This window comes from Benincasa hispida, chromosome 11 (assembly GCF_027475165.1).
Source record: "Benincasa hispida cultivar pf3 chromosome 11, pf3_genome.v1.1, whole genome shotgun sequence".
NCBI classification, from domain to species: domain Eukaryota; kingdom Viridiplantae; phylum Streptophyta; class Magnoliopsida; order Cucurbitales; family Cucurbitaceae; genus Benincasa; species Benincasa hispida.
In genome coordinates, this window is record NC_143488.1 from 61,734,702 (window position 1) to 61,806,790 (window position 72,089).

At 35.1% G+C, this 72,089-nt stretch overlaps 2 protein-coding genes and 3 non-coding genes across 11 annotated transcripts; 4 read left to right on the plus strand and 1 right to left on the minus strand.

Annotated features, from left to right (window-relative positions):
• The first annotated feature begins 19,851 nt into the window (after nucleotides 1-19,851).
• On the plus strand, nucleotides 19,852-19,942 carry LOC120092283 (small nucleolar RNA snoR26). The gene has a single exon (XR_005485992.1). It is a non-coding gene; the product is annotated as a small nucleolar RNA snoR26 (small nucleolar RNA).
• Nucleotides 19,943-19,981: 39 nt separating this feature from the next.
• LOC120092285 (small nucleolar RNA snoR27) lies at nucleotides 19,982-20,071 on the plus strand. The gene has a single exon (XR_005485994.1). It is a non-coding gene; the product is annotated as a small nucleolar RNA snoR27 (small nucleolar RNA).
• A 143-nt stretch (nucleotides 20,072-20,214) lies between these two features.
• LOC120092284 (small nucleolar RNA snoR27) lies at nucleotides 20,215-20,304 on the plus strand. The gene has a single exon (XR_005485993.1). It is a non-coding gene; the product is annotated as a small nucleolar RNA snoR27 (small nucleolar RNA).
• A 1,764-nt stretch (nucleotides 20,305-22,068) lies between these two features.
• LOC120090250 (tubulin beta-2 chain) lies at nucleotides 22,069-24,210 on the plus strand. The gene is made up of 3 exons (XM_039047807.2): nucleotides 22,069-22,853; nucleotides 22,945-23,214; nucleotides 23,300-24,210. The coding sequence occupies exons 1-3, from the start codon at nucleotides 22,460-22,462 to the stop codon at nucleotides 23,974-23,976; spliced, it is 1,341 nt and encodes a 446-aa protein (XP_038903735.1). The 5' UTR covers nucleotides 22,069-22,459; the 3' UTR covers nucleotides 23,977-24,210.
• LOC120090251 (uncharacterized) lies at nucleotides 22,364-30,948 on the minus strand. Of its 7 annotated transcripts, none has more exons than XR_016524315.1 (5): nucleotides 30,411-30,948; nucleotides 28,420-29,079; nucleotides 27,820-27,941; nucleotides 26,636-26,785; nucleotides 22,364-24,683 (listed from the first exon to the last, which is right to left on the minus strand). XR_016524315.1 is itself a non-coding variant. In XM_090306621.1 (5 exons), the coding sequence occupies exons 2-5, from the start codon at nucleotides 28,452-28,454 to the stop codon at nucleotides 24,675-24,677; spliced, it is 282 nt and encodes a 93-aa protein (XP_090162747.1). In that variant the 5' UTR covers nucleotides 28,455-29,079; nucleotides 30,411-30,948; the 3' UTR covers nucleotides 22,364-24,674. The 7 variants fall into 7 exon arrangements, 5 of the variants coding, with proteins under 5 accessions (XP_090162747.1, XP_090162744.1, XP_090162746.1 ...); XM_090306621.1 differs by having other exon boundaries at nucleotides 26,636-26,751; XR_016524316.1 differs by lacking the exon at nucleotides 28,420-29,079.
• Between the last annotated feature and the right edge of the window lie 41,141 nt (nucleotides 30,949-72,089).

The window sequence follows — 72,089 nt, forward strand, 5'->3', positions numbered from 1 at the left end:
TCAACCTCAACGGGAAGATGGCACACGTTGTCATATATAATTCTATATGGGATTGTTCCAATAGATGTCTTAACAGTGGTTCTACAAGCCCAAAGTGCATCATTAAGTGGGGAGCTCCAATATTTTCTTTTCAAGTTGGCTGTCTTTCCAAGAATGTTCTTCACTTCTCAATTGGAAATTTTGGCTTGGCCATTGGTTTGAGGATGATATGGGGTTACAACTCGATGGTGTACTCCGATATTTCCTCAATAATGTCTCTATGGTTCTATTGCAAAAATTGTTGGGGTTGATGCCAGTCTCGTGTCTTGTAGTTTGTAAACGGTATATACGAACACCTTTGTTGTTAATATATGATATTTACTTCACATCTTGTTGTTTTGCTCGATTTTTTGTTTTATTTGCTTTACCACAAACCAATAAACATAAAATCCCTGGTTATCTATATGTGACTCAAGCATGTATGTGGTGACATACAACTGGATCATGTCTTGAGTGATAACCAAAATGGTCTGTAGTAAATGGATATAGGAGGGAAACCTTATCCTGGTAATTCTACGGACGCGGCCCGCTTTGTGGTATGGTCACAAGTGTTGTGACTTGTCACAGATGGTCTGATCCTAATCATTCGTGTTGGGGACATACGAGCTAGGACGTCCTATACAAAGAGTTTGTATAAGACCTGACCACGAAGTGTTAATGTCTCATTATATAACACCGTCCATGACAGAGACTTCACTTCACTAGGATGACCATAGGTAACATGACCTCAATCCTGAGTGAGTTGGGAATTCCTGCCATTGAGGGCGGTCCTTTAATTTGTATGTATGCAAGTGGGAGCTGGGAACTCAGCTACACAAGATGGAATTCACTCCTTCCCTGAGGTAGGGGTAAGTAGATAGATGGCTCCCTTAAGGGCTGATTCTGGGGCTTGAACGATGTGGCGCCACACACCTTCTCTTGGCCCGAAAGGTGTTTGATAACTTGTAGAAATACAATTTATTTATACTATTTTATTTAGATATTACGGCAAAAAGAGAGGAAAGTTGTGTCGATAATATAAAAATTGGCTGAGAAATACGAAAATTATGAAATGTCGTAAACACACCCACTAACACCATTGGGATGGCGAAATAGAATGTTTCAGTCTCTGTTTTGCAGGAAATAGGTCATCGCATGCGTTAATGGCTCGAAGACAAAATGTACAACGCATCTACATCGCATGCGCCCATCAATCAAGAACGAAGAGATGATCAACGCAATGATGGTGCATGCAACAATCAATCAAGAGCTTAGTGATTAACGCATTTCAACCCCATGCGGTAATAAAAAACAACACCGCATGCGGTGATAGATCGAAGATATGAAGAGCAACGCATTCGCGGACGATTCTGACGAGTGTACAAATTTTAGTTGTGCAATTCTAACAGATTGATCGTGAAACAGAAAGGAATTTTCCATTCCGCCATTTCAGGAACTACCATATTTAGACATTGGGGACCACAAATTCAAAGAGCCAAGGTCTCGCTTATAAATAGCTTCCTCAAATTCGCTGAAGGATGCATATATTGATACGGGGAGAGAGGTTGGTCTGAAGCGACTTACAAAGTAAATCTAGGAGAACGACGAGACAAGGCTGAGAGATGAGTCTTTGAGCAAAGAATTCTTTCGATTCTCAAAGCTGAAGCTCTATGCAAAATATCAATTCTATCGGGAAAGCAAGCCTAAGAGGGAAGCTTTCCTCTCCACCACATTCATACGCCGGCAAGCACAAGTCTCCGATCGGGATCTGTGTCAAGATGTTAACACTCTTTCCGTATTTGTTTCTATTCTCTAATTCATCTTCTATGTTCATCTTCTTTAATCCCTCATTCACAAACATGTATCAAACGCTTAATTTTAGAATTAAATGTTATCATCGTCATCGTTATCATCTCTCTGTTTCTTTCCATACATTTATCATCCATTTTCTCCATGATGTGTTCTTAATCCCCAGGGTAAATAGCAAGAATTAAGCGAGTGAGTTAATCTATGTCAAGGAATCAATTAAGTTTAGCTAAAGCATGCTCGATGGCATCTTCACCTATGAGAGCAGAAGTTAAGATATTATTCCGCCTATCAAGAGAAGGTTGGAAGAATGCGTTAACTAAAGTGAGAAGTATTTCCATAGATGGAAACAACTTTGCGTTCATCATGTTCATCTCTGTTTCACCATAGACATATGGGAACATGGCCGATCACTGAAAGGTGTACGCCAAGGGAAAGCGGAACCTTAGTTGCGTCCTTAACGCAATTGACGAACTTACGATGTTTTACTTTTTACTCTTTCTCTTTCTGCCTCATTCATAAGACTTACCATCTCATTCATCGATTCTTTTGTACAACTTCACAGTCAGTCCTCGACCCATGTATCACGTATCATGTATCATGTATCATAGTAGTTAGGAATCTACTTTATCAACGCATCTTTACTTTACAACGCATTTTACTTTATCAACATAGTTTTACTTCAATGCAATTTACATTTCTGTACAAACCAAAATTCTTTATTCATTATTAAAACCGATCGCATGTATCACATAAGTATCGTATTTAATGACAATAATCCCCTGTTTGACCTCGGATCATTCTGAGAAACTTGCGTTGGAATTATACTTGGTTTTAGCACAAGGAAACTTGTGACACATACTACTTCATCGCATACTACGAGCATATCACTATTAACGTATACACTTAGAACGTAGTATCGCCTAAAATGTCTTTATCGTAAAGCACCTGAGCACATATAGAGTATCATTTATTCATTCATCAACGCAATAGATAGATAACACTCCATTTTTATCCTCACAAGTTTATGGCAACATGAGCTTGTAGCATAATATTTATCATCACAGTGCATAATAATCAATAGATAAAGATAGAATTCAAATTTTAGTCATCAAGTTTATGGCGCTATTGCCGGGGACATGAGCTTGTATGATTCATATTCACATTGTCCATATGCTTTAAAGAACATTTTATTTTTATAGTCATCAAGTTTATGGCATCGTTGCCGGGGACATGAGCTTGTATGATTCATATCCACATTGTCCATATGCTTTAAAGAACATTTTATTTTTATAGTCATCAAGTTTATGGCGTCGTTGTATTCACACATAGTTGGACTATATTATATTGTTCATTATAGATTGAGATTGATGTGCCCTAAACATAGATGCCAAAGTTGGGCAGGATTAAGAGATTGGTGAAGAATGGACTTCTAAGTGAGTTAGAAGAAAATTCTTTACCTGTGTGCGAATCTTGCCTTGAGGGTAAGATGACTAAACGACCTCTTACTGGAAAAGGTACTAAAGCCAAGGAGCCTCTTGAGTTAGTATATTCTGACCTTTATGGTTCTATGAATGTGCGAGCCCGAGGTGGCTATGAGTATTTTTATTAGTTTTACTAATGATCATACTCCAGGTATGGGTATGTTTATCTTATGCAACGGAAGTCTGAATCCTCTGAAAAGTTCAAAGAGTTCAAGGCTGAAGTTGAAAACGCATTAGATAGACGGATTAATACACTTCGATCGGATCGAGGTGGAGAGTTTTTGGACTCGGCATTCCAGGACTATTTGATAGAACATGGAATCATTTCCCAACTCTCAACGTCGGGTACACCTCAGCAGAATGGTGTAGCGGAGAGGAGAAATAGGACCTTGTTAGACATGGTTCGCTCGATAATGAGTTACTCTTCCTTAACGAACTCGTTTTGGGGTTTTGCAATGGAGACTGCGGTATACATACTCAATTGTATTCCCTCCAAGAGTGTTGCAAGAACACCCCTAGAGCTATGGAACGGGCGTAAAACTAGTTTACATCATTTCCACATTTGGGGTTGCCCTGCACATGTGCTTGAGGCTAATCCCAAGAAGTTGGAACCACGATCGAGGTTGTGCCTCTTTGTAGGCTACCCCAAAGGTACACAGGGGAGTTATTTTTATGATCCAACGGAAAATAGGGTGATTGTTTCAACAAACGCTACTTTTCTAGAGGAGGATCATATAAGGCAGCACAGTCCACAAAGCAAAGTCGTGTTGCATGAGCTTTCCAATGAAACTACTAAAACTTCAACAAGAGTTGTTGAAGAGCCTGCTACATCAATAAGAGTTATTGATGGGAGTTCATCAAGTAGGTCGGTTCCACCTCAAGAGTTGAGGGAACATCAACGTAGTGGGAGGGTTGCAAACCTACCCGTTCGCTATCTAGGTTTCACGGAAATCCTTGCTTTGGTAATAGATGGCAACGTTGAAGATCTTTTGTCTTATAAGAAAGAAATGGAGGATGTTGACTGGGATGAATGGGTCAAGGCCATGGATCTCGAGATGAAGTCGATATACTTCAACTCAGTATGGGATCTTGTTGATCAGCCTGATGGGGTTCGCCCTATAGGTTGTAAATGGATCTACAAGTGCAAATGGGGTGCTGATGGGAAGGTACAGATCTTCAAGGCTTGACTTGTGGCAAAGGATTATACCCAGGTAGAGGGAGTCGACTATGAGGAGACTTCTCGCCTGTTGCCATGTTAAAGTTGATCCGTATCCTCTTGACCATTGCAGCTTATTATAATTATGAGATCTGGCAAATGGACGTCAAGACAGTCTTTCTGAATGGCAATCTTAAGGGGACCATTTATATAGTGCAGCCCGAGGGATTCATAGCCCAAGGTCAAGAGTAAAAGGTTTGCAAACTGAATCGGCCCATTTATGGATTGAAACAGGCGTCTCAATCTTGGAACATACAGTTTGATATTGCGATCAAGTCGTATGGCTTTGACCAAAACGTTGATGCACCTTGTGTTTACAAGAAGATCATTAACGCTTCAGTAGTCTTCTTAGTGTTGTATATAAATGATATCCTACTCATTGGGAATGATGTAGGTCTACTAACTGCAGTTAAGAACTGGCTAGCGACCCAATTCCAAATGAAAGATTTGGGAGAGGCTCAGTTTGTTCTAGGTATATAGATCTTTCGGGATCGTAAGAACAAAGTGCTAGCACTATCTCGGGCATCGTACATTGATAAGATGTTGCTCAAGTACTCGATGTAGGACTTCAAGAGGGGCCTACTGCCATTCCGGCATGGAGTCACTTTGTCTAAGAAAATATGTCTTAAGATGCCTCAAGAGGTCGAGAAGATGAGACAGGTCCCATATGCGTTTGTCGTTGGTAGTTTGATGCACGTGATGCTCTGTACTCATCCAGACATCTGCTACGCTGTGGGCATAGTCAGTATGTATCAGTCTAACCCAGGCCAAGGTATCTTCGAAGAACGAGGGACTACATGCTCGTGTATGGTTCGAGAGATTTAATCCTTACAGGATACACAGATTCTGATTTTCAGACTGATAAGAACTCTTTCAAGTCTACATCAGGGTTAGTTTTTACCCTTAACGGAGGAGCTGTAGTGTGGCAAAGCACTAAGCAAGGATGCATCGTCGACTCCACTATGGAGGCGAAGTACGTCGCGACTTGCGAAGCTGCTAAAGAGGCCGTCTGGCTCAGGAAGTTCTTGACAGACCTGGAAGTTGTTCCATATATGTCTAGGCCCATTACCCTCTATTGTGATAATAGTGGGGCAGTGGTGAACTCAAAAGAGCCGAGGAGTCACCGGCGCGGTAAACACATAGAGAAAAAGTATCATCTGATCCGCGAGATAGTGCATTGAGGGGACGTGATCGTCACGCAAATCACTTCGGAGCACAATGTTGCTGACCCGTTTACGAAGGCTCTCACGACTACAGTGTTTGAGGGTCACCTACGAAGCATAGGTCTACAGGATCGCCCGCGGCTGAACTAGGGCAAGTGGGAGATTTTATTGTACTGGGCTTTTATGCCCTAGTTTATTGTTTTGTACTAAGTTTTTGTACACCCCACTTCACTTTAGGACAAGTGGGAGATTGTTGGGGTTGATGCCCTAAAGTCTCATGTCCTGTAGTTTGTAAATAGTTTGTATGAACGCTTATAATATATGATATTTACTTCACATCTTGTATTTTGCTTAGTTGCTTGTTTTATTTGCTTTACCATAAACCAATAAACATAAAATCCCTGTTTATCTGTATGTGACTCAAGCATGAATGTGGTGACATACAAGTGGATCATGTCTTGAGTGATAACCAAAATGGTATGTAGTATATGAATATAGAAGGGAAACCTTATCCTGGTAACGCTACAGATGCGACCCGCTTTATGGAATGGTCACAAGTGTTATGACTTGTCATATATGGTATGATTTTGATCATTCGTGTTGGAGACATGCGAGCGGGGACGTCCTATACAAAGAGTATAAGACCTGACCACGAAGTGTTAACGTCTCGTTATATAACACCGTTCATGACAGAGACTTCACTTCACTAGGATGACCATAGGTAACATGACCTCAATCCTGAGTGAGTTGGGAACTCCTGCCATTGAGGGCAATCCTTTGATTTGTATGGGTGCGAGTGGCCAGGTCGCCGATTCAAACCTACCATTTTGGGGATTCGTCTAATTTGGGAGCTGGAAACTTAGCTACACAAGATGGAATTCACTCCTTCCTCGAGGCAGGGGTAAGTAGATAGATGGCTCCCTTAAGGGCTGATTCCGGGGCTTGAACGATATGGCGCCACACACCTTCTCTTGGCCCGAGAGGTGTTCACACATAGTTGGACTATATTGTATTGTTCATTAAAGGAATCAGTGGTATTTAAGGAGTGAGATGTAACTATAGGGGCAAAACAGTTAATTGGCCCAGTTGTACTTACGAGCATCTGTGAAGGGTCATCGTACTCATGATTGGTTATATCTGATGGACACAGAAATATATCTGTGGTAAGAAGAATTCAGGTGTTGGTCTTTAGTGGAATCACTAATAGTTAACGGATGGTGGATCTCATGGCTAAAGAGTTTAGTCAGCTATTCACGTACCGTTGGAGCTTCGAGCCACAGGTCCATTAGGTCACCTGGGTAGCTTGGATAAAGTTGAGAACCAGTGTTTGGGTTAATTTAAAATATTCAAATTGACAAGAGAAAGTTCAATTATATATGATATAATTGGACTAGTTAATTATATATGATATAATTGGCTAAATGTATGAGATACATTAATTTGGAGGAAATTAGATATAAGTATGATTTATATCAAGTATAGGAGAAAATACTATAGTAGATATGTGATATCAAACTATAGGATATAAATATAATATGATTATATTAGTTAATTAATTAATTAATTAATTATATGATAATTAACTAATTGTCCACGTTCAGATGTGGAAAATGGGTTGCGATGGTTATGGCGGGTTAAAGAAATGAAAATCGTTTTCATTTTTCACAATCGTGCATTAATAATTTTCGTCCGCCCAAAAGAATCCATGAAAGCGATCGCGAGAGCCTGTACGATAGAAGTTCGTCTGTCTAAAGGATCGTCTACCTCACGTTTTCTCAAAACGATCGTATACGTTTTTCCTAAACGATTGTTAAGCCTTTCATACATGATCGTGTAGCTCTTCTATACGATAAGCATTTCTGCTATACGATGCACAGTTTCATCTCCCACTTGCTTATCGTCTACACGACGTGTTGCCTCTGTCCTCTTCCAAACTCACCAAAGCCCACTCTTTGGGTTTTTGACGTCGAGGATACCTGGGTTTCACTAGTGGCGGTGTCGTCCCTGCTACAGTGTTTGTATACATTCTGATCGTGTTTTTGCAGGCGACATATACCCGGGTGCTGGTAGATCTATTGGAGGGTTTCCACTTCTTAGGGTTCAGACGTTTGAAGAGAGTCTTCATCTGGTATGAACCTTTTCCTTGTTAATTCATTGTGTTCTGAGCATGCCGATAATTAGGTTTATATGCATAACTGTTTGTGTGGAATGTATGTGTTTTTTGTTTCGGTCACTGTGAAATCGAAACGATTTAAACCCGTTCATGGAACTCTTGGTATGAGATCCTTCAAAAATGTGTTCCTTGATCACTTATAATGGCCATAGGAATTTCAAATCTACAAAAAATGTTATTTTTTAAAAATCTTGAAATAGTAGAATCATCGTTAGTCCTAGTGGGGATTGCCTTAACCCATTTCAAACCTTATTCCATGATAAGTAAAATGTACAAATATCTAAACCAAGAAAGGAATGGGCCCATAAAATCTAAGCCTCAAACATCAAATATCTCACATCCAAGATTAAGTGGTATTTTGTTTCTTTTTGATAAAGACCCAGATTTTTTACACTTATCACAAGATTTGCAAGATGCCTAAGAGTTGGCGAATAAAGAATTCCAAAATAGTTCTAAGTCCAAAAATTTTCTAGCAGTTCAGTTTGGCTAAAAAGACCTCCACATGCGTGCTTGTGACAAAAGGACAAAACATACTCAAACTTCTTATCAGGGACACATCTCCTAATTACTTGGTCTAAACAGAATTTTTATAGAACAGGAAGAACCCATACAAAATAATTAGAATCACTTTTCAGTTTAGACTTTCTAGATGAAGACATATTAAAGGGAAACGTACCAGTCACAAGGTAATTTACCATGTCGGCGTGCCACGGTAGGAAAGTAGTTGAAAAGATGTTCATTAGGAAAGTCTTCTCTGATTGGAATTGACTCCTCTTCTTGCACAATTGGACTTAGGTGTTCAACTACTAAATTCTCTGATCCTTTCTTATCCTTGATGGTCAAGTTGAAGTCTTGCAAAAGAAGGATCCACCTTACAAATCTGGGTTTTGATTCTTTATTTGTCATAAGGTACCTAAGAGTGAAATGGTCAGTGTAAATTTGGTAGGTTGTCGGATTCATTGTCGCCCGTAAACCCATGCTACATAAATAATATTTATAAACACCGAATGAACTATTTATACTAACTAGTAGTATAGACGGCAAATCCAAGGTCGAACCACAAAGACCCGAATTGGATTCCTCAAAAAATTGAAACTCGTAGGAAGTAACCAAGGGGGGGTTGTGAAAATTGCAAATTAAAATTGCACGAAAATCAAATTGCACAATGAGAGAGAATGTGTAAAAATATCAATTGAACAAAATACTAAGCTTGGGTAGTTCTAGTTTATTTCATTCCTTTTCAATTCTTTCATAGACTATTCAAAAGATATGTGAGAAATTCAAATTACAACTTAGCCTACTCATTTAGAATCCTAACTGGTAGTTCATAAAATCAAGTTAATTAAAGGAAAAGCGAGAATCCTCAACTAATCAATCAATCAACATGCATTAAGATCTAAGGCAAAGCTAAGTCAAACAATTGATTTTCATCGTCTAACCAATTATTTGAGCGAGAATTATCTGAGTTAGAAAGTAATGCTTATTAAATGGAATCCCAATTTAACTTCACAAACTTACTTAACTCTTGCTTCTAGGTGACGACTACTTAACGATTACAAATTAGGGCCAATCAAAGAAATCAATTATACATGCATAGCTAATTTGTCATATTATCCCATACAAGACAATTGAATAATAAACTCGAGATAAATTCTCATAAAATTCAGAAAAGTCTCATAGAATTACAAAACATAGTCTCAAGAACAAATTGGAATGAAGGTACACTATGAAACCCAAGCTAAGTTTTTACCTTTAGCCACAAATCATCTTCTAATTCAATACAATGCTCAAAGGGGAAGAAGATTCAGAATTCTAATGAAAATAGAGGAAGAAATCAAGAGGAAATAAAAGGGCGGCTGTCTATTTGAGTGTGTCTTGAGTATTGACCCCAAATGTCCTATTTATAAGTTTGTCGCAGCGTCACAATGCTAGAGAGAGTGTTGCAATGTTGCGACGCGTTTTTGCTGAGCGTCAAGGAGGCGTCACAACGCTGGCCCTAACGCTTGGTTGCACGCTCGCAGAGGTGGGAGTTCTGTCAAACTAGGTAGCATCTTAAGGCTAGGGTTAAACATTGCAACGCTACCATTCTGCCGCACAACATTGGAGTTGAGTGTTACACTAGCGTTGCGACAATGGTGTCGTTCCATCTTCGAAGCGTTGCAACGTTGCACTACACCCAAGCCTACTGCCTTCAAGCATCAAGCGGGCGTTGGGCTTATGCTTTGGAAGAGCGTTGCGACACTCGGTAGGGCAGAATACTTTAATGTGTTGGTCTTCTTTCTTCATTTGTTCAATTTGGCTCCTATCTTTTCCATCTTAATGTCTTTTGTCTCGAATGCTTCATTTGACTGCTTGTACACTCGAGTCCTAACAATCAATTTAAACATATTAATTAGCTTAACAACCCCAAGTTAAGGAGAGGAAGATAGCACACTTCTGGTGCTATCAAACACCTCCGACTTAGTTTTTTAATCATCCTTGGGCAAGGTAAAACAAGCAATCATGCAAAAATAATCAGCTTGTCAAACTAGAATGTTCCCTACTCAAGCTTCAACGGTCAACTAGAACCAAATTCACAATCGATTAGGTAATAAAAAGGCATTCCATCATTTCAAGAACGGTTTAAAATTCCGTTTTAAGATTTTTTATGCATGTTCAAGCACAAAGTTATTTATTTTGAATAAGAGCGTGCCCGGAATGGCCTTATGAATTTTTCATTTATTTTCCCCCTACACTAGCTCAAAGGATCTGGAATTAGTTTTCCTAAATCAAAGTGTTAATGACATCAAATTGGATCAGTCACAATCTATTCATTCATCACACTTACTACATGTTTTTTCTCTGGCTCTTTTTTTTTTTTTTTTTCAAATGAAGGGGAAACCTAATATAGGAAACCGCATTTCGTTTTTGGCTTGTCCACACGGGTGTCATACAAGTCATCCAACTACAGGCCAATTTCCCTTCAAAAGTGCCTAAACTTACTCATTCCTCTGGGATACTTTAGCTTAGAGGGAAACCATGGGTGTCATTGTCGCCCCAGGTTAATCATACCCTTGAAGAAGAGGAGTAAATCCCTCTACATGCATATATGAATTTATATATACATATATATAGTCAATTGATATCACTGCAGCCTAATATATATATATTAGGCTGCAGTGATATCAATCATATATTAGGCTGCAGTGATATCAATTGACTATATCTCAAAGCATGCATTACTAAATTGAACCGTGGAAAGACTAATATCTATCATCAAGGCTTTTCAGAGTGACAACAAACTTATGGTCCCATAACTCAATTCTAAGCAAGCAAATAGGGTCAAGATAGATATGCAAAGGGCTTGGAAAGGTAATTAAAAAAATTAAGCAGAATTTTCAAAAACATCATGAAAATTATGAATCCTTTCATTGATCTATTCTCATACAAAAATGATTCATACGAGTTTGTCATAGACTAGTCATCGCAAGGAATAAAACAGCATAATAAGCCACAATCAAGCAAACATTGTCCCAGCACAGCGCTCAAAGACCCTAAATAATATCATCACAAAAAAAAAAAAAAAAAGCCTAAAAGTCCAAACACCCCACCCCCAACTTTTAAAACACACATTGTTCTCAATGTGATTAAAATAAAGCACAAGGGATCAGAATACTTCCCTGAACAATGAAGTAGAGGAAGGATATAAGAGACTCGGATAAACTCTTTTCCACCAAAAATCCTAGCAAAACAAGAATGATAGAATGAATTAGGCTCAATAATAAATGAAAAATGAAAAATTACTGAATCAAAATCTAATCTAAGAAAGCAAGTAAATTTAAAGCCTGGCTGCCTCCAGGAAGCACAAATTTTTATGGTCGGTTGCTCGACCGTGATGGCTCATTATCAGATGTAAACCAATGAGTCCAATTGGTAGGCAATGTCAAAGCAATCCAAGACTCGCCATCATGGAAGACCTTCAACCTGTGCCCATTTACTTTTAAAACTTTCCCTGTCTCAAGATTAATGAAATCTACTACACCATAAGGATAAATGTGAGAAATGCCAAATGGGCCAAGCCACTTGGATCAAAGCTTACCAGGCATAAACTAACAACTGAGAGTTGTATAGAAGTACCTTTTGCCTTACCTGAAACTCCTTGGGTACTATCATCCTGTCATGAAAATCTTCGCTCTTTGCTTGTAGATCAGAGAATTGTCAAAAGATTGTAACTTGAGCTCTTCCAACTCCTGAAGCTGTAAAAGTCTGGCTTCTCCATCTGCCTTTAAATCCCAGTTGCACTTTTTTACTCCCAAAATGCCTTATGTTGGATCTCAATTGGAAAATGGCAAGCTTTTCCATAGACCATCCTGTAGGGAGACATCCCAATAGGGATCTTGAAGGTCGTTCTATAAGCCCACAAAACGTCATCAAGTCGAAGGCTCCAATCCTTCCTTCCTGGGTTGACCACCTTTTCCAAAATAGTCTTCACTTCCTTGTTGGACACCTCTGCCTGCCCATTAGTCTAAGGGTGGTATAGGGTGACAATACGATGTTGTACACCGTACTGCTTCAATAAGGAAGTAATGACTCGATTGCAAAAGTGTGATCCTTGGTTGTTGATGATTGCCTTAAGGAAGCCACATAGAATGTTAGTCTTCAAGAAACCTACAACCACTTTAGCATCATCAGTAATAGTGGCCTTTACTTCCACCCATTTGGAAACATAGTCCACTTCCAATAAAATGTACTTGAACCCACAAAAAAAAAAAAAAAAAAAAAAAAAAAAAAAAGAAAAGAAAAGGTCCCATAAAATCAATCCCCCCAAACATCAAATATTTCACATAAAAGAATAGGGACTTGTGGCATCTCATTCCTACGAGGCAACCCTCCTGACTTCTGACAACGTTCACAAGTCTTACAAACACAGCATCCCTAAATAAAGTGTCCCAATATAAACCTAAATCTAAGACTGTTTTGGTGGTTCTTTTGGGACTAAAGTGTCCACCACATGCATGCTTATGATAGAATTCTAAAACAAAAAAGAACTTGTCATTAGGAATACATCTTCTAACTACCTAATCAACACAAAATTTCCAACAAGCTCCTCCCAAACATAATACTTTGACTCACTTTTTATTTTGTCTTTTCTATGCTTGTTCATTCCATAAGTGAACTCACCAGTGGTCAAGTAATTCATGATGTCAACATACCAAAGAGTTATAGAAATATTGTGCCTGCATTAGTATGGGGTCAAGGAAATCTCCATCAGAACTGAGACAACTTCCATCTGCTACAATCCTACTCAGATGATCAGTAACAACATTCTCACATCCCTTCCTGTCTTAAAGTCTCAAGTTAAACTCCTGGAGGAGAAGAACCCACCTCAACAATCTGGGCTTGGACTCTTTCTTGGACATCAAATAGCATAGAGTTACATGATCAGGAAAAACAACTACTTCAGATCCAACAATATAAGAACAAAATTTCTCAAGAGCAAAAATAACAGCCAAAAACTCATTTTCTGTCGTGGTGCAGCTGCACTGAGTCGGGTTGAGGGTCTTTGAAGTGTAGTAGATCATGTGATGTTTCTTATCAATCTTCTACCCCAAAATCGCTCAAACAACATGGTCGCTTGCATCACACATGATCTGGAAGGGAAGATCCCAACGAAGTGCCTGAATAACCGGAGTACACGACAATGCATTTTTTAGCACATCAAAGCTTTTCTTGCATTCATCATTAAAATCAAAGGCCACATCATTGTAAAGGAGAGAGGTCATAGGCTAAGCAATCTTGCTAAAATCTCTGATAAACCAACGAGAGAAACCTGCATGCCCAAGAAATGAACGAACCTCCCTCACATTTGTGGGGTAAGGGAGCTTAGCAATAACATCAATTTTACTAGGATCTATCTCTATGTCATGCTCAGAAACAATATGTTCTAATACAATGCCATGTGAGGCCATGAAATGACACTTTTCGAAATTAAGCATAAGTTTAGACTCAATACATCTCTCTAGCACCCTAGATAAATTATACAAGCAATCATCGAATGAGTCTCCATGTACAGTAAAGTAATCCACAAATACCTCCATGCAATCCTCAATAAACTCAGAAAATATGCTCATCATGCAATGCTGGAAGGTGTCAGATGTTAGGGTTGATACCCTAAATCTCGTAGGGTCTTGTAGTTTGTAAACATTTATATGAACAAACACTTTGTGATTTATAATATATGATATTTTATTCACTTCAGTCTATGACATATTTGATATTTTAGTTGTATTAACCACAAACTAATAAACTAAGATCCATGGTTATCGTTGTAACTTAAACATGTATATGGAGACATACAAATAAATCATATTTTAAGTGATAACCTAAATGGTCTGTAGTATATGGAGAAGAAGGGATATCTTATCCTGGTGACACTACGAGTGTGGCTCACTTTGTAAGTGTTACAAATGTTGTAAAGTGCTAAAAATGATATAATCTTCATCATTCATGTATTAGACATGCGAGCGAGGATATTCTATACAAAGAAGTTTATATAAGACCGAACCACGAAATGTTTAGTCTCGTTATATAACATCGTTCATAATCGAGACTTTCATTTCACTATGATGACCATAAGTAACATGACCTTAATCCTGAGTGGGTTATGAACTCCTGTTTATGAGGGCGATCCTTTGATTTGCATGGGTGAGAGTTGCCAGATTGCCGACTCACAAGCCTACCATTTTGGGGATTTGTCTGATTGGGGAGTTGGGAATTCAACTACACAAGATGGAATTTACTCCTTCCCCGATGTAAGGGTAAGTAGATAAATTGCTCCCTTAAGGGCTGATTCTAGGGCTTGAACAATATGGCACCACACCTTTTCTTGGCTCAAGAAGGATTTAGTCATAGTGGGACTATGATATATTGTTCATTAGAAGAATCAGTGATACTTAAGGAGTTAGATGTAACTACAGGGGCAAAACGGTAATTTGGTCCAACTTAGTGATTTATGAAGGGCCATCGTACTGTTGATTGGTTATATCTAATGGATACAGAAATATATTTGTAGTGCGAAGAGTGCAGCTGCCAGTCTTTAGTGGAGTACCCGACAGTTAACGGATGGTGGATAATGTGATTAAAGAGTTTAGTAAGTTATTCACGTATCGTTAACGCTTCAAGCTACATGTCCATAAGGCCCCCTTGGTAGCTCAATGGATTCAAGTTGAGAATCAGTTTTTGGGTTAGATTGAAATGTTCAAATTAACAATAGGGAATTTGATTGTATATGATATAATTAAATTAATTCAATTATATATGATATAATTGATATGATGTATTTGATACATTATTATTTGATTGGATGAATTAATATAAATATAATTTATATTAAATGCCATAAAATAGATTAAGAACTATGGTTTATATGTTGCATATAATGCAATATTAAAACTATATGTTATAAATATAATATGATAAGTTAGTTATTATATTTATTTATAATTTATTAATTATATGATAATTGATATTTCTTTTTCTCAATAACCGACCTTAGTTGGTGGTTATACACTGTTTTATGGCAACTGTAAGATAAAAGGAAATTGGATTTCAAAATTTTACACGATAACGAGTTATCAGATTTACTTCCGAATGACTAAACGATAAAGATCGAGTTTACTAAACGACAATACTCTTTTCTAAATGACCGAGTATCGAGACTATGCGATAGGCTTCCATCTTCTACACGATACTTCTATCCATTACTCGATCGTCTCCTCCTCCACTCCAATCATTCCCTCAATCCAAAATAAGTCAGAGCCCACAACTCCTGGATTCTCACACCGAGAATACCAAGGTAATCTTGTGGTAGTATCTGAATTTGTTCGAGGATCGAGTTGATACTCGTTGCTGGTGTTCAAGGGAGTTCAAGTTCAAGTTGATCATTGCGTTCGAGTTTGATCGAGGGATACACTTGAAGAAAAGTTCTTCAAAGGTATTGTTTCTCTCATCATTTGTATTTAATTCAAAGCATGCTGTAATTTATTAATTAATTCATAATCTATTTAGTATGATTGTAAATGTTTATGTTATTTCTCAATGGAGTTTAGAACAATCCGCTTCCGCTCATAGGTCCTCAGATTTAGGGTTCTTTCATCATAAGCATTACATAGTCCAAATGACATCCTTCTGAAAGCAGAGGTGCCACAGACATGTAAAGGTCGTTTTCTGTTGGTCTTCCTGGTTAATCGGGATCTGATAGAAACCCGAAAAACCATCAAGAAAATAGAAGAAAGGCTTTCCAGCTAACCTTTCAAGCATTTGATCGATAAAGTCAATGAGGAAGTGGTCCTTTCTAGTAACAACATTGAATCTCCTAAAATCAATATACATCCTCCACCCATTCTGAACTCTAACAGGAATTAAACTACCCTCCTCATTTTTTACCACAATAACACCAGTTTTCTTAGGCACTACATGCATGGGACTGATCCATTCACTATTGACAATAGGATAGATAATATCTACATTTAGAAGTTTGAAGACCTCTTTTATCACTACCTCTTTCAGGACAGGATTCAAACGTCGCCGGGGTTGTGGACAAGGCTTAGCTTCATCTTTCAGAGAAATTCTATGCATGTACACAACAGGGCTAATACCTTTTATGACAGCTAACGTCAATTCAATGGTCAGCTTGTATTTTTGCAAGACTTCTACCAATTGTTTCTCTTGCTCCTTAGTCAGGTTCTTTGAAATGATTACAGGTAAAGTCTCAACTTCTTCTAAATAGGCATACCTCAAATGGTCTGGAAGCTCCTTCAACTCCACTTTAGGTGCCTACACAACAGAAGAAAGCACATTGTTAGAAGACTCACTATCAGAATAAGAAGGCATACTTATCGGTTCTGTCATGGACAAAGTGGAAAGCTCTCGAAGTGAAATCAAATCGCTTGAATCATCCTCGTCGTCATGATAGACATCCCATATCACTTCCTGCTCAAGACAGTCGAACACATCAATCTGGCACAAAGACTGTACATGCCTTACGGTGGAAGATCTCATGGCATAAAAAATATTAAACTTAACCATCTCACCATCGAACTCAACAGATAAAGTACCCTCATCCACATCAATCTTAGTCTTGGCAGTCTTCATGAAAGGCCAACCAAGAAAGATTGATGTAGATGAAATAAATATAGGCTCTTCCATCTTAAGAATATAAAAATTAGCAAGGAAAAGCAAATCATTAACCTGAACTAGGACATCCTCTATGACTCATAAAGGGTGAATAAAAGATCTATCAGCTAATTTAATCACAACTCCAGTTTTAGTCAGGTCTTTTAATTTCAATTCTTGGTATATTGAAAATGGCATAACATTTAATGGTATATACATAGGCCATGAAATGCATCAAGGAATATACTTGAGATAGCCTTTGCAATTGAGATATGACGATCTTATATAATCACTAAACTTGTAATGTCTCCCATTGAAGCCTTCAAATGAGTTATGAACCAAGTCCATGATGCATCGTTCTCACCATCTACAATATAGAAGACGATAGGATATATGTTATTATTGCCATCAATACACGTTGCTATTAACAACACACCTTTGTATTTCTTGTGCAAATGGGTCTCATCAACAATGATTACTAGGCGGATGCAGTTAAAAAATCCCTGATACACGGACCAAGTACCATGGAGACGTACTTAAAGTATTGCTTATCCTCTACTTTAACCTCAAAGATCATACCTGGATTTGCAAGCTTAAGTGCCTTACCACATGCCCTAACAATGGCATATGATCCTTCCGGCGACCCTTGTGCGAACACCAATCCATATTCTCTAATGCGATAAGCCTACCTATAACTTATATTCACTCCATAATCTCATCAGATGTCTTCAATTATATCTCTCGGGCGGTATGTTCAGCCAACTTGTTCGTATTTGAACTTGATTACGTGTCCAATAACCCAAATTTTTGCTTATCGATGATTAACCATTCTCATTTCAAGAGAACATGTATGTTCGCTTGGATATTTCATCACTTTCTTTCTTTTCTTTTCTTTTCTTTTTTTTACACAAAACCTCCACTTGCATTTCTCCACTAAACACCGAATAGTTAGCAAGCTCTTTGTTGACTTGACAAGTCATATTTCAAAAAGAAAATTTGGCCGACCTTTATATCCTTGTCATTCAGACAGTCATGAGGTATTGTGATGAGGTCGCCATACGATGGGTCATCTGATGGTCTGGGTATATCTACAAATGATTGGGTTGGAACGGTGGAATGCATTTGAACTGAAGGAATCACAACTCGTGGGACGGGAACAAGTGTGGTTGGAACATGGATGTAAGATGTTGGAGAAGTTTGTGGTCATGAAGATTATCCATATCCATGTTCAGTATCGAATTGTGAAGTATATCTGGGTTCACTGTTGTAACCAAGCCAAGCTTCACTTCGATCATCTCTCAAGTTACATGGCTCAATATGATCATCTAGTAAAGACATGGTGTGAATATTATGTGTTGGAATGGTTGCAAACCCAAAGTTTTGACTGGTTGAAATGGGTTGATCGGTTGGATTGCAATGTTGGTACATATTGTTTGTGTGTACTCCATGACTTTCGTAAGGTGTAACTGATACAAATAACGACATCCGAGATGCATCACTGCCTTCTAAAAAAAAGCTAAGGTCTTCGTCAGGGGAGCTGAGACCAATAAATTGTAATAACATTTGATATGTATATCAAATATATATGGATCGATATTCAGTCGTTGGTGCATAATACTCACTAGTGCACTAATTGTTAAATCATTTATGACTTTCAGACCTTTTATATGGACCTCCGACATAATTTCTTCCGGATTCGTTCCAATCCACACCAAATCTTACAAAGATGTGAAGTAGTGTCATTGATTTGCAATTGGATAAGCAAATCTTAAGCAATGTCCCATAAAAATTTAAGAAATTGCCCAGTAATTGATAAGTGGTCGTCCAACTATTTATAAATGTTCGTATATACGATCATATATAAATTTCTGAACGATTGTTTATAAATTACTATACGATCGTTTATAAATTACTACACGATCGTTTATAACTTATTATACGATCGTCTAGTAATTTATGAACGGTCGTTTATATTGTAATGAACGATTGTGTATATATTACTATACGATCGTTCATTGAATGGTAAATGACACCTATTATGAAAGCGATATGGGACAAGAAATATTGTAGAATGCTAGTTGGGAATAAATACTTTGGTGGAATATTGGTGTTGCATTGAATACATATTGAATAAATGCCTGAGAAATGGTTGAAGGAAGAAGATAAAAGGCTTTGGTTGGAAGACTTTTTAAAATTAGAGGTAATTTTGGAATTTCGCAAGGACAGTAGTAGAAAGTTTTTAGGAAGAGATCATTGGTAAAAAAGTTTTTTGTTTTTGGGTCATTTTGTTAAAATTTTCTTATGTTTTCCACATTTTTTGTTATAAATATAATAACTATATTGAAAAATACGAATGGTTAAAAAATGGTTGTTTTTAAATATAGAAAAATAAACTAAAATATTTACAAATGATAGTTCTAAAATTTTACTATATCTAATAAATATTTTCAATAGTTTTTCCATCTGAAATAAGTTCAAAAAAAAAAAAAAACAAAAAACAAAAAAATAAAAAAACAAAATAAATCTAAATCATTGTGTGCAAAAATAATAATTAAAAAAAAAAAAAAAACCTAAATCCCAAGGGAAAAATTACGCCTCTAACCCCGTGGACACCTTATGTAATGCTTCCTTCATCGATCATCACTTATTAAATCAGAAAACAGTGCTAGGGTTTGTTTGCTTGACGCCACCGCCCGTCGCCCTTCTATCTGCGAAACCGCTCCGTCGTCGGCAACATTTATTTTCGTCTAGTCGGCTATCAGCGGTCCTTTTAAGTTATTTCTGTTTCCTCTATTCTGTATTTTACTGTTCATCTGGTCTTTAATCTCATATTTTCCGGCAGCATCAATGATGAAACAATCTTATTGTTATCCTTGCACTTTGATTTACCGTGAAGAAAATCATGGGGAATGTTGTTCCTGAGATGCTTTTGTGTAGATCATGCATTGCTTTCTTTAATAACTTCATATCTGGATCGATGATGCGATTTCAAATCTGCGTTATCTATCTGCAATTTCCTTCTAGGAATTGAAGATAACGAACAATCTCTGAGATCAGTTTTCTTACGCGATTGTCTGTTTCATTTCCTGTAATCTGGACTATTTGAACTGTTTCCCCGTGATTTTCATTGCATTCCTCAGAGATCTGGGAATTTTGGTTCGTTTGGTTTATTGGTTATGATGTGTGTTTACTAATGCAGACCTTGGATCCATGATGTTAATGTAAAACTGCGTTATCTATCTGTAAGTTCCTATATGGAGTTGATGATATCAGTAATTTCTGAGATCCAAACTGTGTTGTTTTGTTGAATAATTGGTAGGTGGATGAGTTTCATTTTAGAACATCAGTTTTCAACTTTATGCCGGTTGGTGGCTGGTGGGTATTGTTGCCAATTCTGATTGAACATTACTTTTCTTTTTGGTCACAACCTTATCTTTTCTCCTATTTTCTCCACCCACTTCACATCACCATTGTCAATATATGAATCTGTAGCTGCTGTGCAGCAAAGCCTCTTGAATGCGGATTTTTGTTGGGTATTGATATTGCTGCCGTTCTGTGATTGAACATTCAAACGATTGCTTCTCAGTTTCTTTTTTGTTTCTGCTTAATTCTTGCTGCCAAATGTATACTATTTTGGTTTTTCTTTATTTCCCTTTTCCTTGTTATGCCTTTTAGGTTATTTCTTGGATATGACATTGATCACTTGTACAACAGGCTAATTAAGGAGGGGCAGAGTTATCTGTCTTTACAAGAAACAAACTATCCAAATTATTATTGGATGATATAAGATTTACCTTTACCCATAGCATAATCTTTTGAATCAATTTGTGATTTAAGATACTATCACAATTCGGTCGGGAATGTTGTGTGTTCAAGCCTTAACAATGTTATTTTCAACTATTTAATATTTACTAATTTGCCTAAAAACTTTCAGAAAGTGAGAATTCTTTCCACTCAATTCTGTGAAGACGACACAAATCTAAAAAGTTGTAGATCTTGCCATCCTCAATTCACTGTGATTATAATGTAATAATAATAATATAATTTAAAAATAAAGGCGATAAAGCTTGGTAGTATTTAGTGAAACTCATATCTTCCACACTTACTCATTCTTGACTGTTATTTGAGCTAGAGAGAATTGATAAACGATATGTTGTATGTTGTTCATCCTATAAACAATACTTTTAGGTCGGATCTTCACTTTTGTTAAAATGAAAATTAATATTTTTTTTCTTAAGAAAAATACAGAGAGAATTCAACAAATTTGAAATTTGTAGTGTAATTACAAAGTTCACAACTTCATATTTTATACTAACTCTGTTTTTTAAAGAATATAATATGGACTTAATTGTTGTCGGGCATAGATCTACAAATAAAATATAATTTATGAAAATCTAATGTTTATAACATTCTTAATATTATTTTCTTTTTATATATATAAATATCTACAAGATTATTTCAAATGCAAAAAATCAGTTTCACAATTCAATGCACCCAATTTTGATATTCATTTCGTATTCAACCCTTACATTAATCCCAACATTTTTCTTTTAAAAAAAAACTCGTCGATTTTTTATTTTGTTTTAAATGCAAAGGTTTAAAATTGATAGAGTAATCATCGGGGTGTGATTGGAACCTCAAAATTGATGATTGACAATGAAAAGAACTCTCTTGGATTAAGTATTAAGAAAAGAAAAAAAAATTGAACCAGATCTACCGTTCAACTGCAACACACCATATCCTTAATTTGCATTAAAATAGTTTTATCACAGATCAAGATTTGTTAAAAAGTGTTCAAGGAATCGTTTGGTTGTGCGGTCTCAATAAATGAAATAACACATCAGAATTATCTATTTTTTTTCCTTAACAAATGAATCTTTTGTATATATTATTAAATTTAAGAATTAGAAGAAAACATATTTTCCAACTCAAAAATCAAAATCAAGTGGAAAAGAAAAGCAGAAAACGCCAAAAGAAAATTTGAATGGTGTGGGGCTACGGGCAGCGGGGCGCGCCTTTAAAATATTACCAAAATTTTTCTGTCAATTTTGTAAATTATATAATATTTATAATTTATTTATTTTCAAAACATTGGTATTGGTGGAGTCCAGCTGTTTCCAGATATTTTTTCAAAATTTGAAGGCAAACCCAACGGCGGACCGTTACTTTTAACCAAACGCCGTAGAAGCATGTGGCTCTCTTTCATCACACATTTTTCCAAACCCTAACTTCTTTCCCGCTCATTTCTTTCAAATTCCCTAATTATAATTTTAACCGTTATTTCCTTTTATTTCTATAAAGATCCCTCCGTCCCCACTTTTCCCTTTAACCTCATTTCTCTTCTCTTCTCTCTCTCTCTCTCTCTCTCTCTCTCTCTAGGGTTTCTTCAACTTTTTCTCTGGTTTTCAATTTCGATTTCAATTTTCACTTCCCATTTCTTGTAAAAATGCGTGAGATTCTTCACATTCAAGGTGGACAATGTGGCAACCAGATCGGTGCCAAGTTCTGGGAAGTGGTTTGTGCAGAGCACGGCATCGACCCCATCGGTAAGTATACTGGTGATTCCGATCTTCAACTTGACCGGATTAATGTATACTACAATGAAGCCAGTTGCGGCCGATTTGTTCCTCGTGCTGTGCTTATGGATCTTGAGCCTGGTGTTATGGATAGTATCAGATCTGGACCTTACGGTCAGGTTTTCAGACCCGATAACTTCGTTTTTGGTCAGTCTGGTGCTGGAAACAACTGGGCTAAGGGACATTACACCGAAGGTGCTGAGCTTATTGATTCCGTTCTTGATGTTGTTCGTAAGGAGGCTGAGAACTGTGACTGCCTGCAAGGTACTTTTAGATTACCGTCACTTCTTGTTTTTCCCTTTTTTGGGGTTTTTATGTGCATGGCTGCTCAATTTGGTTTGGATCCGATTTTTAGGGTTTCAGGTATGCCATTCTTTGGGGGGAGGGACTGGATCTGGAATGGGAACTCTTCTGATTTCCAAGATCAGAGAAGAATACCCTGATAGAATGATGCTTACGTTCTCCGTTTTCCCATCCCCTAAAGTTTCTGATACTGTTGTTGAGCCTTACAACGCAACCCTCTCTGTTCATCAACTTGTCGAAAACGCCGACGAGTGTATGGTGCTTGATAACGAGGCTCTCTACGATATTTGCTTCCGTACCCTGAAGCTCTCCACTCCAAGCTGTATGTTTTTCTAAACAGATCTTAGATCTACAGTTTCTCTTTTTTTTTTTTTGTATTCTCTAATATTTTCTTGGTTCTTGGGCAGTCGGTGATCTTAACCATTTAATTTCTGCAACAATGTCCGGTGTGACCTGCTGTTTGCGATTCCCCGGACAGCTCAACTCAGATCTTAGGAAGCTTGCCGTAAATCTTATCCCATTTCCTCGTCTCCATTTTTTCATGGTGGGTTTTGCTCCACTCACTTCCCGTGGATCCCAGCAATACAGAGCTCTTACAGTACCTGAGCTTACTCAGCAAATGTGGGATGCTAAGAATATGATGTGTGCTGCTGATCCCCGACATGGTCGCTATCTTACTGCCTCTGCTATGTTTAGGGGTAAGATGAGTACGAAGGAAGTTGATGAACAGATGATCAATGTTCAGAACAAGAACTCTTCATACTTTGTTGAATGGATCCCCAACAATGTGAAGTCTACAGTCTGTGACATTCCTCCAACTGGGTTGAAAATGGCCTCGACTTTCCTTGGAAATTCTACATCGATCCAAGAGATGTTTCGCCGTGTTAGTGAACAGTTTACGGCTATGTTTAGGAGGAAGGCTTTCTTGCATTGGTACACAGGGGAGGGTATGGATGAGATGGAGTTTACTGAGGCTGAAAGCAATATGAATGATCTGGTTTCTGAGTATCAGCAATACCAAGATGCTACAGCCGAAGACGATGAATACTATGAAGATGAAGATGGTGCGGAACATGATGAATGAAGGATGTGAAGGTGTGTTGGGCTTTTTCATTTGCCAGTCTCTGGCAAGTTTGTGGGGTGGGTTTATGAAGGCCTAAATCAATTCATAGCTATAGAATGTTTAGGCCATTATATCGTCAATTAAGATTGCTTTTCCTTTTTGGTTCTTAATTGTGTCATCTGGATAATGGAACATGAAGAATATCAGTTACATATGCTCGTATAATTTGTTATTCTGCAAGTTTGGTTGTTGAAAGATTCAAGTGTGTTCCTTCACAGGTAGGCTATTGGTTCTGTTCACATATATATGATTTCTGCAGTGATTCAGCAATTTGTAGAGAATTGGACACTGCGTGTAGTAGGCAAACATGGAACTGAAAACATGAATCCTTAGATCATTCTTTGTTTCAAGTAATTTTGAATGGTAGAAATTGTGTCTGTTTAATTTTACTCTCTTAAATTGACTTTGAATCATTCAAAACATATTTTTAGATTGCTTCCAATCCTAGTCGTTTAAGATTTAGCGAGTATGTAGGTTTAGGGTACCATTATGAAGGCCAGTCCATTCCGGGTTGCCTGGAAATTTCAATCCAATTTACTGTTTCCATCTATATAAAAGTACGACGAAAGTGGCAATAATTTCTTGGGGTTTGCCTTCAAAATAAGCCTTGTGATGGGTTTCTTTCTTGCCTTTTAAGGAGTTGCTCTTCACTTTTAAACTCAGTGTACCTGCGAAGTTGAACAGCACAACCAGAGTTGACATTGACAATGTTTGGGATCAGATCTCGTGCCACCTTTGAGTTAGCAAAGCAGATTTATATTCACCATGTTACAAATTTGAGCAAAATAACCTGAAACTGAGGACACTAAAATACCGAGGCAAAGAAACTGAAGTATTAGAATTAGAGTTATTGTATGTATTCATGCAGATGTTGAAAATTTTCAGCTTCCCTTTAGCAAAAGGATTGATTGAGTCATTGTAATCCTAAGTTATAATAGTTTGTATTTTGGATGTAGATTATTTTAGTTTGAATTATAGTAGGGGTGGTCATTCAAACTGCAAAAATCCAACCGTTTTTAAAAATCGAACCGAACCGAAAACTCAATGAAACAAAAAAATTTGGTTCGATTCGGTTTCACTTTCGAAAACCGAATTTGAAACCTAACCGAACCATTTTTAATATATATATATATATATATATATATATATATATTTATTTGTTTATTTATATATTTAAAAAAAAGTAAAACCGAATTTAAAACGAACCAAACCGTTTTTAATTAAAAAAAAGAATATAATATGGATTTTTTTAAAAAGTAAAGCCGAATTTGAAACCGAACCAAATTGCATATATGCAGTTCGGTTCGGTTCAATTTGAACCAATAAATCAGTTTGACTACCGAACCGAACCGTTTCCACCCTTAAATTATAGTAGTATATGTTTGAGATATAAACTATTAATTTGATAATGAAATAGTAAATATTATAATAAAAAATAAAAAAATAATGAATGTAAAATTGCAGCTACTAATTGGGGACTAGTGTTGATTGTCCCTAATTAGAGACTACAAAATAATAAGAGGTGATTATTATATTCTTTGGATAGTCTTTGTCCTAAACGTCTCATGAGGTTATAAATATCACTACCAAATACTCTTATCTCAAAAAGGATTTCTCTACTCAGCGTGTCAACTAATAAAATCAGAAGGCTTGCTCGAGGAGCTGACTAGTTCCCCCATTGTCCAAGGTCGAGCAATCTTGTTGCTCATCGCATTGAGCGTGAAATGTCTTTCTTGTGTGTTTCTATTAATCAAATTTGCTTAGGTAGTTTGGTTTTTGGTGGTCTCTTTCAGTCCCTCTTTTAAATAAAACTTTAAAAAAAAAAAAAAAAAAAAAAAAAATCAACTTTCTATCAGTCTTTGTTGGCTGTTGACAGAATATCACAAAAAGGATTTCTTGCAGGGATGCCCTTCTTTTCTTCAACTTTTTCCTTAACTCTCCTATGGCACTCATCTTTCAAATGGTCGTTTCACACACACAACTATATATTGGGGGGATGTAAGGCAGGTTCTTCTTTGGATCTGGACATCATAAGTAATAACAAGTCGTAGATCTTCAGGTCAATATGATAACTAAGTTACATCAGATCAATGTAGCAGTGATCCATAGTAGTATAGTATAAATGAGATTAAGTAACCTCGTCGAACACAGGCTACTAATATATACCCAGAGGAAGAGGTGGAAATGTTTTCACAATTAATAAGAAGGTGCCACCTAACCATCCAAATCGCCTTGATTGCACCAACCATAGTCCCATTTCTTTTACTCATTAAATGTAGAACAGATTTCTGGGGTTTGACCCAAATAGTGCAGAGGATAGGAGAGCTAAATTTACAATTAATGAAATAAATTTCCTCCACAAAGTTGCATTTGTAGCTTAACTCATTGTAGTATAACCACAATTTGTTATTTTATTTTGAAACTAAGAAGTCCCCACTAACAGGACTTATTTGAGACGGTGAAGCACGGGAAGCAACACCCAACACACGGGAAATATATAAGTACTGAAATAAGGTTCTTTGACAAAGAAAAACCACCCTTTTAATGTCACAAATCTCTGAAATATGACCGACGAATATATTTGCATGTGAACAAAAAATTGACCGAAGGGACCACTAACCTTTCCCCATCCAATTACTGCAATTTTGTGGTCGACTGATTTGGGGATAGATATCCAAGATTCCATACAAATAAGCGTGGCTAGTCTTAATTTCATAGGACTTGAGGAGCTTCTTTCTTCATATATAATATAGCACTTGGTGGAATCAGACTAATGAAACATGATAGAATTAAAATATTGAACTACAAAAGATAACCGAAATACATGATAAACCAAGTGTTTAAGGAACTTGGACTCTTCCAAACTTAAGAATATTCTCAATCCCTAATTCATACTACAAAATATTGCTTACCCAACTTCCTCCTTCCCTAGTCATCGTATTTATAACAAAACTTTCCTAACAAACTCCTCTTAACTAATTGCTAATATGCCTTTAACAGTCTGATTATTTCTCAACAGCATTCCTATTACAATATTCCTAGTGGTATTCAAATTCTAAGGTCAGAAAAGAAGTATACATGTAAATCTCATCTAAAGTAGTTGCTTTTGATTTTTTTCGGTTGAGATTTGAGGTTTTTCTTCATTAAATTTCAATTCTTAAGTTTCTTAAATTTATTTATATTTCAGTTTGATGTCTAAGTAAATATTAGATCTAAGATTTAAATTGTTTGTTATTTTTAAATTTTTAATGTTTTGCGAGTTTCTCTTTTTAATGTTGTTTTAAATTGTAAGTTAGTAGTATTAATTAGGTTCATATCCTTGTCCTATATGAGGGTGAGCTATCATGTATTGAGAGTATCATAATTTTTGTACCACATTTTGAGTATCAAATTTCGTGTATCACAATTTTAGTATCACATTTCTTATACAACATTTTGTGTATCACCAAATCTTTTTCTTATTTCAATCAAAAGTTTGAATTTCATTCTCATTTTCATTTTTCTTCTCTTTGTTTAACAAACATGGAGATATTGGTTTGTTTCAGCAACATTTATTTATTTTTTCCATCGATTTCATTTTCTCAATGGTGGTATCAGAGCTAATTTTATTGTCTACACTTTCGAGACCTAAATAATTCTAATCATACACTTTTTTTGTAGATCCACGAAAACCTTATATACAGTGGCAGGCACATGCAACTGGCTTGGTTTGTTAAACTTTACGTGATATTAAAAAGAAAGGCATGCAAGGATCACCAACTTGGAGGCTCAAGAAGATAAAAGAAGAAAATCCAGGTAGCTCACCTTGATTCAGATAAAAATAGCGGTGTGGAGATGGGGTTGGAGAGGGAGGAGAGGGAGATATTGGATGCTTGGCTCCAATAAATTCTTCCGACATCAACCGATTTAACCTTTTATTTTTACACCTGCAAACAGATGGACATTCATAAATTAGACACAGGCAATAGTTGATCCCATTGATAACTCCATGGAAGAAAGGTAACACTTTTGAATATTAATTAACTGCACCACTTGAAATATGTTTTAAAACAGTGAATATAACAATAAGTTTGTGATCAGCACGGAATGACTTGTAAGATACAACTTTCTTCAGGACATAGTTTAAGAAATCAGCTATTCAACTCAGACAAATGGCTATCCAAAACCGATCATTTAGCCCAACAAAATTTTTAAGATGGTCCGTACAAGTGAAAGCAAGTTTAAGCCACTTTGTTCTTTTCTCTAGTCAATTTATTAAGCCATGCGTACATATAAAATAGCGATCATATGGCTCTTGAATTCAAAACCCATTACCCTGTTCTTCTCCCCATAACATGCTTGAGGGCTGAACAACATAGAAGTAACTGACAGTATAGTCAAATAGCCTATGAGTTATTTTCTGACCTTAAACTGAGATTACAGATTACTCCTTCCTGCATGCCAGAACTCTGGGACAATGACAAGTATAAATCTTGACTGGTAAATAATTTACATAATTCCTTGAACACTGGTGAAGGATGATATCATCGACAGCATAAAAATAAAAATATATCACGTGCCAGGCAACAACATTTAATTCTTTGATATAATAATAGAGCATCAACCTATTATTTATCGGGCCAAATTAATTTATATAGGAAGCAAAAACTTAAACATCTCAAAACATAAAAACTTCATATTGAAAGGACATCTCCCTAAACATCCTTTCACACAGTGTAACTGAAATAGTGAAGCGGGCAAAGTTTTACTGAGAGAGCTCCATGATCCAGTTTACATAGATAGGCAAACAGATTAGGACTCAAATTTGGCGTTTCATCCTCCTATAGCTGCCTGGAAATTGAGGGACAACTTCGACATTTGAATTAGGATCAAGAAGTAATCATGCTATCTAGCCACTCGTGAGAGACCTTCAATGCCTTTCCTTATCATAATTTGGTCTACAAATGCACTTAAAACTCGGCAGTGCAAGAATTAGCTCAGATTTGCAGTAATCATGGAGCTGATTTGCATTCGTTCTACTTCAGCAAGTTTCGTCCAACTTCTATATGCATAGCCTGAAACCGACTGGATTACTTAAACAATTAGTTGACCTGCTTCATGTTAAAATTAGATGCAAAGTAAGTATCTAAAAGCTTGCTGGAGAATCTACACAAATGTCTTGATTGTGTATATATATATTTTTTTAATGAGGTCTTAAATGTATATATTATTGCTCTCGGTTTATCAGAAAGAGTGTAAATAAATATCTTAACCTTTCTTTGGACTTCAAAGTGAAATTGTAATGAATAGTGGAGGCAAGATAATGGAGGAAAGGAAGATGAAAAAGGAGCTCTCAACAGAGCATTGTTGCCATCGTTGATATTTAATGTTACACTAAAAGGCAACACCAACAATCTGAAAGCTTCTTGGAGTATCTAAAAGATGACACAGATACAAATTAGATTTTTCTATAACTACGTTGAAGTGTGTAAATAAGTACCTCAAACAAAGGCTCTAGAAAAATCTTAGCATTTCTTTAGGATCCATGGAATTCTATGAATTCCTTTAAATAAGGATAAGTTTCTTAGAAATATCTAGACTAGGATATTTTAGAATCTAAAAAGGATCTAGAAAAATCCTTTTACTTGGACCCTACGGATCTCATACCCTATAAAAAGGAGTTGTGTCTCCATTTATAAGTCGGACTATAGGATGTTAAAGAAAGTTAGAGAAACTTAGAAATAATGGGAAAGTGAGCGAGTGAGTATTGAGAGAGTGAAAAGGTTTTTGATGTCCCTATTTGTACTTGCTTAATAAAAGTTCCTCTTTCCCAAGTGATTATCTCTCTTTTCCTTTTGTGCCAATTTGTTCAACATTTAAGAGAGGATATTAAGCCTTGTATCTCAATAATACTTTGACGGAGAATAACAGAAAAATAAATCTTAAATAGCTGAAATTAGTAAAAACAGAGCAAATAAAGAAAGACTGTAAAACATGTCCTAAGTTCTAACACAAGGTATTGGAGAATTCAATAGATTTTCAAGGAATTATATATGATATTAAGGACTAGAGAGTGTGAGAGACTTTCCTCTAAAAATGTCTATCTTTCTACTTTTCTAATAAACTTTCTTTCTTTCCAATTATTTGTCCCTCCCCCTTTGTGCAAATTTCGTCTGCCCTTTATGCCCAACAGAACTGAAATGGTTCGTAATCTTCTGATACAAGCAACAACCAGCGTGTGCTGGCCACATGCCGAAAGTGAACCAAGCTACAAGCCCATTCTAAACATCAATTAACTGAATGGACAAAACTGAAAAGGTACTTATAGTGAATCTGAAGTAAACATTCATCCGTGGAAGAAGCCATATATGATTTCACTTAGACTCAAAAACATAATTTCGTAATAACTTTCTGACCTACGACAAACTTCCAGCTTCTGAGCCAATAATACGCCCATTTCTTCAAACATCTTTCGTCCCCCGCTTGTCTCTGCATCCACTCTCCGCATATTTTACGTTGAATTGAACCGCGAAAGGAGCGAAGGATAGAGGATGAGCTTCCAGATGTGGAAAAGTGACAAAGACGAAGGTTCCGGCGGGTGGAGCCTTGATCAGGTACTCCGTCAGTGGATTTCTCGCCGTCTTTGACCTCCCGCCACTGGATTGCTGACTGTGGGCCGCTGCTGGGCCTCAAATAAAGTCTTTTGTTGAAATTTTGTATGTTTGTTTTTAGAGAAATTGTGGAGAATGACCCAAATCAGATATCCAATTAAAAAAAAAAATAGCCTTTATTTGAATCCTACGATTTATGGCCAAAACGTGATGCGTAGAATTCATCTTCTCTATTTAATTTTCCAATTTTATCCCCTCCCTATAATCCAACGCTTCCAATCAATTATGGATGGATATATCTTCCACAATTAAAGCAAAATTCAGATTTCTTTAAAAAAAAAAAAAAAAAAAAAAAAATACAGTGTTGAATATCTCATACCGTCTTCCTCAATTTTTTATTTGTATATTTCAAATTCACACTATATTCTCAAATCTAGTCTAATATTACTTTTTATTTATTTCTTTCTAAAATTACTTTTTATTTATTTCTTTCTAAAATTCAATTTTAGAACTTTTAAACGTAGCTACCATAAAATTGGTTTCTTGCTACTCCTAAAATTTAGAATTGCAGTAGAGGAAAATCTAGGAATATGGAAGTTGATGCATCATTAATGTAAATTTAGGTAGAGAATTGGTATTTAAATTGCATTACATATAGAGAAGGGTTGATTTGGGATGTGCGGTAGTGTTAAACTACATTCCAATACAGTCTACTTCTCTGTCACTGTGAATCTTTGCTATTGGCATGCCCTCCAATTTGGGAGGTAATTCTAGAAATAATGTAATTGGCGGGGTCGGGTTGGAGATAAAATTTTTCTCTATCGAACAAGGTATTTAGAATGTATGTTTGTATGCTTTGTTATCACTTTGAACTCTATTTTGTTTACCCATAACCCCTCTTATTTTTAGTGAAGTGTATTTTCCATGATTCAACAAAAATTTTAGTAGTTAATTTCAAAGTATTTGTGTGTGGTTTTTACTCAAACAAATATATTAGATATTTGTAAGGCTCAACCTAAAGTTGCAACACTATTTTTAAGTACAAGATATTCCTTTTTCTTAGGGTTGACCAAAAAACCCACGGAGCGGGTCCTCACCGTCGGGTCGAGGATTCCTTGGTTTGATCGGGGATGGGGTCAAATCAGAAAATTTTTTGGGTCTCCGTCTGGGGACAGGGGCGGTATCCCTGCCCCGACCCCAACCCTGATTAAACTCCGACCCTGATTTGATATATTTATATTTTTTTAAATATATATTTATAATATATAATATAATTGATTTATATTAATGTATTGCAACCCAAAGATTTAGATTAATTATTCAAACTCTAGACCCAACTTCCAAGCTAAGCCCAAACCTAAAAACTAAAAAAAAATGCTAAACTCTCACTCCATTGGTAGGATTGTAACCGAACCACTCCATCTCCATCTAAAGATTGAAGAAGCTTCCTGTCACATGCTGCCCCTCCTCCGTGCTCGTCTAGCTCGACGCTTGAGTTTGTCACCGTTCAATGTCGTCGTCGACGTTCGTCGCCTCCTTGCGCTGTGTCGTGTGCCCCTACTTTGTGCTCTTGCTCTAACCAAGTTCGTCACCGTGTGACCATCTATGCCCCTGCTCTGACCGAGTTCCTCATCGTTCGACCATTTGTGCCCCTACTCTGGACTTCGACGCCTCTAGGCTCGGCAAGTCTGTTATTTTGTTATTAAAATATACCCTTTAAAAATGTCCTTTCGTTCTCTTGTTATTAAAATGTTGTTTCTGCATATATGGATAGAGTTGAATTCTTGAATTTTGTTTGATTTTTTTTTTTTTTTATTTCATTGCAAATTTAATAATATAAAAACAAGAGTTTGATTTTTTTTTTATTTTTTATTTCATTGCAAATTTAATAATATAAAAACAAGAGTTTGAAACTAAAGAAAATAATTGAAACCTACTTAGACAAAAATATAGTTTTAATAGTGATCATGATTATAAGAATAACATTCATTCAACAATTTTTTTCCCAATTACATTGGTTGGGGTTGAATTAAGAAATATTGATTCGTCTAACGATTGACAAATGTCATGATTTTTAGGAGCCATTTATTGAAACTTTTCAAAATATCATTTTGGTTCTAATACTTTAATTTGGGGTTTGTTTAATTTTAGTGCATATACTTTTAAATGTTCAATTTGAGTCCCTATATTTTTAATAAATCTTAAATTTAATCCCTCAAAGTTAAATTTTATCAAAATTAGTTAATGATGATAATAATTTCATGTAAAGAATATATAAGAATATGTTTACAAAACTTATACTGAAGAATGCTAAAAACTAACAAAAATTGTTGTTCTTTAATGTTGAAATTATTGTGTTTTACTATTGGTATTTATTTTAAAGTTGAACTCTTTGAGTCTTTGTGTTTGTTAAGATTTAATTTAAAATTATTGTTTGAATGATTTAATTTAAAATTATTGTTTGAATGCTAGAAGGTATTCACAAGCTTATATTTTAAAAAATTAGAATTATGTTTGCCATTTGTGTTTTTTGCTTTTATTGTTTAAAAATTAAGTCTAAGTCTAAAGAGGGGTTTTTAAATTAAATCTTTGGTAGGTTGAAAACAATGTCTTCATCATCGTCTACAAATAAAGATTCTCTAAGTCTAATTTCAAATCCAATCCTAGATCCAACCCCAAATTTAACTCCATGCTCCTCAAATGATAATAATTTGAATGTTGATAATTGTGCTATTTTTTGTGAGGATATTGAGAAGGGATCTTTAAAGAGAAGATTGACATGTATTGTTTGGAACCATTTTAAGAAACAAAAAATAAATGGGGTAGACAAGGCGGATTGTAATTATTATAAATGAAAATTATGAGGTGAAAGTAAACATGAAACCAAACATTTGCATGACCATATCACGATATGCCCGTATAAAGGACAAAAGGACATACAACAATTCCTATTGAATACTAACAGAGAGAAAACAATACATTGAGTTTATATAACTTCGATCAGGAAATTGCAAAAATAGCATTAACTAGGATGATAATCAAACATGAATATCCTCTCTCAATAGTTGAGCATGAAGATTTTAGGGAATTTTGTAATGTCATCCAACCGTTATTTAAGATGGTATCAAGAAACACAATGAAGAAGGAGATTTTGAAAATTTACAAGACTGAGAAGTTGAAAACCATAACATTGTTGAATGAGATCAAAGGAAAAATTGCCCTTACAATGGACATGTGGACTTCCAACCACGAAACAAAAGTTATGTGGTTGTCACTGCACATTTTATTGATGATAGTTAGGGTTTGCAAAACAAAATAATCAAGTTTATATATGTCCCTTCTCCACACACTTCTGAGATGCTTCATGAAGAAATAATGGAATGTTTGTTAGATTGGGAATCCTATATTTCATATGCAGTGTTGTGCTCATATTCTGAACTTAATTGTGAAATATGGGTTGGCAATGAAAGGAGATAAGATTGAAAGAGTACGTAGTAGTGTGTCTTTTTGGATGATATACAAAAAATAAGGAGAAATTTGAGGAATCTGCTCGTCAGTTGAATGTTTATAATAGTCAGATGTTAAGTCTTGATTATTGTACTAGGTGGAATTCTACACATTTTACGTTAGCCACTGCATTGAAGTACAAGGCTGTTTTTATCGATTAAAACAATGAGAATCAAAGTGTTTGCCTTTAGATCAAGATGATTGGATATTAGCAAAGGAGAAATGTGAGAAACTAAAAATATTTCATCATGCGACTGAAATATTTTTTGGATCCAAATATCCTACTGCTAATCTTTTTTTCTCAAAAAAATTGTAAACTGAAGTTACCTGACGAATTCTGGTATTCAAAAGATAAGAGATATGGCTTCAAATATGATTTCAAAGTTTGACAAATATTGGAAGAAAATCCATGATCGACGTTACAAATTGAAGCTGATTGAGTTTTATATTTCTTGAGGTGGAAAGGATTAAAAAAATTTGTTCAGATTTGGAAACAGAATATCAGCTAAAGCATGAAGGTGAAGATGATGATTATCGCTCTAAACATTTAGATGGAACATCACAGAATATAGAATTTGATGATTTTAATGATTATGACTTTTGTATCAAATTCCAATAATATGAATCAGAAATAACAGATTGATGCATATTTGGATGAACCTGTCTTATCCCGATCATCTAATTTTGACATTCTGAGTTGGTGAAAATTGAATGGGTAGGTATCCCATTTTACAAGAAATTGCAAGAGACATTAGTCATCCCATTATCTAGTTGAGTCTACTTTTAGTATATGTGATGGGATTGTAAGTCCACATTGTAACAAACTTCATTCGAAGACGATAGAGACTTTGATGTGCACTCAAAATTGGATTGCAACGGAAGTTTTTGATAATTTATTTATTTTGTTTGACCTCTTTTTAGCATTTAATATATTAATTAATATTTTCTTTTATTATAAAGGTTAAACATTTAGCAACTGTTTTAGAAGATGCAGACGATTTTGATGAAGATGAAGTGGTGACTGAGGTATGCTCAAGGATTAACATTATTTTTTTATGACACTTTTTAAATTTATTGTCTAATTTTTTTTTTGTGACATTATTTGTTAATTATATTTTCAATGTAGGAATAATACTAGGGGATGATGTCAAGAAAGGAGAAATTTTTTAATGTAAAGTCATCGGTGAAGAGAGAAAGACCAGCAATTTATATATTTTAAATGTATAAGACATTTGCCTTTAGTTGACTTCCAATTTTTAACTTTATTTAATTTAAGTTGTAAACTTATTTAATGGATTTGTGAGCTTCCAAATTGTGTTTATTTCATAGATTAATCTATTACATTTTGTTTATTTTTTTGTAGACTAGTCAAATTTTAAATAAAATCACCCGTAAAAAAAAAAAAAAAAAATCCCCACATGGAATTAATATGGTAATCCAATTAATAGGCGAATCCCCGCGGAAAATGGGGAATGAGTCCTCATGGGGACTCTATTTCCCTGGGGAATCCCTGCCCCCATCCCCGCCTTCAAATGGCGGGGACAGTGGTGGGTATGGGTGAATTTCTCCCATGGGGCCAGGGACAGGGACCCCCGCAAAAAATCGTAGATTGTATTTGTGTGGCTTCTTTTAATACATTGTATATATTTTTAAGTTTAGATTTGTCTAGGTACATATACGTGTATTAAGTGTTTGGTGTTTGTAAATCACAATGTATTTTCTTATTCCCACTTTCTTTTATTCTTGCTTTCTCTCTTCAACATTGTATAGTTTCTTCACATACAATTTAGCAACATGATTATATCTTATTTTTACACATTATATTTGCCTGTTTTGTTTAGACTTGTCTAGGCACATATACAGTGTATTCAGTATTTGGTGTAGGCAACAATTTCGTGTTTTTTGCCAAAGTTGGCACGTTGAAGATTCTTGGAGCTCGTACAATTTTGTGGATGATTTTAACTATTTTTATCATGATTTTTTGGTAGTTAGTTATGATTTTGGTCACACGATAAATCTTTATTTTTTATTAGTTTGAATTTAAAATTTTGTTTTAACTATTTTTGTTTGGATTTAATAGGAGTTTATATATATAATTTAAGCATTTTATGTTTTTTTATACTCTATAGGTAGGCTGTTAGAGGTAGTTTAGACATTCCGTAAATATTAATTAATCAAATTAAATAATTATTTGGCCATATATTTAATAAAGAAATCCAATGGCCATCTTTCAAGACCACTGATTAAATTTGGCTATTCTTGCAATCAACCCTTGTTTTTAAGGAATTGTAATGGTATCTTTTTTAGGAACGGTTTGGTTTAAGGTTTTCTAGATGCCTAGGAATTAAAGATATTTGAGAATTATAAACCTGGAAATAAGATTGATGGGAATCAAGAATGATTATGTTTGGTTGTGCATGAAAATGCTATTTGAATTTTATGAGAACAAATTATCTTTGTATTTAATTTATAAAATTTTATAGATTGATTGATAAACAATAAATCGATTCAAAATTTTGAAAAAAATAATTATTTAACAATCAAATAATAATAATAATTAAATTATTAATTACAAATATTTGTAAAATGAGTAATTTATAATTAAAGTTACTAGAAAAATGAGCAATTATAAAGTATTAAATTAAACGAAATTTATCTTTCAATAATTAGTTTACAACATAATAATTTTAAACAAAATAATTTAATTTAATCTTCATTCATAGAATGGAAAAGCATAATAATAAAATGATAAGAATGACATAAAGTAAAACAATAAAATTAAAAGAAAAATAACAATAGAAAAAAAATGAATAATGAATAGAATGAAGAACGGAAAAATAAATAAAATAAATATATTAAAGAAAAAATAGAACAGAAAAACATGTAAAAATATCACATAAAGCAGAAAAAAAATAAAAAAAAGTTGAAATAATAAATATAAAAAGAAGAGAAAAATAATAAATAAAAAAGGGAAAAAAGGGAAAATGAATAAAAATGGAGGAGAAAAAAAAAAGAAGAAACAAAAGTGAGGATTTATTAAAAACTCACCAATTACGGTCGGAATAAAAAACATGCAAAGAGAAAATGTTTTCCCACGTAAATATCTCAAATTCTCCAATCAAACAAGGATTTTAACTCCCTCAGCTTGCCAAATCTCATAGTCATAATATGAGGGAATGGACAGGAGGAGTCGATAGACTCCAGCATGACAGCATGTGAGAAAGTCTCTTTATAGTCAACTTCCTCAACTTGGGTATAACTCTTTGCCACTAGTCTAGCCTTGAAGTTTGCACCTTCCCTTCAACTTGAAACCTATAGGTTTAACCCCACTAGGTAAATCTACAAGATCCCAAACCAAATTGAAGTACATCGACTCCATTTCGAGATCTATAACTTTGATCCATTCGTCTTTGTTAACATCCTCTATTGCCTTCTTATAAGACAATGGATTCTCAACATCTCCATCTGCTACCATAGCTAAGATTTTTGTTAAACTCATGTAACAGATAAGTGGGTTCGCAACCCTCCCATTGCGTTGAGGCTCCCTTAACATTTGAAGTGGATTTGACATACTAGATTATCCAACTTCAATAACTCTTATTGAGGTGTTGGGTTCTTCAACAACTCTTGTTGAAGGTTCAGTAGATTCCTTGGAAAGTTTATTCAACACAACTTTACTGTGGGGCTTGTGCTCCCTTATGTGGTCTTCTTTCAGAAAACTACCTTTTTTTCGACACAAACACTTTATTTGCTCTAGGGTTGAAGAAATAACCACCTCTCGTTCCTTTGGGATAGCCTATAAATAGACACAATTTTGAACAAGGTTCCAGTTTCTTAGGATTTACCTCAAGCACATGTGCTGGGCAACCCCAAATTTTGAAATGACGTAAACTAGCTTTACGACCATTTCATAGCTCCACAGGTTTTCTCGTAACACTTTTAGATGGAACAAAATTCAAAATATACGTTGCAGTCTGTACTAAAAAATCCAAAACAAATTAGGTAAGGAAGCGTAATTCATTATAGACCGAACCATATCCAACAGGTTCAATTTCTCTTTTTTGATATACCATTCTGTTGAGGTATACCAGGTGCTGAGAGTTGGGATACAATTCCATGCTCGATCAAATAGTTTTGAAATGTTAGCTCCAAAAACTCTACACCTCAATCAGATCAAAATGTATTAATTGTTTTATTTAATGTATTTTCAACTTCTGTCTTGAACGCTTTGAACTTTTCAAAAGATTCAGACTTATGTTGCATTAAATAAACATACCCGTATCTTGAATAATCATCAGTAAAGATGATGAAATATTTTAAACCTCCCATTGCTTTGACATTCATCGGACCATAAAGATTTGAATGTACCAGTTCTAGAGGTTCTTTAACCTTGTGACCTTTTCCAATAAAAGGTCTTTTAGTCATTTTGCCTTCAAGGCATGACTCACATACAGGTAAAAAATTTTCTTCTAACTTACTTAGATGTCCATTATTTACCAATCTCTTAATCCTATTGAGATTGATGTGTCCTAATCTCAGGTGTCAAAGTTGAGCATTTTCTTTAAGAGAAATTTTAAGTCTTTTATGTTGAGTTATCACAGTTTTAAACATTTTAGTAGTATGGAGGGCTTTAGTTGCTAACAATCTTAGCACATATAAATTATTTTCACGTTCAGTTGAACAAATATTGAGTCCATTCTTAGAAATAAACACTTTATTTACAAAGAAGTTTATACAATATGATTGTTCAAGTAAATACTTTACATAAATTAAATTCCTCTTCAAACCAGGAACTACATATACATTTTCTAACAAAATATATATATCCTGTAAAGTTAACTGGAGACCTCCAATTACCACAGCAAAGACAACGTGCCCAGTTCTAATCCACATCGTCATCTCCCCAGCTTCCAGCTGCCGCCAGGAACTAATTCCCTTAATTAAAAAATAAACATGGTTAGTGGTGCCCAAATCAATTATCCATATTGAATCATCATTCTCCACTAAATAGGTTTCCAAAATGAGCAAATCATATTTACCTTACTTGGCTTTCTTCTTTTCCTACAAGTATTTGGGATAGTTCCTCCTCTAATGTCCCTCCTGATTGCAATGGAAATAGATTCCCTTTGCAACCTTAGCTTTCTTGCCCTTTTGGGCAGCAACTGGTAGGTTAGTTTTTCCCTTTCCACCTTTATTCTTCTTCCACTTTTTTGGTGCCGGACGGAAGAAGAAGGCATAGACTTTGCCCCAGAGGTCGAACCTCTGTGGAACTTCTTAGAGGATAAAGCAACATTTGCTTCACCCTTTTGTTCCTTGGTTTTCATCAAGAACTAGAAGGTTTGTAGCTGGTTAAGCAGGATGGTTAGGTTATAGTCAATCCTATTCATAACAACATTGTTACGAAACTATAGGAAACTTTCAGGTAAAGATTACAGAATGAAGCTAACCCAGTTGGCTTCATCAATGATGGACCCATTTATCCTCCACATTGAAGTAGACCATCATGTTGAGAACATGTTTTCAAACAGATGCTCCTTCTTGCATACGGGCATTGAAGATGTTTTTGAGAGCATAGTGTCTGAGTTGTACTGATGGTTGTCCGAACATTCCCCTCAGGGACTCTATAATCTCACGGGTCGTGAGTATTGGCTCATACTTCTCGGCTAAGACTTTAGAAGGCTTGCCAAGATATACGTTCGGGCCTTCTCGTTTGCCCATGTTCATCACTCGTATACTTCTCGAATATTTCGAGCAGCAATGAGAGTTGGAATGGGAGGATAATCCTCTATAAGGTTATAAACAAAGGTCATCGATGATAAGGATTGTGTTGATCGTATTTTTCCATGAAGTGTAATTTTTTCCCGTTAGTTTGTCAGCGACGAGTAAATTTAGGGTTGCGGAAGTCGTATTCAAATAAGTTTGCTGAAACCATACAAATTATTTATAATTAGTCTAATTGAATTAAACTATCAAGATAACCAATCAATTTTTAGCAAAGTAGTCTAATGTACACTAAGTGACATCTATTTTGCAATGATGTTTTAGTGAGGCAGGACAAAAGTCATCGTAGGGTGACTAGGTGCTCCGTCACTGAAATGAGACAATCTCAACCAATAGACAGAACAACTCTTTGTTATTGTCACTATTAGTCACCATTATTCAGTCCAAAATTTGTTAAATTCGCTTAACAATTCTTGTAAGTGTAATCTCTCATTTTAAGTGCTAGAGTTCTGCCCCAATGAGCTAACCGTAAGGGAAAACCAATTGGGACATGAAACTAAAGTAATCATATCCATTGCTGGAGTTTGAATAAAACATCATGCAAAAATGTCATACTATAAGGGAACACTCAAGGTGCCACGAGGCCATACACGTGTTGGGTTTTATGTCCTAAAACTCATTATTTGTAAACAATAAAACTTATTCTAAAAATTTAGTAAGTTGTTATTGAAAATATGTATTGCTTATTTCATTTTAGAAATAAGTCCAATAAACTAAAAGTTACATGAGTATTTGTACTTTATGTGGAGACATAAAAATGGATCAGGTTCGAGTAAATAGTCAAAATGATCTATAGTATATGAATAAGATTGGGTGCCTTATTTTGGTAACACTATTGGGTGCGGCCCACTCTATAGGTGTTACAAGAAGTTGTAAAGTGCTACAGGCGATGTGATCCTAATTCTGCTATAGATGATGTGATCCTAATTCGTACATGTTATGACATGAGGAGTGGGGGCGTCCTATGCAATGGGTTTTGTACAAGATCAGATCACGACATTAGTCACTCTTACTTTATAACGTTGTTTACTGTTTAAGATTGACTATTTCAAAGCGATGACCTAGGTATCTTGACCTTAATCCTGAGCTAACTATGAATTTCTGTTTATTTGGGATTATCCTTATATTTGCATAGGTGAGGGTTGGCTCAACAGCGCTGGCTCAATAAACCTTCATTTCAAAGGTAAGATCGGGTAAACAACTGGGGACATAGGGTGGGGTAAATAACTAGGGACATAGGGTGCAAGATGGAATTCACTCCTACCCGTTTTTAGAGATAGTAGAGAGGTTGTTCCCTTAAGTATTGATTCCGGGTCTTGAATAAGGGGCCCCACCCTCTCATTGGCCCAAGAGGGACTCGGTTTGTTGATCGGATCACAAACCAATTGTTTATTAGAGGATCAGTGGGACTTAAAGAACAAGAGGTAATCTCGAGGGTAAAATAGACATTTGACCCAGCCATTATTACGAACAACCTGTGAAGGGTTAACTTACTAATCATGGTTATATCGAGTGGAAACAGTATATCTACAGTAAGAGGGACTAGTAGCAAGTTTTCAAAAAGAACCAACCTCATTTTCCAAATCAAAATCTTTAGAAAGTCTTTCATTTTAGTGGAGTGACCCATGAGTTAACGAAATGGGGGTTAATTCGGTGTAAAGAGTTTAGCCAATTAATCTCAGATCGTTGGAGCCCATGATTTGTAGGTCCACAAGGTCCCCCTACTAGCTCGTAAATGGATTAGCTTTAGAGTAGTGTGATAATTAATTTGAAACGTTCAAAATAGAATTAAGGAAATTAGTAATTATATGAAATATAATTACACGTTTAATTTTAGTATTAGATAGAATTGATTAGGGGTGTTCAAAAAATCTGGTAGCTCGACTAACCCGGACTACCCAATGGTTTGGGTTAAAAATGTTAAAAAATATTAAATTTGGGTCGGGTCTCGAGTTACCCCATTTCAGGGTCGGGTCGAATATACATACATACATACATATATGTATATATATATATATATATATACGAAATAAAAGTTAAAACTTATACGGCATGGCGTGTGGACTGCAGAGTAAATTTTTTCTTTTTTATTACATATATATATATTAAAAAAAATAAAAACCCTCAACTGCCGATCGCAACGCAACGCAGACCAAGTTGAAACCTTCGCCACGCCGTTCCCTCGCCATCGACTGCCGATCGAATCGTCGGACGCTGCTCCTTTCGCCGCTCCCATCGCCATCGCCAGTCGACTCTCACGCCTCACGTCTCTGCCTCGTCAGATCAGATCCGGTCCCCGTCTCACCTCGTCTACTGCTTTAAGCTTCATGAGCGACTCATCATTAGGGGTATTTTCTTCATTAAAACAAGTAGATAAGATAGAGACTCTAGCCACGCAAAATAACTGCAAATTCTATTTTTATAACAGGAGCTTTTGTTCTATTTCTTTTCACACTCAAATGGGTTGAATGGCTTTCTATTGAGATACCCTTTTCATGTTTGAGTGTCAAGTTTTATGAAATAACTCAAAGCCTCTTGTTGGAAATTTGATGTCAATGGACCATGGACATCTATTATTCTAGTGCTTATGTAGGAATCTCAAATCCATTCTCTGTTGGAATTTCATAGATATATAAATACTGCAATCTCTGATATTGTTCTATAAAAGAATTTTGCCCTCCCCATGGTGGTGGAAATCTCTACTATTTACTGACATATAATAAGTGGGATTACATAACCTTAATTACTTATGTATTACATAACCTTAATAAGTGGGATTACCATTTCAAATTAGATACTTATGTATGTAAAACGTTATATAGCCTTAATTACAAGCTTCATGCCATCCGTTTAACCGTGATTGATTAATACATTAATTTTTGTTCAATCTCGCAGTGTCTTGAGAACAGTTAGATAGATTCTTCAAAGTCGTCACAACGGACATGGAATCAGACACTGCTGAATCACCATTTTCAAACTTCCCCATGAGTAAACTAATTTAAGTTTTATTATGTAGTGTGTACATATACTATTTATGTGTGATTGATTAATTTTTAATCTTTATACATGAGTTGTTTGTTTATTGTTATGAGTTAATTGAGAAACTAGTGTTTATTTGTTTTTTTTAATTGTATAGATAGGTGTAATTAGTTGTTTACTAGTTTCATTTATTTTATAGATGGACAACAGTAGTGGTAATGCAAGTGGAACTGATAATAATGAAATGCCTCCTCCCCCTCCTTCCCCTCCTAATGTTAGCCAAACTCCTAAAAATATACCACCTCTACCTCCCAAGTCCAATCAAAAGAGACCTAATAAACCAACCTCGTCTGTGTGGGATCATTTCACAAAAATAAAAGCAAGTGGTCATGATGGAGCTAGGTACAAGTGTAACTATTGTGGTAAAGATTACGCATGTGATAGTAATACTTATGGAACTAGTACTTTATGGAAGCACTTAAGACATCAATGTAAAAAGTACTCATATAAAGAAGAAGAAAAAGGACAAACCACCCTAACTCTCTTACCTTCAAATGATGGAAAAGGAGTCAATGCTAGTAACTTTGTGACGACATTGTTTAGCCAACAAGCGTGTAGACTAGCATGCGCTAAGATGATAATTATGAATGAGTTAACGTTCAAATTTTTTGAGACAGAGGGTTTTAGACACTTTTGTAGTGTTTCGTGTCCTAAGTTTGATGTTCCATCAAGAGTCACAATCGCTAGAGATGTATATCAACTTTATCTTGAGGAGAAAAAAAAGTTGAAATCATTTCTAGATAAAAGCTCTCAAAGAGTTTGTCTTACTACCGACACATGGATTTCGCTACAAAATGTGAACTACATAGTCATCATTGCACATTTTATTGATTCTGAATGGGTTTTGCATGAGAAGATTTTGAGTTTTTGTCAATTTGCTAATCATAAAGGGGAGACTATTGGGAAGATGATTGAGAGTTGTTTGTTGGAATGGGGGATCGAATTTTTTTTTTCCATCACCGTTGATAATGCAAGTTCTAATGATGTGGCTATTTCTTATGGTAAGAGAAGACTTAAAAGTTGGAAATCGGTTGTTTTAGATAGAGAACTATTACACATGAGGTGTTGTGCCCACATTATTAATCTTATTGTGAATGATGGACTGAAAGATATGCATGATTCTATTGCTCGTGTTCGTAATGTTGTGAGATATGTTTGATCATCACCTAGGAGAATGGAAAAATTTAAAGCTTGCGTGAAACAAGAAAAAATTCAGTTTAAAGCTCTTGTTTGTTTAGATGTGGCAACTAGGTGAAATTCTACTTATTTAATGCTTGAACATACAATTAAATTTGAGAAAGCTTTTAGAACTTTAGAGAAGGAGAAAGAAGACTCAGATTTTGTTGATTACTTCGAGGAAGATGATTGTGAAAATAAAAGATTGGGGCCCCCAAGTATATCTGATTGGTTGACTGTAGGTGTGTTTATTAAGTTTTTAAAGAGGTTTTATGATACCACCACAACGATAAGTGGATCTTCATATGTGACTTCTAATGTTGGTTATAAGAAAATTAATTAAATTCAATTTGCTTTAAACAAATGGAGCAACAATACCAACTCTGTTCTAAGTATGATGGCTATGAATATGAAGACCAAGTTTGATAAGTATTGGGGTTCGCTTGAAAAATGAATAAATTAATGTTTGTGGCTATGGTGATTGATCCTCGGTACAAGTTAAAGTATTTAAATTATTGTCTTTCTAATGTTTATGACAGTGATATGGTTAAGGATATGGTTGAGAGTATGAAATTATATTTATATCGTCTATATGACTTTTACAAATCACATAACACTTCACTTCGAGGTAGTCATAGTACCAATGATTCTCAATAATAAAAAAAAACTATCAATATAAATGAAGATGATCATGGGGTGGATGAAGATACAGATGATCCGTGGATAACTTTTAAGAGGTTGAGAGAAGAAGAAAGTTCTTTGGAAGTGGAGAATGATTTGTCTTCTTATTTTCTGACAAGGTTATAGAAGATAAAGATGATTTTGAGATATTGTATTGGTGGAAGATGAATGGCTACAAATATCCCATTTTATCAAAAATTGTTCGAGATGTTTTGGCAGTTCTGATATCTATAGTCGCTTCTGAATCTGCGTTTAATATAGGAGGGAGGATTCTTGATTCGTTTCGAAGTTCTTTAACTCCAAAAATAGTAGAGGCCTTGATATGTACACAAAATTGGATTTGTGGCGGCTCAATGTTACTAGATCTCCATCCACAACTTGAAGAGTTAGAGACTTGGGAAAATATTGAGTCAGGTAATTAAATGAATTTTTTATTGTACATATCTAACTTGTTTAATGCTCATAATTAATATATTTTATTTTGCATGATTTGTTTTGTAGAGAGTCCATCCTTCTCTATTATTTTGAAATAAGGAATTGAATTTGGAGTATAATGATGATTTTAGTGGTAAATTTTACTACCATAATATCAAATATTATTATTACTTATAAATGATCCTCTTGGTTTAATGTATTTTTAATTTTTTCAGGAATTGAGAAGTGAAGAGACCAAAGAATCAAAGATGAAGAAGAAAACTCAAGTCATTCTTTATGCTCATGGTGCTTTTGAATGATTTGGAATTTTATGTAATAAACCAATAGTTATTATTAAACTTGGAATTTTTATTGAACTTGGAATGATTATTATTGAACTTTGTGTCTTTGAGTAGAGACTTTGAACTTGAACATTTGAATTGAATTATTTGAGGAAGTTTTTTTTGAAGTTTATATTGAATTTATGGTGGTTGTATTTTAATGTCAATGCTAAAATTTCACATAGATTACATGTTTTTTATATTAAATTTTTATTAATTGATTTGATATAATATATTTAGAATTAGTTCACTTTTTTAAATATGAAGGTTTATTGATCCACAAAAATAAAATCCTTCAATAGAGAATGACAAGAGAATGATTAAGAAAGTAACGAAAAAACAGTCAAATTTTAAAAACAAAACAAAAAAAAAAGAACCGGTGACCCAACTCGGCCTAACCCGAAAATTTTGGGTTGGGTTGACCCTCCAAAAATGAACTAATAGGGTTCATTATTAGCCAACCCGAATTTTTGGGTTGGTCCACAAAAATCTTCCAACCCGGACTATGTACACCCCTAGAATTGATGAATTTAATTAATATTTAAATATGATTTAAATATTTAATTCATGAAGGTGGAATTTGTGTAAAATTAATTTAATATTTGATATTAAATTAATTATAATTAATTAAATTGTTTAATTAATTATTTTTTATTAATTTTATTAGAAAATTAATTTATGAAATAAATTTTGTAAAATTAATAATGTTTTCAATTTTTGAAATCAAATTGATTTTGGAAATTCAATTTGTAAATTGAAAAAAAAAATTGATAAAACACAAATTGACAAAAATAGAAGATTGGAAAACTCCATTATCTTCAACCAAAGGAGCTCACACTAAACCCACTTGATTTTTACTTCAATTCTCCAAGCATGAGCTGCACCTCATATAGGCTTCTCCATTGCATGATAGTTCTGCAATAAATAGAAAAGATTGAAGCGAAAATCGGGCATGCATCAGTTGAATTTTTACAGAAAAATTTGAGTTGAAGAAGGTGTACTTCAAGTGGGTGCAACAGTATGTTCTTTTCCAAATTCCCTTCATTCAAGCTTATTTTGAGTCCCACAACTCAATCTAAAGCTCCAAGAGAATAGTAAGGAAGATCTTGAGGTGGCTCACAACGAGATTTGGAGAAGATTTGTAGCTGAGAATCATGATTCAAGGTGTTCTTCAAAGATATGTCATGAAACCCACTTTGTATTTTATGAGCATGCTTAGATTCAAAGCCAAAATTAATGAATTAGAATGCTTAACGATTCGTTTTTCTTCCATTGCATGTTTCTTAACTCTAACAACACAAAACTTTACTTCAAACTAATGAGAAATATTGAAGAATATGTTGTCACACGTCCCGCTCCCACTTACTATAAACATTCTCTCCATTCATCTTGATGTTGATTTATACAAATGTCATCCGTAGGAGGATACTCAAGATGCCTTGAGGCCGAGTATCGTTCTCACGATGTAAACTTTTAAGGAGAAACGTGAAGAGAAAAATGGAGTATCAAATACTCTATTTTCCTCCCACTAAGTATTTTACCTAAGATTAATTAACTTAAGAAAATCTGGCTACTGATTTTAACCAAGTGATTGTTTAATTTTCCCCAAAACAACACTTGTCTTTAGATAGTTAAATTATTTTTATGAAGGCATGTTAAATTCTTTAACAAACTTTAATCAAACTTGCATGCTTGTAACAAATCTATCTAATTCACCTTTCCAAGGTAAGTTCCTAGGTAGGGGTGTTACGTTTCTGTCAATTTAAATACCTCAGCCTAGACAGAACTCGTCTTAGACAAAAGATCCCTTATAAGTACATTTGTTACAAAGTTAATTTTTTATTAAGAATAAATTTAATCCTATGAAACCAATTATTTTAACCTAAGGTTTGCATGCAACTCTGATTATTGATTTTAATATCTAATTTCATTTTGTTATAACAATTATAAACAAAAGAAATAAATTAAAAACATACATTACGTGCTTTGACATTCTTTAGTAAATTATAACATTTATAAATTGTCTAAGAAAGTGTCATGCTTCATGTACTTTTTTTCATTACTAACTTATATAACATTTATATACATAGTTAATGAAACAAACTACAGCATACATCCATATATACATTGAACAATATATTATAATAATTATAATATAAATGATGCATGGATATGCTATTAATACATGCATGCATATATTACAACATTTATATTATATGATGCATGAGCATGCTATAAAGTTAAATCATGCATCTAAAATTATAACATTTATAATATGATGCATGAAATTAAATGCATAAACCTATGGTGACATTTTATATTATGAGACATATAAATATAAATAGAAGTCATACATCAAATACATAATTAATAAATAATAAATTATTTGATCGAGATTGGACACTAAACAAATTAATTAAATTTATATAACTTTTATATTAATTTAATTAACCAAAGAATCTAACTATTACAAGAATAAGTATCAACGGTTTAAAAACAAACAAACTAGGCCTCGAACCGCTAGAACCAGACCAGGAATCGATCCAGATAAACCCAAATAGATCAAACCGTACCAGTAGACCACGAACCACGTGCGAACCGAAGTTGAACTGCGTGAAAACTCTGTCTTGGAGCATTGCGATGCCATGCCCTAGCGTTGTGATGCTACGAAGATTTCCTTCGTTCGCCACATCGCAGCGTCGCGACACTAAGGCACAGTCGCCCACGGTACAGTTTCGAACTTCTTCGAAACTCTTTCGATTTTTGCCTCGAAAACTCTAGAAATTATCGAGAACAACCACGAACGACTCAAAGACAATCAATACAAACTCGATAGCATAAAAAATGCCTCAAAACACAAGCCTTTACAAATCAAAAGTAAATTCAAAGCAATAAATAACAATGTCAATCCCAAAATTATCCAATAATTTGAAAACAACCATAAAAAACAAATGTTATTTGACATTTATTCAATAAAGTTATTGTTGAATATGTAGATTGCACTTGTAAAGCCTAAATCCAATAAACTAAGATCCATGACTATTATAAGAATACTTGAACTTTATGTGGAGACATAAAGATGAATCAAGTTCGAGTTAATAGCCAAAACAGTCTATAGCATATGAATAAGGTTGGGTACCTTATTTTGATAACACTATTGGATGTGGCCCACTTAATAATTGCTACAATTTGTTGTAAGGTGCTACAAACGAGGTGATCATGCTTCGTTCATATACTGATATGAGGAGTGAGAGGCATCCTATGCAATGTTTGCATAAGATCAGACCAAGAAATAAGTCACTCTTACTTTATAACATTGTTTACTGTTTAAGACTGACCATTTCACAAAGATGACTTAGTAGCTCGGTCTTAATCCTGAGTTAACTATGAACTCCTGTTTATTCAGGATTATCCTTAGATTTACATAAGTGAGAGTTGACTCAACAGTGTCGGCTTAATAAGCCTCCCATTTCAGGGGTAAGATCGGGTAGATAGCTGGGGACATAGAGTGCAAGATGAAATTCACTCCTACCCGCTTTCAGGGGTAGTAGAGAGGGTTGTTCCCCTAAGTGCCGACTCTGGGTCTTGAACAAGGGGTCCCACCCTCTCATTGGCTCGAGAGGGATCCGGTTTGTTGATTGGATCACAAATTAATTTTTTATTAGAGGATCAGTGGAACTTAAGAAACAAGAGAAAATTGGGGTAAAACAGTTATTGACCTAGCCGTTATTACAAACAACCTATGAAGGGTTAACTTACTAATCATGGTTATATCGAGTGGACACAATATATCTACAGCGAGGGGAGTGCAACTACTGGACTTTAGTGGAGTGACCCACTAGTTAACAAATGAGGGTTAATTCAATTTAAAGAGTTTAGCCAATTAATCTCGGATCGTTGGAGCCCATGATCTGTAGATCCATTAGGTCCTCCTACTAGCTCACAAACAAAATAAGCCTTAGAATAGTAAGTTAATTTGAATCGTTCAATTTTGAATTAAGGAAATTAGTAATTATATGTGATATAATTACACGTTTAATTATGGAATTAAATAAAATTAGAGAATCGATTCATATTTAAATATGATTTATATATTAAATTCATGAATAGGGATTCATGGTGGTGGAAATAATTTTAAATTAATTTAATATTTGATATTAAATTAATAGAATTAATTAAATTATTAAATTAATAGAATTAATTAAATTATTAAATTAATTAAAATCAATTATATTTTTTAAATTAAATTAAAATTGAATTTTGAGAACAAATTAAATTTATTTTTCATTTTAAAATTAGAAAATAGATTAAATTCATTTTTTTAATTTGATTAAAAAATGAAATTTAATTCAAATTTGAAAAATTCCAAATGTGGGATTTTCCCACTATCAAGCTTCCACCTTAGTCATATTTCAACTATCAATTCCATCTCAAATTTGAAGATGGAGCTGGAATTATTTCATGCAATCAGTTTTTGCATGAAGTATCTGTACAAACACTCATATTTTGAGTGGAAAATCTCATGCAAAATAATGGATTTTTGCTGAAGTCTCAAGGTTGAATAAAGGTTCTTCAAGAGGGTTGAACCAGTGACTTTTCTCCTCTCATTCCCTAAATTCTAGCTTGTTTTGAGTTCAACAACTCAATCTAAGGCTCATAAAGAATAGTAGGAAAGCTTTAGTGGTGGTCCACGGCCAAAATGCGTGCGCGAATCCGAACCGAAGATCTAAGTGAATCGATCTAGCCGGCTCGCATCTGGAAGGTCCGGTTCAACCACTTTTGAAGCCTTGGTAGTCCGGTTAAAGCAGTTAGGTCCGATTCGGGTCTGTTCGTGCGGTCCAGAAGGGTTTTGGAGCCTTTTTTGCCGAATTATTTAATAATTTAGGCTTTTGTTTGCTTGAAAATGCCAATAATAAACCATTTCAGTTTGTGTTTAATTATTTATGCATGTGATGCATGTTATAATTAAATAAATGTTGTATGTGCATATAGTATGTCATGTAGATTTAAAATCCCACCATAGGAAATATGTTACATGCACTGAAAATATGTTATAGGCATTATAATATATAGTATGCATTTTAGGGTTTCATTTGTTTTAATATAAATGTTATATTAAATCATGAGATATCTAATGTATGTTATGGATGCAAAGCATGTATAAAGTTTTATAAGTTGTTATAAAATTGGTTTAGATATTTAAAATCTATAACAAAGATAAGTTGCATGGTCACATAGATTAACCACTTGTTTTAATGGTTAAAATAGGTTGCTATCTTATAAAACTTGGGTTACAACTCTACCGGTATATAATCTTGTCTAAGGCCGAGGGTATTTAAGTTGACGGTCTATGAAACACCCCCTATCTAGGGATTATGGCTGAATAATTGAGTGTTGTTAACCGATTTTATGAGCACACATGAGCGGTTTAAGGTTTTAAAATTGGTGTATCACCTAGACATTGTAGGATAAATCCAAATATAATCATTATACTTGGATCAACATCTAGACTTATTGTTTAATTAGCCGAAACAAACCTGAGTAAAAATATACTCAAACAAATAGTAGAACACTTCAGTGGGAGTTTAATAACATATATGACATGTTGTTAGAACATTAATAAACGTATATGATATATTGTTAGAACGCTTCAATGGGAGATTAATAACATATACGATATGTTGTTTTTAGCTCTCACGTCCCTAACAGTTCACAATTGATATCCATGCTTCATTTCGTGTCACCTTGGGTGTGACCTCCATTTAGAAAGTATTTTCATGAATCGAGGTATAGGTGAATAGAGGAAGTTGTTCACAGTAAAATCAAATATAGGTATATTGATTTTAGCTCTTGCATCCCTAGAAATTCACACCGTGAGATTTGTGCAACGCTTCGTGTCAATTATATCTCAACTGCTCCATTCGAAAAGTGTTTGCATAGGTCAAGATCAAGGTAAATAGGGGAAGTTGTTCATAGTAATATCAAATATACGATATATTGATCTCAACGCACACATCCCTAGAAAGTTCACACCATGAGACCTGTGCAACGCTTCGTGTCGATTATACCTTGACTGCTTCATTTAGAAAGTGTTTGCATGAATCAAGATCAAGGTGAATTGGGAAAATAGTTCATAGTTAGTGGGTGAAGAATATGTGTCAACTGAAGGATCTTGTATTGAAGAGATCCTTGAGTGGAAGTGGATCGTCCAAATTCCATTAATTATTGAAAACATAATTTACAGTATATATACAATATATATGCATTTACAATAAACTACAACATGCTTTTTACAAGAAAAAGGATTCAAGATACATTACCCTTGAAGAACCTTTCTTCGTGAAACTTCCTTGAATAGTCACGAGCCTCGAACAGAAACAACAACTCATGAAGACCTTCTTCAAGATATCTCGAATAGTAACAATGACACTACCACAATGAGCCTTTGGTATTCTCGGGGTGAGAATCCAAGAGTGGTGGGCTCTGACTATTTTAGTTAGGAGGGAAAGTTTGAGTGTTGAGGAAAAAGATTGAGGATGCTCACAAGAAAACACAACTTTTCTATAAATCTCTCAATCGTTTAGAAATCTAAAACTTGTTAGCCGTTACGGAAGAAGAGAAAACACTTTTCTTTTATTCCTCTTACCACAAAATCAATAACTACCCACTAAAGTGGTTGAAGAGAAAATAGGGAAGTTATTATTCAATAATAATAAAATGATATAAATAAATATGATAACTAACTTATCATATTATATTTATATTAAATTATATGTTATATCAAATATAATATATAACCTATAGTTTTAATATTGTATCACATACAATATAAACTATAGTTCATTTTCTCTATTTTATGACATTTAATATAAATCGTATTTATATTAAATTTAGGGTTTGTTTGGGAGTGATTGTTGGAGTAGTGATTTAAGAAAAAGAGATTTTGGAATAAATGATTTTGTAAAATTGATTTTTAATCAATCAAATTTATGTTTGGTTCTAAACTTTTTAAAGTGATTTTCAAATATATAAAAGTGATTTTAAATTATTATGTTTGGTTCTAAAAGTGATTTTAAAATTACCAAATACTAAAAAGTGTATTTTATATTTTATAATAAATATTTAATTTTATTAATTTATTTTTCGTTTGTTTTATTGTTAAATTATTATATGCATGATTGAGATATGATATAAGAAAAATATTGCAACTCGACAAATCTCTTCTTTTGTACTCGATAACATCATACAGACGATCTAACTTGTTTGACATCTTAGAAGACTCTAAGGTTGGCAACGGGGCGAGGCGGGGTCGGGGATACACTCCCCATCCTCGTTCCTAGGGGGATTTTTAATCCCCGTCCCCACTCCATCTGACGTTTTAAGGAGTCGGGGTCGGGGTCGAAGAATCCCCGTTCGGGGATCAGGTCCCAGTGGGAAAAAATTTCCCATCTTTTATTTTTTATTTTTAATAATTTTTATTTAAAATCAATAAATTTTTATATTTATATTGTAATGATACACTTTTTAGGTAACAAATTGGTATTATTATTGTTTTGTTTATTCAAATTAATAATAAAATAATATTTTAATATTTCTCTATTTTAAAATTTAATAAAAGTTAAAGTTAATTGTATTATGAAATGAAATTAAAAGAAAAAGTAAAAAAAACAAAAAACAAAAAACAAAACAAAACAACAGCCTAAAGTAGCTTTGAAGTAGCTTATATATATATATATATAATGGGGGGTGATTCCCTAATAATCATCCCCACAAAATCATCAATCAAGGATACATCACAAATTAATTTCTAATGATTTTAGATTTTATAAAAATCAATTTTGTGTGGTTTCCAAACATCAAGTTTATGTAGGAAAATGATTTTGATGAGGGAAAAAGTGATTTTGGTCATGCCAAAATCACTCTCAAACACCCCCTTAACAACTATAAATCACATTTATAGAAAATATATTTGAATCTCATTCAAATATTTATTTCCTCCCATTATACTATAATGTATCAAATACATTATGAAAATTTTATCATATATAATTGAAACAATTTATAATTAAATTTCTCTTATTAATTTGAACAATTCAAATTAACCAAAAAACTGATTCTCAACTAAATCCTTTGGAGCCAAGGTGACCTTATGTACCTATAGCAGGCCATACTCATAGTGTTACGAGGATAAGGTACCAGCCTTATCCATATACTATAGACCATTAACGTTATCACTTAAACATGATCCACCTATATGTCTCTACATACATATTTATGTTACAATGATAACCTTAGATGTTAGTTTATTGGTTTTTGGTTAATACAACTAAAATATCACATATCTTATAGACAAAGTGAATAAAATATCATCTATTATTAATCATATAAGAGTTTGTTCATACAATGTTTATAAACTATAGAACTCTACAAGATTTAGGGCATCAACCTCAACAATCTCCCACTTGTCCTAAAGCTAGTCGAATGTACAATATAATAAAATACAAAGTACACAAAACAATAAACTAGGGCATAAGACGCCCAGTATAATATCTCTCACTTGCCCTAGTCCAATCCTGGTCTGTCCCATAGACTTATGCTCTGCAGGGTCAAACACTGCAATCGTGAGGGCCTTCGTAAACGGATCAACAACGTTGTGCTCTAAAGCTATCTTCGTGACAATCACGTCCCCTCGATGCACAATCTCTCGGATGAGATGATACTTCCACTCTATATGCTTGCCATGCTTATGACTCCTAGGCTAATGGGAATTAGTCACATCACCACTATTATCACAATAAAGTATGATGGGCTTTAACATGGCTGGAACAACTTTCATATCAATAAAAATTTCCTGAATCAAGCGGTCTTCTTGGTAGCTTCACAAGCCGCTACATACTCAGCCTCCATGATGGAGTCAGCAATGCACCTCTGCTTGGTGATTCGCCATACTACTGCTCCTCCATTAAAAGTGAGCACTGATTCTGATGTGGATTTCCTAGAATAACTATCAGTCTGAAAATCAGAGTCTGTGTATCCCATAAGGATCAAATCCTTAGAACCATACATAAGTATGTAGTCCCTCGTTCACCGTAGATACTCGAGGATGTTCTTAACGGCTGTCCAGTGATCTAATCCTGGATTATATTGATATCTACTGACTATCCCCACTGCATAGCAGATGTCGGGTCTAGTACATAACATTGCATACATCAAACTGCCCACGACAGATGCATAGGGGATCTATCTGATATCCTCAACCTCTTGAGGTGTCTTAGGACACTGTTCCTTAGACGATATAACTTTGTGCCTGAAAGGCAATAAGCCCCAATTAGAGTTCTGCATCAAATACTTGACAAACATTTTGTCAATATATGACACCCGAGACAGTGCTAGCATTTTGTTCTTTCAATCTCGAAAGATCTGAATACCCAAAACAAACCGAGCCTCTTCCAAATCTTTCATTTGAAGTTAGGTCGCTAGCCAGTTCTTAGCTGTAGTTAGTAAACCTACATCATTCTCAATGAGTAGGATATCATCTACATACAATACTAGAAAAACTATTGAACTGTTAATGATCTTCTTGTAGACACAAGGCTCATCAACATTTTGATCAAAGCCATAAGATTTGATTGCAGTATCAAACCTTATGTTCCAAGATCGAGATGCTTGTTTCAATCCATAAATAGACTGATTAAGCTTGCAAACCTTTTGCTATTGACCTTGAATTATGAATCCCTCAGGCTGCACCATATAAATGGTCTCCTCAAGATTGTCATTCAGGAAAGCAGTCTTGACATCCATTTGCCATATCTCATAGTCATAATATGAGGCAATGGATAGAAGGATCCGGATAGACTTCAGCATGGCAACAAACAAGAAAGTCTCCGCATAGTCGACTCCCTCTACTTGGGTATAACCCTTTGCCACCAGTCTAGCTTTGAAGGTTTGCACCTTTCTATCTGCACCCCGTTTCCTTTTGTAGATCCATTTACAACCTATAAGTTTAACCCCATCAGGTTGATTTACAAGATCCCATACTGAATTGAAGTACATAGTCTCCATTTCGAGATCCATGGCTTTGGTCCATTCATCTCTATCAACATTCTCCATTGCCTTCTTTTAAGACAATGGATCCTCAACTTCGCCATCAGATACCATATCTAGGATTTCAGTTAAACCCGTATAGCGAATAGGTGGGTTCACAACCCTCTCACTACATCGAGATTCCCTCGATACTTGAGGTGGATTGACCTACTAAATGAACCCACTTCAACAACTCTTGTTGAGGTATTAGATTCTTCAACAACTCTTGTTGAAGATTCAATAGATTCTTTAGAAATCTCATTCAACATGATTTTACTTCTGAGTTTGTGCTCTCTTATGTGGTCTTCCTCAAGAAAAGTAGTATTTGTCGATACAAATACTTTGTATTCTTTAGGATCAAATAAATAACCACCTCTCGTTCCTTTGGGGTAGCCTACAAATAGGCATAATCTTGAACGTGATTCCAATTTCTTAGGATTAGCCTCAAGCACATGTGCTGGACAACTCCAGATTATGAAATAACGTAAACTAGCTTTACGACCATTCCATAACTCTGAAGGTGTTCTGGCAATACTCTTTGAGGGAACGCAGTTCAGGATGTACGCTGTAGTCTTCACTACATAATCCCAAACTAAGTCAGATAAGGAAGCGTAACTCATCATAAACCAAACCATGTCCAACAGGGTTCGATTTCTCCTTTCTGATACACTATTTTGCTGAGGTGTACCAGATGTTGAGAGTTGGGATACTATTCCATGTTCTATCATATAGATATGGAAAGTTAAATCCATAAACTCTCCATCTCGATCAGATCGAAATATTTTGATCGTTCTATTTAATGCATTTTCAACTTCAGCCTTGAATTCTTTGAACTTTTCAAAAGACTTAGACATATGTTGCATTAAATAAACGTACCCATATCTAGAATCATCATCAATGAAAGTGATGAGATATTCATAATCTCCCCTAGCTTTTACATTCATCAAATTACAAAGGTCTGAATGCACTAGCTCTAGAGGTTCTTTGGCTCTATGACCTTTTCCAATAAAAAGCCTTTTAGTCATCTTGCCTTCAAGACATGACTCACACACAAGTAAAGAATCTTCTTCTAACTCGCCTAGAAGTCCATTCTTCACTAGCTTCTCAATCCTATTGAGAGTAATGTGTCCTTGTCTTAGGTGCCAAAGTTGGACATTATCCTTAGGAGAAATTCTAAGTCATTTATTTTGAGTTATGACAATTTTAAACATCTCTATGTTATGGAGGGCATTTGTTGCTAACTACCTTAGCACATACAAATTATTCTCCAGTTTAGTAAAACATATATCAATGTCATTCTTAGTAATAAACTTTATTATAAGAAAAGTTTAATTGATAAGAATGTTCCAAAAGACACTTTACAGAAACTAAGTTTCTTTTTAAATCGGGAACTACAAATACATCATTCAAAATGAGAAATTTTCTCTGTAAAGTTAACTGGAGACCTCCTACTGCCACGGCTGAGATGACGTGCCCGGTTCCAACTCGCATCGTCACCTCTCCAGCATCAAGTTGCCGCTAGGAACTAATTCCCTGAAATGCAGAACAAACATGGGTTGTGGCCCCAGAGTCAATAATTTAGGCAAAATCATAATTCTCCACTAAACAAGTTTCCAAGACAAGCAAATCATATTTACCTTGTTTGGCCTTCTTCTTTTCTGCCAAGTATATGGGGCAGTTTCTCTTCCAATGTCCATCCTAGTTGCAATGGAAACATTTTCCTTTGCAACCCTCACTGGTTGTCTACCTGTTAAAGCAGCAACTCCTGGGTTAGCAACAATCTTCCCCTTTCCACCCTTCTTCTTCTTCCACTTTTTGGTGTCGGAGGAAAAAGGTACAGACTTAGTTCCAGAGGTCGAACCTTTATGAAACTTTTTAGAAGATGAAGCAACATCTTCTTCCACTTTTTGGTGCCGGAGAAAGAAGGTTTGTAGCTCATTGAGCAGGATAGTAGATTGTAGTCAATCCTGTTTAGAACAACATTACTACGGAAGTGCAGGAAACTTTCTAATAAATATTCCAGTATGATGCTAACTTGGCTAGCCTCATCGATGCTTGACTCATTCATCTCTACCATTTTGAAGTAGATCATCATGTGGAGAACATATTCTCGAACAAATGCCCCTCTTGCATACGGGCATTGAAGATGTATTTGAGAGTGTTGTGCCTGAGCTGTGCGGAAGGTTGTATGAACATTCCCCTCAGGGACTCCATGATCTCACGGGCGGTGAGCATGGGTTCATGCTTCTTGGCCAAGACTTCATTAAGGCTTGCCAAGATATACGCTCAGGCCTTCTCGTTTGTCCTTGTCCAGCGCCCGTATGCTTCCCGAACGTTTTGAGGAGCATTAGAAGGCAGAATGGGAGGACATTCCTCCATCAAGACAAAACACAAGTCATCAATGATCAAAATCATGTTAATCGTGTTTTTCCAACTAGTGTAATTCTCGCCAGTTAATTTGTCAGCGACAAGTAAACTAAGTGTAGCCATTTTAAATTTCTGAAAAAGAACAAACTTAATTTAGTCTACTTGCATTAAACTACTTTTAGAAAACCAATCATGTTTTAGTAAAATAATCTAGTGTACCCTAAGTGACATCTATTTTGCAATGATGCTTCAGTGAGGCAGAAAAAAAGTTACCGTAGGATGATCAAGTGTCCTTTCACTAAAATGATACATTCTCAACCATTAGATAGAAACAACTCTTTGTAACTGTAACTAATAGTCACCATTGTTCGGTCCAGAATTTGTTAACATCCTTAACAATTCTGTGTAAGTGTAACCTCTCATTTTAGGTTCTAGAGTCCCACCCCAATGAGCCAATCTTAGGGAAAAGTCGATTGGAACAAGAGATTAAAGCAACCCTATCCATTTCTGAAAATCAAATAAAGCATCATGCAATACTACCATCCTTTAGGGGGACACCCACGATGCCTCGAGGCGATGCATGAAACTTTATCCAGCCGAATAAGAGAGACGATGCGGCAACCTCCGTTTCATCTTCTCCATCGAAACAAACTGCAACCCTTCTTCTGAAGCCTCATGAGCGACTAAAAAACTTAAACAAATACAGACTCAGTTGCAATATAATGCCCAAAAAATGCAGGGGCCCTTACAATATAACTTTGTAAAATTAAACAGAAAGCCATAAAACTAAGATTTCTATCCTGAAACATCCATCAACAAACCATCCATAAACATTTATCATATGAACGCAATCCAGATTGTAAAAACCACCAATACTGTAAAAGAATTCAATACAAGAATGGAATTTGGAATAAAAAACCAACAACCTGGCTCTGATACCAATTGATGGATCTTGTATTGAAGAGATCCTTGAGCGGAAACGGATCATCCAAATTCCATTAATTATTGAAACATAATTTACAGTATACATACAATAGATATGCATTTACAATAACTATAGCATGCTTTTTACAAGAAAAAGGGTTCAAGATACATTACCCTTGAAGAACCTTTCTTCGTGAAACTCCCTTGAACAGTCACGAACCTCGAATAGAAACAACAACTCTTGAAGACCTTCTTCAAGATATCTCGAACAGTAACAGGGACACTACCACAATAAGCTTTTGGTATTCTCGGGGTGAGAAACCAAGAGTGGTGGGCTTTGACTATTTTGGTTAGGAGGGAAAGTTTAAGTGTGGAGGAAGAAGATTGAGGATGCTCTCAAGAAAACACAGAACTATTCTGTAAATCTCTCAATCGTTTAGCAATATAAAAAATGGTAGGCTTGTTGAGTCGGCGATCTAGTTACTCTCACCCATACAAGTCAAAGGATCACCCTCATAGGCAGGAGTTCACAACTCACTCAGGCTTGATGTCATGTTACCTTGTTGAGATTAGTGTCCTAATACTCTCGGAGTCTCGTAGTTTGTAAACTGTACACATTGTTATGAATAAAATAAGAGTTATTTTATTTTAAATTTACTCATATCCAATAAACAAACCTCCATGGTTATTGTATGAAAACTTAAGCAGGTATATGCAATATACAAGGGGATCATGCCTTAAGTGATAATTTAAAAAGGTCTGTAGTATAAGGATTAAGGAAGGATACTTGATCCTGTTGACACTGCGGATACAGCCTGCTTTGTAGAGGTTTATAAGTGTTGTGAACTACTACAAATGGTTGATCCTGACCATTCATGTGGAGACATGTGAGTGGTAGTGTCGTATACAAAAAATTTGTATAAGACCGGATCATGAGATGATTCGTCTCTTTATATAACATCGTTGATACTTGAGACTTACATCTCACCGACCACAGGTGACATGACCTTAATCCTGAATGTTTTGGGAACTTCTGCCTTTAAGGGCGGTCCTTTGATTAGTATGGGTGAGAGTGGCCAAATTGTCAACTTAACATGCCTACCTTTTTGGGAATTTATCTAATTTGGGAGCTGGAAACTCAGTTATGCAAGATGGAATTCACTCCTTCTCCGAAGGAGGGGTAAATAGATAGATTGCTCCCTTAAGGGTTGATTTCGCGGCTTAAACATAATGGCCACAACTGGAAGAGAGGACTCAGTTATGGTAGGACTATGACTTATGTTCATTAGAGTGATTAGTGGTACTTAAGGAATTAGATGTAACTACAGGGGCATAACGATAAATTGGCCCAACTGTACTTACAAGTGATTTGTGAAGGGTTATCGCATTGTTGATTGGTTGATATGGACACAAAATATATCTGTAGTAAGGAGAGTGCAACTGTCGGTCTTTAGTGGAGTGCTCGATAGTTAATGAGTGGTAGATCCCTGATTAAATAGTTTAGTCAGTTATTCACATACCATTGGAGGTTTAAGCTACATGTCCATAAGGTCCCATTGGTAGCTCAATGGATTCAAGTTGAGAATTAATTCTTGGGGTTGATTTGAATTGTTCAAATTGATAAGAGAAAATTTGATTATATATGATATAATTGGTGTGATGTATGAGATACATCAAGTGGGGATTAATGTAACTATGATTTACATTATCATAAAATAGAAAAAGAACTATGGTTTATATGTTTCATGAGATGAAATATTAAAACTATAGGTTATAAATATAATATGGTAAGTTGGTTATCATATATATTTATGATAATATTAATTATTGGATAATTATCTCTTTTTCTCTAATAGCCAATTGAGTGGAGGTTATTGGTGGTTTTATGGTAATCGTGAGATAAAAGGAAAAATGTTTTCCTAAATTTAGAAAAGTTGCTTAATTCAGAAAGTACTCACAGAGATGTTATCAATTGAAATCATTTCACTAAACGATAGATGATAGAGAGACTAAACGATCGTGGAGTGTTACTATACGATAGTTCACTCAGCTGGTCGTAGCTAAACGATCATAGGACATTGTCTATATGATTGGATGCCTTCTTCTACACGATTGAGTATTCGTCTATACGATAGACACTTCTCATCTCCCACTTGCTCAATCGTCTACACGATTGTTGTTCCTCCAGTCTCTTCCTCTAACCAAGTTCATACAGAGCCCACACTTCTAGATTCTCACACCGAGAATACCAAGGTAACTATTGTGATGGTGTCCTCACTCAACTCGACTGAGTTCAAGGTTTTGGAGGTCATTCACTGTGTGTTCACGTTGTTCATGTGGTGGTTGCTATTGATCATGTTGTGTTACGGTCGTTGTGTTCAAGCATTTATGTATTGCTGTCTTGGAGACTGAATGAGCATTTGGGATCGAGGGAGTTTGAAGAATGAGTCTTCAAAGGTATGATACTTTATCCCTTGATTGTATTAAAGTGTACTATAATTTTGTATTGTGCATGATCTATTAGTTTTCGTTGCTTAACTGTAATTGTGTATGTTCAATATCGAATGAAATTTGGAAAGATCATTCCGCTGCTCATGGAAATCTTCATGTCTGATTTCCTTCATACCTATGGTCATCCTGGTGAAATGTAAGTCTCTATTATGAACGGTGTTATATAATGAGACTAAACATTTTATGGTCTGGTCTTATACAAACTCATTTGTATAGAATATCCCCGCTCGCATGTCTAATACATGAATGATCAGGATCAGATCATTTGTAGCACTTTATAACAATTGTAACGCCTACAAATCGGGCTATGATAACGGGCAGAAATGCATATTATTACAGTGCTAAGTTATTAAACAATGCAGGTTTGCGTTGATAAAATATATGAGATTGCGTCCAAAAAGCATTAAGTTTATAGCATTACGATCGCATGCGTCCATCGCATAAAAATAGTTAACTTGTGTATTTTTGTGTAGAATATGCGTTGATGCAAGGCGGAAAATGCGATCATAAGAAAGCAACGGTCGAGCGTAGCGTTACCGCAAGGCTTTGCAGTGATTTGTGCTCGCAAACATCTGCTCAAGAAGGATTGTCGCATAGAGCCAGCGCAACTTGGTGGGCGCATCTGGGTGAAAAGCATAATTAATCACGATGAGACAGAAAGCTGATAATGGTCGAGTACGAATTAAGTTGACAAGCTACTAATGATAGCAAGTACACTCAGCTTTTCGATGGCAAATATCCGGCGCATCAGACAGGGAATTAAAGCCATCCCATCAGTGCAATCATAGGAGAGAAGACGCCTTTCACCCCAAAGCTCTATAAATACCAAAGGCGACCTTCAGAAGAGGAATTCGGATAGTTCGGATACTTAGATAATTTTCTCCATAGTTAGAATAGTCTTGTTCTTAGATTTTCTTTTATTTTAAGGTGGAAGCGAGAGAAGCGAGATTGTGCCGATAGATCATTCCGGTGAACTTGAGAGAGTGCCGGAAGCGTCAAGATCGGAGAGAGGGCCAGCTCCTGTGGAAGCAGAAATATCTTTTGAACAGAATAGAGTTGACAGTGTAAAGGCCTTGGGAAGGAAAGGATTGCTATCAGGCTCTCTATCCTTATCTTCCATTATCATTTTGTACTCAACTTATCTATAGAAATGGAATTTACTTCTTTATATCTGTTCATTCTCTGTTTATTATGCATGAGTAGCTAAATCTGTTGAATGGGTTGAGAAGCACTTAGCTAGCATAATTGGGGATCTTCATTCTATGCGATTATCTTGTATTATGTATGCTTCATTTGTCCATTAGAGATACTCGGGAGGGTAGTCTAAGGACAGGATCTAGGCTTGGGAAAGTCAGGTTAGAATCTAGGCTCGGAAGAGTCAGGTTAGAATGCATAATCAAGAGATATGAGCTTAGGAATAAGCGTTGTTTGCTATTAACGCATCGCATACATCCTAGAGATAGGATATGATTGTGTGCAGTCACCTTGTCTTTGTGTGCATCTTGCATCATCGCATAGGAAAAGAGTAGAGACTTAGGAATAAGCTCTATGGACATTGTTGCATTCAACACATGCGTCCTAGAACTAGGAGCACCGTATTTGCATCGGAAAATGATCTGTTGTCGCATAAGTGTAGCATGATCGCATAATTTGACGCATTCCCGAGAAACGCTAGCAAAAGATCTTTTCAACCTGTTTCTCTCCAGGAATCATGAGGCCAGCATTAGATAGATGGAGGCTTGAAATGAAACTGGTAATGCTGCAGATGATCCAGACTGTTGGGCAGTTTGGAGGGAGGCGTGGCGAAGACCCGCATGCCCACCTCCTGAGCTTCACAGAAATCTACAACACTTTTGTGTTCCCGAATATCTCCACCAAGGAAGTTCAACTCACTTTGTTCCCATTTTCCTTATGCGATCAAGCAAGAAAATGGGCGTATTCTCTCGAACCAGGGGAGATAACTTCGTGGGAACAAGTGGTGGAAAAGTTCATGAAGAAATACTTCCCACCAACTGAAAATGCCAAGAGAAGGAAATTAATAACAAATTTTGAACAAGAAACTGACGAATCGATCAGCGATGCCTGGGCGAGGTTTAAGAGGCTGTTAAGAGACTGTCTACATAATGGCTTACCAGACTGCTTGCAGATGGACATTTTTTTATCAAGGTCTGAACCCTGCTTTGCAGACCGCTGCTAATGTGGCAGCAGCTGGTGGTCTGCTTGACAAAACATATGAGAAGGCCAAAAGTATACTTGATCGCATTTCCAAAAATCACGAGGACTAATAGGAAAGCGATCAAAGATTAAGAATTAAAGATAGTGACGTAAACAATGGGGCCATCGCATCCCTTTAGAACCAAATGACTGCGATGATGAGTTTGATACAAGGCATCGCAATTAACAGCACAGGAGCGAAATAAGGGCAGGTCAATGCAATTGCTCAAACGTCTGCAAAGTTGTGTCATCGTGGAGACGCCCATTCGATGGAAGAATTCCCAGAAAATCCGCAGTCTGTGTGTTTCATAAAGAACAACCCCTGTTCTGATATGTACAACCCCGGGTGGAGAAACCACCCAAATTTTGCATGGAAAAATCAACAACAAAGCTTTCAACTAGTGGCGCAAAAAAAAGGGCCACCCGGATTTTTCCCGCGAACCAACAGTCCAATGCATAACCAAGCTAGCAACTCGCAAACATCGCAATCTTCGTCCTTAGAGAGCTTATTGAAGCAGTACATTGAGAAGAACGAATCAGTGCTTCAGAATCAAGCAAGGTCCATTAGAAATCTCGACATTCAGTTGGGACAAATTGCGGGTGAGCTCAAAATAGACCGCAAGAAGCGTTGCCGAGCTCAACTGAGCTTCCGCGCAACGTCGAGGGTACAGAGAAGGAACAATGCTTAGCAGTCTCCTTGCTAAGCGACAAAATGACTGTGGAAGTAGTGGAGGAACCCACCACGACCAACTTGAATGCGGTAACAACCGAGGACTCGTTGACTTACAATTCAGAAGAGCCCGAGAAGATGAACCCTGAAGTTGTGTCCACCCTCAAGCCTCTAGATCATGAGATAGAAAAAGTCCAACCACCAGTATTCCCGTAAGGATCGAAAGAGAAACAAAATGACGAAGACAAGATTACGACAGTGGCAATAATGCAAAATGCTATGATCCCACAAAAAATGTGCAACCCAGGAATCTTCACAATACCATGTTCCATTGGAGGGGTCTACAGTGGCCAAGCACTATGCGATCTTGGGGCGAGTATAAGCGTAATGCCACTATCAATCTTCAAACATTGAGTATTGGCACACTCACGCCTACGAAAGAGACTCTCCTACTTGCAGACAGATCCTGAATACATCCTGAAGGAGAGCTGAAAAATACCACAATCTCAATTGATAAATTCATCTTGCCGGCAGACTTCCTCATTTCGGATTATAAAGCGGACAAAAATGCGCCCATCATATTGGGACGACCATTCCTTTTGACCGGTCGCGCTCAAATTGATGTGCGCAAGAGGGAGATTGTGATGAACATTAACGGGGAAAAGCTCCAGATTAAGGCAGTCAAGATTCCAGAGGACAAAGGAAAGAAGAAAAAGCCGTCACGGACGTGAAAAGCCCAGCTTAGAATAAGAAGTCTCTGAGTTACTATATGACTCAACCTCATCAGGAACGCAAAATTTTTTTAATATCCTTTTTCTACATCAATACTTCATAAACTTTCATCACCTTCTTATTAGTTGTTATTGCATATGTACTTCTTTCTTTATCTAAAAAAAAAAAGTGAGAAAAATTTTGTTAACTTCTTTTTATTATTATTTGACCCTCTCAATGTTTTCTTTGCAAACGATCAAGGTACACGATTACGAAGGCGCTGCACAAAGACGCAACTACTTTATTCCGTCACCGCAATCCAAAAGAAACAGATCGCCGCAAAGCAGGATGGTCAACAAACAATGCGGGTGAAAACGCAAATTTGGGGGTTGTATTCTTCCTTGACTTTATTCCAAATTATGCACTATTGCATCGCATTTTAATTTTGAAATTTTATCACCGCATCCTCTTTAATTACCGCAATCATTTAACATTGATAAATTTAGTAAGTCACTGCATGCTTTCTCTTTGCCAATTATGATTTCAATGATGAAATACATGCTTCTATTTTTTCATATATACTAGAATCAACTTAATTTTAGGATGGTCGCATCATGAAATATTTCTAGAAGTTAGTGGTCTGCTAGCTTTCTTTCAAACTGACTCTTTACGTAGCTTCCTAAGAACATCGCATGACGTCTTTGTTAGATCGATATGGCAACCCTAGAGGGAGGGGGGAATAGGGTTTAATTAAACCTTTTTTTTAATTAACCCAATTAAACTAATTGATACACTTTTCATAAATAATAAGAAAAATTCAATTTATGCAACAAATAAGATGACAAAAAATGTGATAATTTAATTCTATCAAATTTTAACAAATAAATAAGAACAGACTAAAACATACAATAAATTGCTTAAATTAATTGCAAAAATAAAAAGGAAAGAGTTAGAGAAGAAGACACCGTAATTTTTATAGTGGTTCGGTCAAACTCGACCTACTCCACTCCCCAAGCACCTCTTGGGAATTTGAATAAAATTTTTCCGACTCTTTCCACGGATTAGAGCCCAACCGTTACACCACCGCTCCTTTTACGGGTTCAAGAGCAAACCCGATCCTTTCCACGGTTTAGGATCAAACCGTTACAAATGTTGGAATTTTTGAAGAATACAATACAACTCTCACTAGAGTGGATTTACAAGTTTAAGCACTCAACAAGTTTATCCTCACAATACAATAACACTCTCTCAAGAATAAGATGAAAAGAAAAAAAATTGGGAACTTAGAGAGAGCAACAATGGAACTTTTGAGTTTTGAAGGATTATGAAATGTAACATTTGTTGGTTTAAAAATTGGAGAGGAAGATGATTTATATAGAGATGGAAAAAATTTTAGAAACCACAATTAATTTGGATCATTGGATTTTGGAAAAGAAAAATCAATGGTGGAGATTTTAAACTAAACTAGTCGTTAGATACAAACAAAATATAATATTAAATTCCTTTTCTTTTGAAATTCATTTTCTTTTTAAAATTAATCCAAAAAATAAAAAAACATACTATGTGTCAAAAACTAGCCGTTAGACACAAACATAAAATAATATTAAATTCATTTTCCTTTTAATTCATTTTCTTTTTAAATTCATTCTCTTTAAAGTGAATCCAAAAATAAAAACATACCATGTATAAAAAACTAGCCGTTAGACACAAACATAAAATAATATTAAATTTATTTTCCTTTTAAATTTCTTTTAAATTTCAATTTTTTTATTTTAAATCAATCCAAAAATCAAAAGTCCATCATATGTTAATCTGTTAATGATCCACCATTCAACCAATATGTTGCCACATGTCTACATGCAAGTGGTCTAGTTATGTCACGTTATCCACCACAGTATTTTCTCTATAGACTTGTTTCAGTCATATCGTCTTCGTTTTAGCTCCGATTTGAGTGATTCAATAGGTGTTAGAATCATTGTTTTGAGCTCTACGCTATGGACATATTAAGACACTAAGATTTTCAGTAATTAAAAAATGAGTTTGTTATCATCAAAACATTGATTAATTAATTAATTAAAATTAATTAATTTGAGATTAAGGACCAAAAAGCCAACAATCTCCCCTTTTTGATGATGACAAACCATTTAAGAAAAATAGCTTGAAATACATGTAAACCATATGTAGTACATAATAAAATTCAACATATCACCATAAAGATCATTCTTGAAATTTACTCAAAAAAAAAAAAAATAAATTCTCCCCCTAATTAATACAATCAAAATCATAACAAATTTATAACATATTTTTCTTAAACTTCTCCCCCTTTGGAATCATCAAAAAGAATAATTAAGAAAAATTTAGAACTACATAAATGTTTCCCTTAAAAACATGAACCTAAATTTAGCACAACTTCCCCTAAGAATATTAACACATGCTTTCCATATCTCCCCTATCAAAATTCCTTCTAAAAGATTTTAACAAGTAAAATTATAAAATCAAGAGGCATCACAACGAATAATACTGAGCTCAAGCCTATTTTTGTAAAAGTTTTCTTCATTCAAAGGCTTGGTAAAAATATCCGCTAATTGATTATTAGAGCCTACAAATTCAAGAGTGATATTATCATTTTGCACATGTTCTCTAATAAAGTGATGCCTAATATCAATATGCTTAGTCCTAAAATGATGTATAGGATTTTTAGTCAAATTAATAGCACTAGTATTATCACAAAATATAGGCATATTATCAAACTTTAATCCAAAATCACAAAGAGTTTGTTTCATCCAAAGAATTTGAGCACAACAACTAGCAACTGTAATATATTCCGCTTTGGTAGTGGATAAGGCAACCGAATTTTGCTTTTTACTAAACCAAAAAACTAAGGAACTACCAAGAAATTGACAAGTCCCACTAGTACTCTTACGGTCATGTAAACTACCAACAAAATCCGCATCGAAATATCCTACCAAATTAAATTCAACATTTCTAGGATACCATAAGCCTAAATCAATAGTACCAAGCAAATATTTAAAAATTCTTTTAACGGCATGTAAATGTGATTCCTTAGGACAAGATTGAAATCTAATACAAAGACATACACTAAACATAATATCGGGTCTACTAGCGGTTAAATAAAGTAAAGATCCAATCATACCTCTATAAGTTTTTATATCCACACACTTACCTTTTTCATCCTTGTCAAGCTTAGTGGATGTGCTCATAAGAGTTTTTGCAATTTTACCTTCATTGAATTTGAACCTTTTGAGCAAATCCCTTGTGTATTGACTTATGAAAATACCATCCTTGAGTTGTTTGATTTTGAGTCAAAGGAAGAAGCTAAGTTCTCCCATCATACTCATCTCAAATTCACTATGCATACACTTAGAAAATTCTTCGCATAAAGATGGATTAGTAGAACCAAAAATAATATCATCCACATATATTTGTACTAAAAGCATATCATTTTCTTTAGTCTTAATAAAAATAGTAGTATCAATTTTACCCATTTTAAATCCATTCTCAAGCAAGAAATTACTAAGTCTATCATACCAAGCTTTTGGAGCTTGTTTTAAGCCATAAATGTTGGATTTTATATCCTAAAACTCGTAGTTTGTAAATTAATAATTATATTCTGTTTTGTTTTTCGATAAATTTGTTATTGAAATTGTAATCTTGAATCCAATAAACTAAGGTCCTAAGGCTATTTAATGTAATTTGAACTTTATGTAGTGACATAAATGTGGATCAGTTCAAATATATAGCCAAAATGGTCTATAGTATATGAATAAGGATGGGCGCCTTATTCTGGGGACACTATGGATGCGGCCCACTTTGTAGATAGTACAAATGATGTGATCCTGAATCGTTCATATAGAGATATGTGAGTGGGGGTATCCTATGTAAAGAGTTTACATAAGACTGAACCCTGAAATAGTCACTTTTTACGTTCTAAATGTCGTTTTATGTATAAAACTGACTATTTCATTAATTGATGACCTAGGTAACTTAATCTTAATCCTGAGCTAACTGTGAACTCTTGTTCACTCGAAATTATTCTTAGATCTGCATAGGTAAGGGCAGCTCAAAATCGCTGGCCCAATAAGCCTCCCATTTCAGGGGTAAGATCGGGTGGATAGCTGGGAACATAGGGTGCAAGACGAAATTCACTCCTACCTGTTACAGGAATAGTAGATAGGTTGTTCCCTTTAGTACTAAATCGAGGTCTTGAACAAGGGGCCCCACCCTCTCCTTGGCCCGAGAGGGATTCGTTTATAGGTTGGACCTTAAACCAATTGTTCATTAGAGAATCAGTGGAACTTAAGGAACAAGATGTAGTCTTGGGGCTAAAACGATTTTTATGACCCAGCCGAGATTACGAACAACCTGTAAAGGATTAACTTACTCATCATGGTTATATCAAATGGACACAAATATATCTATAGTGAGGGGAGTACAACTACGGGACTTTAGTGGAATGACCCGTTAGTTAACGAATGTTGATTAGCTCCGTCTAAAGAGTTTAGCTAGCTAATCTTGGATCGTTGAAACCCATGATCTATAGGTTCATTAGGTTCCCCTACTAGCTCATATGGAATAAACTTAGAACAGTATGATAGAATAATTCGAATTGTTCGAATTATGCAGAGAGAGAGAAACTGACAAGTATATGTGATATAGTGGTCGGGTTTTTCAGCTTAGAGATACAGCTTTAATATTTGAATGTGATTTAAATATCAAGAATATGAAAATGTTCATATTCGGAAGCTCGAAAATGATGGAAATGATCAAAGATGTAAAAAGTCAAAAAGTTGACTTTTGACTTTGAAAAATCAAACTTTGACCGACCTTATATTCAAATTTGATTTGAATTTCGAGAAAATGAATGCGGATTCATGCTCGGGAGGTCAAAATTAGTCAACACGAGAAAAATTATAAAAAGTCAAAATGTTGACTTTTTGGTCAAAGTTTGACTTTGACCAAATGACTATTTTGCCCTTTGACTATAGGTAGTGGGAAAATCCAAACTTTTGTTGGATAACTCCACTAACAAAATAGTGGGCTAAGTGTTGGCTTATAGTGGAGACATTAAGCCCACTAAGATAACGGAATATAGGTGTTGGTTTTTTATGCATTTAGTTCATGCAATTGTTGCATGGATTTTTCTATAAATTGGGCTTTCATTTTGAATGAAAAGAGTTTTTGCAATTTTGGAAATTGGTTTTCATATTTGGGCTGGAAAAATCACAACTTTAAAAAAAAAAAAGAGAAAAACCCAAACCTACCCAAATTCCATCTCTTTTCTCTCTCTCGATTTTCTTCATCCACCGGGTCCCACAACTCGGTTCTGAGTCCAAAGGATAGTAGGTCAACTCTAGTAGTGGTCCGTTCATGTTCGGGTCGAGATTTGACGAGGAAAAGCGTAGTTCGGGAGCTTCAAAGGTAGCATCTCATCATTTTTAATCACTGTTTTTCCTTCAATTGCATGCTATTATCCTTTAATTTAGAAGCAATTAAAGTGTAATTAGGTCCCAATTTCGCTGTGTATGTCTCGTATTCCATCAATAAAGAGCCTTTTTCAACTTATAGACATGATTAGGAAAATCAAAACTTTCAAACCCCGGAGGTTATTCTACATAAACTTCCTCCATGATATAACCATTCAAAAATGCACTTTTCACATCTATTTGATACAAAATGAAATTCTTATAAGAAGAAAAAATAAGCAACATTCTAATAGCTTCTAATCTAGTAACGGTGCAAAAGTTTCTTCATAATCTATTCCTTCCTCTTGACTAATGATATTTTCATTTTCATCTATTTTATTTCTAAAGACCCATTTAGTTCTAATTATAGAATCATGAGAGGGCCTAGGGACTAATTTCCAAACTTTATTCCTTTCAAATTGATTTAATTCTTCTTATATAGCTAAAATCCAAAATTCATCATTTTTGGCATCTTTAAAACTTTTTGGTTCAATTTGAGAAACAAAAGAGCAAGATTATTAAACATATTAAGAGAGGAACGAGTTTTCACACCTTGTTCGGGATCACCAAGAATTAATTCTTTGGGATGGGAAGGAGCATACCTCCACTCTTTAGGCATGGATGAAGAACAAACTTCGTTCTTTTCGATTAAACTCACCTTTTGCTTACTTGAAACAATTTCCTTGCCTTTGTCACTAACAAGTAAATCTCCAAAATTTCCTTCTAAAACATCACTATAAAAAGGCTCATTAGAAATAACATTGCAAGATTCATCAAATACTACATGCATAGATTCCTCAATTACTAAAGTTCTTTTATTGAAAACTCTATAAGCTTTAATAGTAGAGGAATAGCCAAGGAAAATACCAACATCCGTCTTAGAATCAAATTTTCCAAGTTTTTCTTTGTTATTCAAAATAAAATATTTGCAACCAAAAACTTTGAAATACCCAATATTTGGAATTTTGTTATGCCAAAGTTCATAAGGGGTTTTATCCAAAGAAGGTCTAATTAAAACTCTATTTAAAACATAACAAGCGGTGTTAACGGCTTCCGCCCAAAAGTATATAGGTAAACCATACTCATGCAACATTGATCTAGCAAATTCTTGCAAAGTACGATTTTTCCTTTCAACTACACCGTTTTGTTGAGGAGTTCTTGGAGTGGAGAAATTATGAGAAAAACCATTTTCTTCACAAAAAGTTTCAAAAGCATTGCTACCAAATTCTCCTTCATGATCACTCCTAATTTTAGAAATCAAAAAACCTTTTTCATTTTGAACTCTTTTAGCAAAACTAGAAAAGCTTTTCAAAGCATCATCATTATGTTTTAGCATCAAAACCCAAGTAAATCTTGAAAAATCATCAACTATCACAAAGGCATAATAGTTCCCTCCAAAACTAGTAATTCTAGAAGGGCCAAATAAGTCCATGTGTAATAGTTGAAGGGGTCTAGTTGTAGAGATTACATTTTTAGATTTGAAAGAGGACTTAGTTTGCTTACCCATTTAACAAGCATCACAAACTTTGTCTTTTTTAAAATTAAATCTGGGAAGACCTCTAACCAAAGAATTCTTGGAAAT

What these genes read in the sequence shown, in the direction of transcription:
- LOC120090251 (XM_039047810.2), bottom strand. Translation starts at nt 30,502, where the DNA reads ATGCGGAGAGTGGATGCAGAGACAAGCGGGGGACGAAAGATGTTTGAA. An exon ending in AAGCTGGAAGTTTGTCGTAG is followed by an intron (nt 27,942 to 30,410) that starts GTCAGAAAGTTA and finishes ATCTGTTTGCAG; the next exon opens with GTGTAAAAATAAAAGGTTAA. An exon ending in CTATTTTTATCTGAATCAAG is followed by an intron (nt 24,684 to 27,819) that starts GTGAGCTACCTG and finishes TCAACTTCGCAG; the next exon opens with GTACACTGAGTTTAAAAGTG.
- LOC120090250 (XM_039047807.2), top strand. Translation starts at nt 22,460, where the DNA reads ATGCGTGAGATTCTTCACATTCAAGGTGGACAATGTGGCAACCAGATC. An exon ending in GAACTGTGACTGCCTGCAAG is followed by an intron (nt 22,854 to 22,944) that starts GTACTTTTAGAT and finishes TCCGATTTTTAG; the next exon opens with GGTTTCAGGTATGCCATTCT. An exon ending in GAAGCTCTCCACTCCAAGCT is followed by an intron (nt 23,215 to 23,299) that starts GTATGTTTTTCT and finishes GTTCTTGGGCAG; the next exon opens with TCGGTGATCTTAACCATTTA.